At 38.3% G+C, this 72089-nt stretch overlaps 3 protein-coding genes across 8 annotated transcripts; all 3 read right to left on the bottom strand.

Moving 5' to 3' along the window:
- Positions 1 to 23304: 23304 nt before the first annotated feature.
- On the bottom strand, positions 23305 to 47788 carry LOC104429741 (calmodulin-binding protein 60 C-like). Of its 5 annotated transcripts, none has more exons than XM_039311897.1 (11): positions 34634 to 34895; positions 33642 to 33714; positions 33148 to 33200; positions 32668 to 32737; positions 31041 to 31087; positions 30137 to 30630; positions 28292 to 28452; positions 28008 to 28211; positions 26922 to 27159; positions 25229 to 25821; positions 23305 to 23668 (listed from the first exon to the last, which is right to left on the bottom strand). In XM_039311897.1, the coding sequence occupies exons 1-11, from the start codon at positions 34708 to 34710 to the stop codon at positions 23375 to 23377; spliced, it is 2304 nt and encodes a 767-aa protein (XP_039167831.1). In that variant the 5' UTR covers positions 34711 to 34895; the 3' UTR covers positions 23305 to 23374. The 5 variants fall into 5 exon arrangements, with proteins under 5 accessions (XP_039167831.1, XP_039167833.1, XP_039167832.1 ...); XM_039311899.1 differs by having other exon boundaries at positions 25229 to 25809; XM_039311898.1 differs by having other exon boundaries at positions 32668 to 32734.
- On the bottom strand, positions 40485 to 47918 carry LOC104447329 (calmodulin-binding protein 60 D). Its single transcript, XM_039313839.1, has 9 exons — positions 47851 to 47918; positions 47395 to 47470; positions 46873 to 46925; positions 44603 to 44755; positions 43687 to 44180; positions 43237 to 43397; positions 42951 to 43154; positions 41881 to 42079; positions 40485 to 40975 (listed from the first exon to the last, which is right to left on the bottom strand). Exons 1-9 carry the CDS (start codon positions 47916 to 47918, stop codon positions 40485 to 40487), a joined length of 1899 nt encoding a protein of 632 aa, XP_039169773.1.
- Positions 47919 to 56701: 8783 nt separating this feature from the next.
- Positions 56702 to 64856, bottom strand: LOC104431997 (calmodulin-binding protein 60 D-like). Of its 2 annotated transcripts, none has more exons than XM_039311902.1 (9): positions 64684 to 64856; positions 63642 to 63714; positions 63180 to 63232; positions 62671 to 62740; positions 61031 to 61077; positions 59953 to 60446; positions 59493 to 59653; positions 59214 to 59417; positions 56702 to 57390 (listed from the first exon to the last, which is right to left on the bottom strand). In XM_039311902.1, exons 1-9 carry the CDS (start codon positions 64758 to 64760, stop codon positions 57115 to 57117), a joined length of 1455 nt encoding a protein of 484 aa, XP_039167836.1. In that variant the 5' UTR covers positions 64761 to 64856; the 3' UTR covers positions 56702 to 57114. The 2 variants fall into 2 exon arrangements, with proteins under 2 accessions (XP_039167836.1, XP_039167837.1); XM_039311903.1 differs by having other exon boundaries at positions 56703 to 57390; positions 62671 to 62737.
- Between the last annotated feature and the right edge of the window lie 7233 nt (positions 64857 to 72089).

The following is a 72089-nucleotide window of genomic DNA, read 5'->3' as shown; positions in this document are numbered from 1 at the left end:
TCACTTATCACTAAAATATTGATTTTATGATCAAAACTTTGAATTTTTTGAAAAATTTTGTGGCCAAATTGAAACAAAGATTAATTGGGAACTTTTTGTGCAAAAAGACAAATTTTGATTTAGGGTCGACTTTTGATCGAAAGATTGACCAAAAAGTCAAATCCAAAGTCAACCTTTTTTGACTTTTTGGGTTTTAGTTAAAAAGGATTAGGAAATTACCTATAGGTGAGAGGCCAAAGAAAATGAAGCGAAGCGAAAAAATGACAATTTTAGTTTGAGAAACGAGTTCCGAGTCGCAATCGGGAATCCTAATCTCGAGTTTTTACTTTAAACGATGCCTCGAATAAAAATCAGGTGTCAACAAAGAATAGACTCTTTCCTTTCACACAAAATATTAGAATGCGAAATAAAAGAGAAAGATCTTTTTTTTTTTTGAAAGGGCAAGTTAGAATTTTTTTTTTTTTTGGTTGAAACTTGAAGACATATGGACAACTATTTATAGGCCAAGGGCGGTAACGACAAGTGACTCAAGTTAAGAGAAATGATAAATTGAAGTTAAAGAAAATGTTAGGTGGAAATGCAAGAGAGATGGTCAAGTTAAATAATCACCAGTGGCATGATTATATGACTCAATCCAATGATAAGGCAAGGGGAATGAACCAACTAATAATGACCTTGAGTTAAAATCATGAGTTTTAAAGGAAGAAAGAATATGTATTCTAATGAATAAGCTTCAAGTGGCCCCCATGAGAATAGCTATGGCACAAATAACCTAATGAAATATTACCACAAGAAGATATTTTGATAGAGATAAAGATGAGCTCATCTTTATTGGTTGTGTGTGGGCATGAATCACCGAAACATTAATGAACTATAGGCATGTAGGCATGAGTCATCAAAATATTAATGACTATAGGCATGAGTCATCCAAAACATTAATGAACTTTAGTTAAATTGGTGGTGGCATGCATGATGTAAAAGCTAATGAAATTAAATGTCTGAAAAATTTTGGTAAGAAAAGAGAAGTGGCATGCCAATTGAAGAGAGATAGAGATTTAGAGAAACCAATATTCATTTTGAATATTAGCGAGTCTGAAAATATTTTAAATCTACTAAAATCATCAATGAAATATATCAAAATTAGGAAAGTCTCCATTTAATAAATTTGCAACTTGAATATCATAAAATATCCAATTCAAAGCATATCAATCACTTTCTACAACTAATATAATTGTAAGATCACGAAAAATCATGCTAAATATTATTGTCAAGCTTAGAAAATTCAGGATGTTGCATGCTTAGATTGCTTTTCTAGATAGATTGCATGTCGGGAAGGATTTTATCTAGTTAAGGCAATATTCTAAATTAGAATTTGGCCTAGTTTAATTTCTAAAATGAATTGGATAATATCCTAATCTAGGTGATTTATTTTCATTATTTTCTACCTCCGAAATTTGATAAAAGATACTAAAAATATTATATGCATATCATAGAATTAGGTGAATAAATTTAATGCCGCGTCACCTCACATGCTACATCATATGCCACGTCATATTGCTATGTCATCATTGAATGCCATGTCATATGACTTTCCATGTCATCAATTCCATGTCATTTAGTGGTTGCTTGTCTAGTTTCATTCAATTAAAGTCGTGCCTCTTGTTGTCCGCCGTTAAAGGTAGTTCATATAGTTGAATACCATGTCATGTTAAAATAGACATTATTTTCTCTGTCACCGCATTTAGATTAAGCTAGCATCACATGCATTGCATATATCTTAGATGTCATTTAAATAAGATAAAACTTAAAAAAGATTTAATTTGAATTGTATGATAATTAGAAACCACATTTAGAGTTATTACGTGTTTTTAATTAACATTTGTTGTAGATTGTTTGCCTTTGCTTTGGAATAAGTAAATCTCTTCCTTATCCCGACAATTTATATTTTACTTTGGTTATTGGGTGTTACATTCATGCTTGTGCATCCGGATAATCATCTCACATGTTAGTTGATAGGTTTTAAATCGATTCAAGTTGCATGCCAAACTTTTTTTTTTTTTAATGAATAAAGGAGAAAAGATGTCGAATATGCGTTAGAATAATCTAGCATAATTGAATGAAGTAAATCTCTCAATACTTTACTTGAGTTTTTAATTGACCTACCAAAAATAGATTACTGGCGACTCTTAAGTAAAAATGATCTTGCATGTTAAATAACTTGAATCCAAGTTGCATGTTTAGTATACAACCACGATTTGGGTCGACATGAAACTTGCTGAGTGGGTTTTGCATTGGTACATAATTTAGTACACGGTCTTTGACAGCGATTGGTTATGATCGCTAGGAGGATTTGTTGATCCCCCTGGCTACATTGTCAATGAGCTGTCAATAGGGGAGGCTATCGATCCTTACATATGAGCTTTGGTGATGCACAAGCGAATTTTTGGGCATAAGAGAACAGTGTTGAAGTTAGGCGATCCTAGTCCTGCCCAAGTCTTTTATATTTTATGTGCTGTTTAGGATACCGTTAGGTGTTGTAAGTATAACGCAAACCTAATGAGATATATGTATAGTATTTAACTTGTGTGACGATCTTATTGTATGTTGTATGGTCATATATTTGTAGTACCTCTTACTATTAATCAAAAGAAAAAATAAATAATAAAAAAGGACACGTATTGCACGTGATGTCCTAGGGCATCACAACCACCATCATTGAATTAAATTTTGTTTTCTTTCACGTAGTTGCAACTCCGAGTGAATAGAGGAAAAGAGAAAATCGCACATGTTCTACTAAGTATCATTGACACCGACAAGCAACACGCGACCCGACACGACAAGCCGACACGTCTTTTTCAAAAAATAGTGAATTTTGATAAGTTGAGACATGTTGTATATTAAATGTATACTTTTATATAAACATGATATATTATTATTTTTATGTTTATTCTAATCAAATTAATTTTGATTAAAATTCACAAATAAATAAATGATAATAAAGAGCCCAGAATGAATTTACATTAAAAACGTTAATCCATAATTTGTTAATATCATTCTTTGTTTCAATTTGAAAAATTCAACTCAATTACAATAATCCATAAAACTTGGAGTGAAAAAAAAAAATTCCTCATTCTAGACTCGTGTGTCAGAGCATGCCGAAAAAAGAGAAAAAAAACATATTTGAAGGGTAAATTGTGTGTCACGGAAAATGAGAGTTAAAAGAGAAGAGAATATTAGATTTTTCTTCTTTCTCCCTTTATTATTTATTTTATTTTATTTTTTTGGTGAAAACCCTTTATTATTTATCTTATTTCTTCTTTTTTTTTTTTTTAACTTTTTACATATTTACATGTTGACCCATCATTGATTGAAAGTTTTTAAAATTGACTTCATGTGTGTTGGAATCACTAGTTGGAATTCTGAACTCGAATACTGAAATTCCGAACTCGCGTGTCATGGAGTGTCCGAAGAGTTGATTTCGACACCTGTTTATTGAGTGTCGAAAACATGTCATAGTGTCAAACATGACATAAAGGCTCCCGAAGAATGCCAGTACTTCCTAAATGTTCTGCACTAACTTTTATTGACCCCGCCACAGGATTTTTATATTGAACGGAACAGGCACAACAATATTCTTCGAAAACAATTAGTCAGGATTTAATCTATATTTGCATCTATAATCATAAGTTATCTATAATTTTATGGGTTAATACCCTAAAAAACCCCAAACTGGTACACTTGTGACAAATTTACCCAAAACTATTTTTTTGACCACCAAAAATCCCAAACTTGTATACCTTTGACAAATTTACCCCAAATTGGTACAATTGTGACAAATTTACCCTATGCTGATTTTCGTTAAATTTTATTCTCAAATTATTAAGTTAAATGACACGTGACAGTTAACCGGTATACTAATTTAGGATTTTACGCTCCGTTTATCACAGTTTACAATTTTTATGATTTTTTTGTGGTATTAATCCAATTTAGCATAAGGTATATTTAACAAAAAATTACCAGTTTAGGGTTTTTTACAGTCGGATAAATTAGTTTGGGGTAAATTTGTCATAAATGTACAAGTTTAGGGTTTTTTATAATCAGTGGGGGTAAATTTGTCACAAGTTTATCGGTTTGGGGTTTTTATGGTCAAGAAAATAGTTTGGGGTAAATTTGTCACAAGTGTACCAATTTGCGGTTTTTAGGGTATTAACCCTAATTTTATTGAGGCTGTCCGATAATTTCTAATCCAACAAGCAAGCCCACCAAACACGTCCATTATGCGCAAGAAGTCCAAGAACATTAGGCCCAATGAAGAGTTTAAACATGAAAGTTGATAGGACCAATTGTGAAGTTGGCCCCTCCCAAACATGAGTTCGAGAAGCTGGCACCAATCTCTCTCACACTCAAAACGCATTCACAAGAATTAAGGCATAGGTACACCATAAGTGTTATAATTCTTGTACGGCACTTATTTGAGCGCTTTAACTTCTATCGTTCGAGTGTCATAACTTCTAAAAAACCGTTAAACATCATAACTTTCAATTGATTACTTGAATGTCATAACTTTCTAATAGCGTTAACTCAAGTGTTCGAAATTCGATATGACATGACACTTGTCGTGAACCCTTTTCTAAAATTTATGACTTCGAGCGATCGATTGAAAAATTATATGATACTTAAGTAATTGGTAAAAAAGTTGGAACACTCAAATGAACTCCGTATATAAATTTTAACAATTTTTTTTTGTCAGTCATACTCTATTCCTACTCTACACTCACTCTAAGACTTTTGCCCTGTCTCTTGCAGAGCGTGAGAGTTGAAACCCACTTCTGAAACTTACACGTCCCACCCCATCCCCCTGCGAAGGTGGGGATTTGAACCCTCACCTCTCCCTTCCATGTTGGAAGGGTGGCCACTGGGGCGAATCCCAGTAGTTAAGTTTTAACATTTGAGTGATTAAAAAAAGTTAAGCATTTAAGAGCATTGTAAAAAGAATTATGGCATTTGCGATGTTCTTTTTCCCAATAATTAATATGATTAAACTATTGGGATTTGTTTTGGGGGTTTCAATATTGGGCTCGTCTATTGAATTGACAAGGTGTTACGTTTTCCGTTGTTGCTTTTAGATTAGGATTAAGTTTTGATTTTTCGTAAATACTTTTAAAAATGTGATATCGACATCTTAGATTCATTGATGCTTTTATTTTTATTTTTGAAAGAAGCTACACCTCTACTTAATTTGATTTTATCGCACATTGTTCCTTAGTAAATTATTTATATAAAATAGGTGAACGATTTTTAGTTTTCTTTTTGACCATTGATTTTGCTAAGATTTCCTATCTTGACACCTCTATTAGTATTTTCGGTTACCGTTATGCTATATGCTAGTCTACTACCTTCGCGTCAACATCCGGTGGGTTGTAACAAAACCATCGGCTAGAAACAAATTATGACCGTAATATGATATGATAAAGGTAGCATATATCGTATGATGTAGGTGCTAAAGTGAACAGTTGATGTTGATAATGAATTGAAGAGGTAAAACACATAACAAATTTATAGTGGTTCGGTTTTATTCCAAGTCTACGTTCATTATTCAGAGAGCAGCCTCAACATGGGTTGGATTCCATTGACAAGATGCAGAGCAAGTTACAATTGCTAGTGTTGTTCCTATCGACCGATACATCATGCTATCAGTACGCAATCACAGCTCTTACACTTATACAGTTGACCTCGTCGCATTTACAATGCAGCACAAACTCTTCGCAGGACTTATGAGATGATGAAGGATGACACTTTCTGATTTGAGATAAGAAAGAAAGATGTAATACAGTGACAATATGCTCTATTTTTCTCATGTCCAACCCTTTTTAAGCTTCCTCGACTCTCCTTATACAGAAATCTCTAATCATATTGTTGGAGACGCTAATGAGGATCAAAAGAGCCGTTTGAGAGTTGGTGGAAGCTTCCGCCGGAATCGAGATTGCCCATACTATTGTTCCCTCCCACATCAGCGAGTTCCCAGGAAATGGCATCTGCTGCAATTGCCCCTTCACTGGTTTTCTAGCTTTTTAATTAAAAAGCTGTCAGTCACTTTTCTATTTATTTTGCGATTGTCTTGCCACAGATTCACAGTCGGTAACGGCGATTTCTTGTACGTTCAAAGGTCATCTCCGGACGATGAAGGCTTGATATCAGCACGATCGGATTCTCACTATCAGGACGGGTCCATATCAACAGTTTTGTTGGTACTTTCCGATGTTGGTAACAAAGGCGTCTCAAGGACACACAAGATCGACACCTTGGTAGTTACGAGTCGCTATGAACTACTTGGCATATTGGCACTTGTCCTCCTCCTGGTCACGAATTTTGTCTCTGGTCTTCGCTCATCTCGCAAGAATCATTGGTGTCGACACAATTTGCATTGAGATTAGCATATGCACTTACCGTAATAGATATCAGTACCAAGGATAGTGTGGAAATGATCAAAATTCTACGAGGATGCTTTTTGAGCACCATTGTAGCTCCTCCATAGCGCAGCTTTCGTGGTGGATAATGACACAGAGGCTGCCATAGTGCATCGATGTAATGGTTTCGAAAATTGAGTGTTCTCTATGGTCGGGTCGATACTTGTAGCGCCGTGCCTCAGTGCGAGTCCTACATTTAGTGGGCCGCGCCTCGATTTGGTTATGAGTCCGGCGAACCAAGACCCGTCGGCCTACATGGGCCCGAAAGGGTACATTTGGGCATTGTTTGACAAGGCTACATAGTTACAAAGTCCGGCCCGGCCCAGTTGAGGCCGTAGTGGCCCGTTCCGGAATGATGAAGTAGCCCGGCGGACAACAAGTTGAGTCGGACATGTGGCTCCATTGCGGCCAGGCTTGGCCCGCCCATTGATCAAATGGGCCTGTTCCTCTTCTGCAATTTTCTCGGCAAATTCTCAGACTCTAGTGTGGACCTCGTCGCGCTCTCGCCCTTCTTTTCCATCCTTCGTGTCCGTTCCCTTAAGAGCTTTCTTCTCGGGTGTTCGAGCTCTATCTTCACGTGCTCTCTCTCAGTTCGCATTTGCCACCGACGCTTCTGTACGCTCCCTCGCGGTTCGTTCCAGCAGCTGGTGCCGCGTTTCGGCTGCTCGCGGAGCTTCTGACCTTCCGTTTCAGCTTCATTTCGACGAGCCGCTGGCTTCTCAGGTTCGGCGGTTCTTTTGCGACCTTATGGGCGGTCGATTCGATTGTTTTTGTCCCGGCTCGGTTTGGCGAGGTTTGCTCGATCTCCGACTGGCAGGTGAAGATGGGGTGAGTGGAATCTTGAGAAGGGTTTGCTGCCTATGGTCACGGAGGACTCGAAGAGGTCGGGGTGCTTCATCGCTTCAATTGGCAGAGGCTGTGGACGATCTCTCCTGGGTATTTTTGCCTCGACTCGAGAAGTCTCTCTCTCTTTTATTTATTCAGCGCGTTCGTTTCTTTAACGATGGGCTTGGTGTGCCCTTCGAGTCATTTGCCTTATCTCGTTTTTACTTCTTTCCCTTTTCCTGAACCTCTCCTGGTAATCGCTTCCAATACGTACCACTGGAGTTCAAATTGCTTTCGATGGAGATTTGGACGAATATAGAGATGAAGTGCTTGAAAGTCTCAGTGAGAATATGATGTCGATCTAAGGAGTTGGTGTTTTACACAGAATGGAAGAGCAAATGATGGTGATGCAAGCGGAAATCTAGAGACGACCCAGTCGCAAGTAAAGAACTCCAAGCTGAATTTAGTTGAATGAAGGGACTTTCGTCTATTGGCGCAATACATTCCTATCAACCTGTAGGTAAGGTTGGTGGCTTAGGAGATTTCTTTCCATAACTTAAGCGATAGTCATCCAGACCAACTGGAAGTGTATCATACTCTTGTATTGCCATCTTGCTGCCCTTCCCAGTATGCCCGTTAAAGTGTCCATGGAAATAAACAACTTGAAATTACAGGGGATGTCATTTATGCTGTATGGACTGGCTATGTCAGATGCGGAAGTGATTGATGCCCATGCGGAGTTGGCAGTTGGCCCCTGCAGAATAATGTCCCACCGTCATCAGGCATGTATATAGTTTTCCTTTGATTTCTGACTGTATCTCTCACTGTATCTCTCACAATGCAATAGAGTTCTGGCTCCTCCTCTTCCTCTTCTTTTACTGATTAAGCTTTCACTACAAAAGAGATTTGGTGGACGCGAAAATGTAGAGTATAGGCTGGAAAGTCAGTTTATCTTATTCTGATTACAAAGGGGCGTTTCGTTGCATCATTCTGATTAATCAAGTTTGCTGATGGGAGTTTAACTTGTGAATAGGATATATCTCAAGCTATGCTGCATACTTGTATGGCAATCTGGTCAAGAGGGATGGTTGGAGGAATTGGAGAAAGCGAAGAGAGTAGGACGGTAGGGGGAGCTGCATCCAAGTATGTTAAGTTCCTATATGCTTTATCTATTGGTAATTCAAATTCGTAAGGGTTTAGGGTTGGATGCTTAGCCTTGGCAGTTCTTGCTATCTAGTCCCACCAGAAAAATTTAGAGAGGAGGTATTTTTTCTCTAGAAACATGTACATGCTTTGCGCATCATATTGTCTTCTGCATACGGAGAACATGCTGTTGAGTGCACTGTGTACTTGAGTCAATCCCTGAATGTTTTCTGTTCAGATCCTATGTTGTAGACACTAGTACACTTGTGATCCTCGCCTGATGTACGCTCCATGGATAACTATTTATAGGCCAAGGGAGGTAACAACAAGTAACTCAAGTTAAGAGAAATGATAACTTGAAGTTAAAGAAAATGTTAGGTGGAAATACAAGAGAGATGGTCAAGTTAAATAATCACTAGTGGCATGATCATATGACTAATCCAATGATAAGGCAAGGGGGATGAACCAACTAATAATGACCTTGAGTTAAAATCATGAGTTTCAAAGGAAGAAAGAGTATGTGTTCTAATGGATAAGCTTCAAGGGGCCCCTATGAGAATAGCTAGGGCACAAATGGCCTAATGAAATATTACCACAAGAAGATATTTTGATGGAGATGAAGATGAGGTCATCTTCTTTGGCCAAGTGTGCATGAATCACCGAAACATTAATGAACTATAGGCATGTAGGCATGAGTCATCAAAATATTAATGACTATAGGCATGAGTTATCCAAAACATTAATGAACTTTAGTTAAGGAGGGGCTAGTCAGGTTCGTCGCCCCCTCGGGGGCAAGACATGGTACATAGGAGTCTATGGACATGATCAAGTACATAGGAGGACCTCATGGACATGGTCGCAAGAGGATCCAAGTGCCCTCTTTGAATGATATACCTTGCATTCCTTACATGTGAAAAAACCAATGAAATTGTGAAGGAAGATGTTAGGAGAACACAAGTAGAGAGGCAATTTATGATGAAAGAGTCAATCAGCTTAACAAAGAGTTAAGCGAAGCTGTTCAAAATCTATTAGGTCCAAGTAATTCATCGGATCATCCGCTTCGTTGGAATGAGAATCTTCCATCATGTGATCACCTTCAGGACAAGGGGCATAGGGTGGTTCAGTGGGGAAAAGGCTCTTCTAATGTATAGTCCATTTGGCTACACATGGCTTCCTGTTGAATGATATTAGGGGAATTTATTGGCGACCTGAAAGAAGTAACAACATCATCTCCCTGAGAAAATTGGCCATTCCAACGGTTTGCAGATATGTGCTGACTCACAGCGGGAGCACTTTCATCAATTGGATACCCCATGGCATCCCCACAATTGGTAATTTGTGATGGTACCAGCAATGGCAGATCAGCTATATAATTTTGTCCTGGAGAAAGAACTAGAACATTAAATAGATTAGTAAACATGGGCCAATGTGAGCACATGTCTACGATCTTATAAAAAAAATTTGGGTTTGAATGGTTATGAGCTCTTGCTATTCCGATATCACAGATAGCGCCACTAATTTCTTTTCCTCGCCCTGCATATCTCTTTAATTTTTCATGGCAATGCTCTTCATAAACTTTAAGTGCTTCAGTCGACAAGCATTCTCTCCTCACGGATGGAACACTTTACATCTCAATTCACAGATCTGAGATACATTGCTTTTATTTATTAAAGCTCAACATTCAAATGGAAAGTCCTATTTTCATCGTTGTTTCACAGGCCACATCTTTGTACGTGGTTAGAGGGAGAGATAGTTTTGTGTTGTGGAGCACGTACCTTCACCAGCGGAGCCCGCATTTGCTGGAGGAGCTTCCTGACCAACTCGAGTAGCAGAGGTTCCTGGAGCAAAGCCATCAAGGACGTGAGATGAAGAAGAGCTTGAGCTTTCCTGCTGCATTGAACCGGAGAAGGTCTTACCATTGAGCACCCAAACATCATTGCAGTGAGCCAAGGCCATATTCACGATGGCATGTCCAATATCCTGGAAGAAAAGCACTCGGTATATCACTCAAGCTGGACTAATGGAAGTATTTATGTCCACTGTGGAAGGGACACGCTCTGATTCAAGCTAAAATTTCTTTTCTTCCGGCAAGTAATGTTGCTTTCCAACGGATGAACTATTCAGAGTGTGTACAGAAAAAAAATACTAAGCATCTAAATGTCTAACCAACTCGTTTCAAGTTTCCATATCTCTGATCAATTCTAATGCCTATTATGTATGGCACGCAGCTACAAGCAGACATCAAATTACTGATTACGTAAATGATGTGGGACAAATTAGATGGATTTCAGCGTGATGGGGTGGAGCGCGCGAACTGGCTTGACAAAACTCAGTAGGGAATCCTTAGTAACTTACCTTATCTTGGTCTGAAAGTAGGCGAGTAGCGACATATGCCCTGTTTTTGATTAAGCCGATGAGCTGATGATCAGAGTCGAATATAGCTCCACTTTCCCCCTCGCCATCAGCATGGTACAAATAAAGTGGCCAATTGTTTTTGCAAGTCCTTGCATGATCTACAAGGATCTTCCAGTCCTCATGGTGTTGCTTTATTTGAAGTATCTATAATGAGTGAACACGCAAGACTCACACTTGGTAGTCAATCAAGCCCCGATCTAGGATCATTAACTAAGTTCTTACCTCGTTCAATTCCTCGGGATACGTGGACAGTTGCAATAGAAAGTCCTCCACCATATGTATTCCTTTGCCCCTCAGTCTTCGGTGACGTGGCCCATTCTTGGCAATTCTCTTCATCCTCCAGACGTCATCCTCACGTGCAGGGGCACGACGTTTCTCGTATTCTGTAAATGGGCAACACATGTACGGTAAGGTCCCATTCACAATTAGATTATTTGTAGAAGCGAACATCTAACAAGCGTGCAAACTCTCCCCTCAAACTGATGCAAAGGGTCAACATTTGCTGATAACGAAGTAGTCGATCGTCTCTAATTTATCAGAATTTCAAAGTGTAAAGGTCCGTATGAATTGAAGCTCTCGATTAAAAAAATTGAAGACTGCGGATGTCCAAACCCACGTTTATTTTCAGTTAAATGGGACAAGGTTTATTACCCTTTCCTCTACGTTCCAGGACACGGATGGCATTTGTTATTCCCTCTCGAATTTGTGTGTTCCCCTGATAACCTGGTGCCACCTTCACTCCTATCCTGACTCTTTCGTTACTCATCTTGCTGGAGTTGATATTAAATGACAGTTCTCCCAGCTCGGCAACACCTTCCCTCAGCCTCACTTGGAGATTGAGATTTCCTTTCAAAGGCGGCCCCTTTCGTTCTGGAACCACATGCCGCTGAAACTCTTCTGGAACCCAGTAATCCTCCTCGTCTTTGTCGAAGCCACTATCGAGCACAACGACCTGCAACTTAACGGACGATTCTGGACCTGATATAACTTTACGGCCTGTAATTGCATCGATCAAGACAACGGAAATGATAGCCGCCCCCCCCTCTCCTACTAATTTGTCTTTAGTGAATACATGATCTGGCAGCCTGGTTTGAAAACGAAGCTGGTAGTTTCTCTCGGAAAAACCATTCTTTGACGTAGATTTTGCATTAGCCCTGCATTCTCTGCGAATAACAACCATTAGAGATACGAACAGGTACAGGTAGGGAAGCGGAACGTTGGAAAAGCAACGATGAAGAGAGACAAACTCCCAAACATCTCACTTGGAGAAGTCTACTGCCAGGGAAACTTCGAGGATAAATAGATCCGCTGCCTCAGTGAGTTTAATAAAAGCAACTTTTTAACGACCTGGTAATATCTCACTCTCGGGGTCGTTCCGTTCTTGACCGTGTGAAAATCAGCACAAAAATACAAGCAAGGTAGGATAACTGACTGCAAAGTAACCCAGCAACTTAATAAGGAGGAAGTAGCGCGATTGGTCAACTGCGAAATCGCATGATTGATCCCAGACGACCACATCAGAAATCCTTTTTATACTTCGCATTCAACCCACAGCACAGGCCCGCAAACATAAAGCTGAATGAAAGCGAATTAAAGCAATCACAAGGCAAAAGCTAATAAATGTTATACTTCAACGCAGGCTTCACCATATTTCTCAATTCAGGCGTATTAAGCTCGAGAACTCTTCATTGAATTATCCTTCAGTAAAGCGAAAACTAACATGATCTTCAAGCAAAACTAATCAAGCATTGAAACATCGAGTGGGAAGAGGGAACTTAACTGGATTGGAGGGAAGCGTGGCCCCTTGGTAGCGTCTGCTGTTTGAGAGTCTTTGGTTGCGGAAGAAATGCAGGGTGTTTGTGGGTACAGCCTCAGCGACGCGGCCGCATTTCGTCGAAATGAGGCGCGTTAGGGTTGCATTTCCTTGGCATTTCCGCGGCATTTCTTTCACTTGTCGCTCCCAACCTTTTGGGCTGGGCTTTCCTTACCGCCTTTTTGCCCATTAAAATAATTGAACTGTTTTCCCTTTGACGCGAATTTAAGGTAAACCTTTTCAATTTCACCTCTTGTCAATGGATTACATGCTCCAACATCGGTTATCATCTATACGTGGCTTTGAAGGAGCAACGAAAAAATAAAAATAGTCAATTAATTGCTTCTAATCACGCTTGATTATAATTCATATATCATAACCATTAACGAATGTGTATCCTAATTATTTATTGACAAATTATATGTACCGCATTCCGATTCAAGGAATATAAGAGGCAAATTAATTGGCTCTTTGTCAAGTTAATGACGTCAAAAAGATCTGTTGTTGCTTAATTTAATACGAAATAAGGTTTTTCCTTCAAACGTTTCAAATGCTTTAACGTTTCGTTAAAGACTAAGAGTAAGAAAAATTACATGTGTTTTGTTTTTCTTTTTCCCTCATTTTTGGCAAAGTTAGTCACCCAAATCGCAATGCTTTCGTCGGCACAATATCTTCCATGCGGATGTAACGACTAGCAAATCACAATGCCAATGTTATATGAATCTCTTGTGCATAGCGGGCATGAGGTATGGCTAGATCAAACATGGCGGCACAGTTATTGGTAACGAGAGTGAGTGATCCCTCCAAAGTGGCATGAGGATAAGCATAGACACGGATGACTGTTCCCGGCTTGACTAGAGAATGATACTACTGTACATTCACGAATGGCAAATGGCTTTATCGAGCTCGAGCTGATTATCAAGACGACACTTAAGTGGGCTGTGAATATGTTTCTTTTGAGATGCCAATTGGTTATTTTTTTTTTTCCTTCAGGAAGTGGTAACTTTCATTACTAATTCACTGATGGGGCCATAGAAGGTTCCAGTCCAAACAAAAAATTAAACATAGAGAGTAAAGGGGGATTAGTAACCCAATTTAAAGGGAGAGAGTTAGCTTAGTGGGTCTTGGCAACCCAATCCATAGCTTGATTTGCTTCTCTCGGTTCATAGTCCACTGAAATTCCTCTAATTTGGGCTAGAAGTTCTGTGCAATCACTAACAATGGAGTAGGCCACCCCCGGAGTGGTCGCTTGACCTAATAAGCTATCGGTAAGTGATAAGTTATTTGACGATAAGTGCATGCACAAATCAGAACTCCCCTTTAGTTCCATCCCCAGTTCAATTCATAGGATTTGAGGGTTTCTTTTCTCCTTAAGCCAAAGCAACACCTCACGCCATGAAGACCAAAGGTGCCCATATCCGCTTGGTGAAGTGTTGACATCTGATGTTCAGTCAATGCATCATTAAAAGGTAAAAAAAAATTGAGATTTGGATTTCTTATCATGATGGAGCCTATTTCTTGGCCAAAAAGTGTCGTATTTCATTTCTTTCGTTTGCATTGTTATTTTTAAGTAATTTCTAGTTCATTCTCAAGAAAAAAAACCGAAAAAGTTAAACAATTGACTTTCGAGTTGACTTCATGGTCAACTCTTTGATTAAAAGTCAACCGGATAAAAATTAGCTTTTTACCCAAAAAGATGCCATTTAACTTTAATTTCACTTTTATCATATCAATTTCTTGAAAATTAAAAAATTTGATCAAAAAATCGGCCTTTTTTCATGAAAAGTCAACTAAATGGTTGACTTTTGGTCAAACCTTTGACAAAAAAAAAATCGAAAAAATTAGAAATTTAGTGCCAATTTGACTTTAGTGTCGGTTTGGCTTAAGGAAGTGACAGTTTGGTTTGAAATTGAAGCTGTAAGATTCTCGCCTCATTCTTTGCCGTAGATTCAGCATTAGCCCTGCATTCTCGTTTCTCACCAGAAAATGACCATTAGCAAAAGGAACAGGTATGGAAGCAGACAATTAGAAAAGTAACGATAAAGAGAGACAAACTACCAAACATCTCACTTGGACAAGTCTTATTGCTAGGGAAACAAGGATAAATAGATCCAGTGTCTCAGAGAGTTTAATAATGCAACTTTTTTATTAAAAAAAGCGCAATAAATAAAATGAAATGGTCTATTGCTATTGAGCTGCGAAATTTATATTCTAATTGGAGCATTGACACTTTGGCACACGACTGATTCACTGTGGCCTGACACTCGCTGAGTTCTGACTGCCCACCGTGGGGTGGTACTGTAGCTCAGACCGTTATTTCCAGACATATTAACAATGCATAACTGGTCAATACTACCTGGAAAGCCTTTATCTACAGCATCATGGGAGAAATGCATTCATACCTTCTGAGGTGGGTAGAGTGACTGTTTCCAAGCTCCACTGCTTTTGTCTATTCAATACCACCAAAAGCAGAATTGCCAAAGTTGAAGACATCAAAAAAACGAAGCCGAAGGGATACAAAACCAATACATTCCATCAAAAGAGTTGAAAATCATATGTTACGTAGCTTCTAAAATAACTTATCAAACACCTTATTGAGCTAAGTTCTTCAGTCACATTTGAAATCAATGTGCTTACCCAACCGCAGTTGTATACATAGCTGACATGAACAACCCTAAGAATTATCATTTCCCCTTTCATTCCTTGTCCATGCAAAAAATTTACATGTGCTTTAGAATGTTAATGATTCAGCTTTAGGTGATAAAGCCACGATTGCAGATGTTATTGAGGAAATGAATGGAGGTGTCCTCCAGCAAGATCTCATGATTTACTTGAAACTCGGAGGGCTTTGTGTGGGTTGATTTCTCCAAAATCTGGCTCTGTAGACTGTGATATATACTATTCAACTAGGAGCTCTTTCTTTGTAAAGGAGGTGTGGAAGCTTGTGAGGAAATGTGGGAACATAGTGACTTTGTTTAGGCTTGTATGGTTTAAACCTAATGAGCCAAAATATGGCTTTATAGCTTGCTGGTGATTCATACTGGGTGGCACACATTGGACAGGATGAAAATATGGTGACATTGCTAGCACTTGTCTGCTATCAACATGAAGAATATCAAATGCACTTGGTGTGTGGTGTCCTTAGACTGAAAGTGAACCTGAGGCTTAATTTCAAGATACAAGGCTTTCCTATCATAAAAGGTTGTTTAGAAGGATCTCCTGTTCTGATGATCTGCTTGAAAGTCAGATGGCTTTGTGTGGGTTGATTTCTCCATATTCTGTCTCTGCAGACAAAAAGGTATTTACTGGATCATCTGGGGGCTCTTTCTCTGTAAAGGAGGCTTGGAAACTAGTGAGGAAATGTGGGAACAAAGTGACTTAGCTTATGCCCCTATGGTATAAGCCTAATGTGTCAAAATATGGCCTAAAAACTTGGCTGGTGATTCATAAAGCACACATTGGACAGGATATAACTTGGTGTGAAATTTATAGCATTTGTGTGCTATGCTGACAACATGAAGAATCATGAATGCGCTAGTTCTTTAGTGTGTATTCTCAAAGCAGATTTTGGTAACAAGTTTAGAACTCCTCTTGTGTCCTAGATCTGCAAGTGACTGGAAGGATGAATTTACTTGGGCCTTGCAGAATGTGGAGGACAATAGTTTGAAGGTACTAGTAAGGAAATTAGCCTGGAATGCAACATATATTATCTCTGGCGAGAGAGAAACTGAGTGAAGTATGAACAGGTGTCCCCTCTAGCTTCCTGTGTCCTTGATGCAGTTGTTTTTTGGGATATGTATAATAAAAGTCCTAAAACTTGATAGAAAAGTACAATTGAGTCCTAAAACTTACAAAAAGCGCAATCAAATCCTAAAACTTGTCAAATTAATTCAATTGAGTCCTCAAGTTAACATTGTTAAATTTACTAACGGAAACGCTGGCGTGGCGCTAACGTGGCATTTTAAATAAATTTTTATTTTTCACGTGGATTTTTAATGATTTTTATTCAAAATCTTTAAAAATTAGATTTAAAAACTAAAAAGAAAAGCTAAAATTTATACAAAACTGTTCCAAAAAAAAAAAGAAAAAGAAAATGGCACTAGCGGGCACTTCCACCGCCACGCCCACGCTGGAGGGGTCGGTGATGGTCACCAACCCTCCAACGATAGGTGGCAGCAGCGAAATCTCCGTCCGATGCCTTCTTTTTATGAACAATTTTGTTTTTTAAATAAATTTTAGTTTTTCCTTTTTAGTTTTTAAATCTAATTTAAAAAGAATAAAAAAAAAATTAAAAGCCACATGAAAAATAAAAATTCATTTAAAATGCCATGTCAGCACACTTTAACATTTTTCGTTGGTAAGTTTGATGGCGTCACCATTTTTTTGTTGTTCAAAAGGATCTTCGGTTCTTCTGATCAAGGAGGAAAAAAGTCTGCCTTGGTAATCAAACAGTGCCAAATGGAAGGGCCATCGCTCAATGGTTTAAAGTTACTTGAGGGACGACAGACTAATCAATTACCAAAAGTTCACATCAACGGAAAGGTACGGCATCTTGATGCCGGTTGTATGTGTGGTACATTATGCTGTAATGAACTTGCATGGGAATGCAATAAAATGAATATTTGCTTGTAAATTGTGCAAAGTTCATGCCCAATAAATGCTGTTCAAACAGTTAGGGTAAAATTGTGTTGTACGAAATGAGACGTGTCATAACAATTTAGCCTTATAATCGGGATTCCTATGATTGATTGGTATATGTTATGAAGTGTTCCAATTAATGATGTACGCTTGCTGCGTTTATATATGTTGCATAAGCTATACTGACGTATAGGGAGGCGCTGAGACGAGGTAAGTCTTATATGATGTGTGTATAAGTTGCCTCTAGATGAATTATCTTCCTAATCGAGGTTTAGGATGTAGACTTGCTGAGATATTATTTCACTTCGCCATGGTTTACAATTTTCAAATCCTTAGATGAATGTACGACCAGTACGATATGGTCACGCAAGTGATGGATTTTGAACACACCTTTTTCCCTATCCCCAAGACCACCTTGACTCGAGAGCTAGTGGAGTCCATGGTCTGGGTCGATGAGGGTCTACCCTAGTTGGCATCTCATCAATTCATAGCGTGGTTCATTGGCTTTCCTCAAGGGGGTCGAGAGGGTCCTCTACTGTCACGCCCCGATCCTCGAACGCGTGCCCATCCCTCACTTGGTCGATTAATAGTGACGTCCCAGGACGCATCGCCGACCTTATTCATTTAATATGCGCAAGCGGAAGTATAAAGGAAATCCCCAGACAAAAAAACAATGGGATAAATAAGCAGGGCCATATTTTTCATATTGAAACTTATAACCAAACTTTTATACAAAACACAACCCATAGTACTTCACAACTATTCACAACTTTTTACTCTAACTCTATTCACATCAAAATGGAGTTCACAAAAGAATATGGAATCTTAGTCCATCCGGGTCGTACTCAAGATCCCTCTCGGTATTATCTTCTTCCAAAAATCATTCTCTTTAGGTTTCACCTCAGAGTTCTCCTTCTCAGATTTCTCCTCTTCAGCTCCTCATCGGGATCCTGAAATGTTATCTCACAACTAGGATGAGACTATGTCTCAGCGAGTTTTACCCCACTAAGACTCAATTAGGGAACCAATATACTACTTGGTTGCCTAAACACAGCATGATTCAGAGGACTTCCTTTGATCTTAGTCTCAACCTGCAATTCAAGGTTATATACGAACGCTTCATAAATTATAACGAACAATCAATCAAATCACGACAATCCGATCAAATAATTGATCAATCAAACTAGTCGATTACATGTCGACGGACCATTCAAGGTCATTGATTCCACACCATATAACCTCCCATCGAGCACTCAGTCACAGAGCCACATCAATGCTCTCGGGCGTCAAGTTCGCCAAGGTGACTTATCCACTAGACAATTGTGTACGTTCATTAAGGCGCCATTTTCGCCAGTGACATGCTTAGTCACCAAACCACACATGCCTATAACCATGTACTCAATAGACAATTGTGTACGTTCTTTAAGGCGCCGTTTTCACCAGTGTTGTCCTTAATCACCGAACCACACATGCCTATGACAATGTGTTTAATAGACAAGTGCATGCGTTCTTTAAGACGCCATTTTCGCCAATAATGTCCTTAATCACCGAACCATACATGCCTATAACAATATTGAGTACTAGACCAATACGTGCGTTCTTTAAGGCGCCATTTTCGCCAGTGATATTCCAAATCACCGAACCACGTAGGCCCGTACACCATGCCTGATTGGTTCAAGCCCAGAGTATTTCCGATTCACTCTCACAATTCTACTCACTTTATAACTCAATCAAGCATTATAAATGCTAAATAAACATACTCGGCCAACTACTAGTAAATCAATCAATCCCAGTCAATTTCAAACAATTTAGGGTAAACGGACTACGCCACGACAATCAGCACGAGATTTCGGTTGTCAGCCATCTCAACCTTAATTTCCGAAAAATAAATAAATAAATAATTAATTTGAAAAATAAATAATTAGTATTAAAAATTCAATTTAGCTCAAAATAAAGCCCGATTAAATAAACGGACTTCACCACGGTCATCAGCATAATATTCGGTTACTGGCCATCCCAGTTGAATATTCGGAAAATAAATAAATAATTAATTTAATTCCGAAAAATAATATTTAAATACCAAAAATTCCACTTATGCCCAAATTGTCAAATTGAAGCCCGATAAAGAGTCGAAAAAATCCCAAACTACCCTCAATAAATAGTAGATCATGTCTACTTGCTAAATACACATTCGATTTGTCTAATTTGCATCACAATTAACTAATAAACACTAATCTAACCACATAAACCTAATTAAATAAAACTAAACAACCATTAAGTATAATTAGCCTACTAAGCAAGGATTAGTGAGATTACTCACCGGAATCGGGCGTAACTCGGATCAATCCGACAAGCACGGCGCGAGGAACGATTCCTTCCAAAGCACGGCTCGGGTCCGAGGCCCGAAAACGGCCCAAAGCGAGCTCGAAGGGAGTTGGAAACCCACTCCATGAGGGACTGCGATGGTTGTAAAAAGACACAAAACAGCCACAAAACAAAGCAGCGATGGCGGCAAGGTGCAGGGGAGGGTTGGTGGAGGTCCGCGGCTTCGAATGGTGGCCGGAGGTGGCTAGACGGGGGTTGGACAGAGGCTGGGCAGCGGCTGGATCACATGGGGAGGGATGGTAGCGAGCAGCGGGTGCGCGGGCATGCGCGGACGGCGAAACGGCAATGAGCGGTGGGCGCGCGGGCGGCGGTGCGTGGGCGGCGACGGTCTTCGACGAGCTGCTGTTGTCCATTCTTCTTCAGCTTCTGGTTTTCATGAAGAAGAATGAAGAAGAAAGGTGTTTCGGTCACGTGGGGTGGGGAAAGAAGAAAGTGAAGAGATAGAGAAAGATAAGGTAAAAAGAAGAGATAAGAATTAGGGGCTTTGACTAGTCAAAAGTAAAAATAAAAGGGGGAGAAGCCAATTTGAAATTGGCAATGGGGTAGGTCTTCAGGAGAAAATATTGGGTGGGTCTTACACTCCACGTAGGCGTAGGGTAAGACCATTCAGAATCCGACACGTGGCTCCACGTAGGCGACGTTGTCAGAGGTTTAAAATTTGCGCGCGCCGCTCTTGGGGCCCACCCCTCTGACGCTCTCTCTCCTCTGCTCGCCTCTGCGACGTGTCTCGTCCTCTCTCTCCTCGTTCTTCGTTCCATTGCGGGGGGAGAACAAAAAACGAACCTTGTGCTTCCATTTGCTCTCCCCCTCCTCTTCTCTCTCTCCCTGTTCTTGCCGATGCCCCTCCACCTCCGCCTTCGCCTCCATAGGTTGCCCGTAATGCCGACACCGACGCCGACGCCCTTTCCACCTCCGCCGGTTGCCTCCGTCACCCCCAACTCCAACGCCGACGCTGATGCGGCCTCCGCTTCCGCCCTTGAACCTGACTCTGACGCCGACGCCTCTCCGCCGGTTGCCTCTGTCGCCCCCGACTCTGACGCCAACGCCGACGCCGAAGCAACCTTCGCTTCCGCCCCTGAACCCGATTTTGACGTCGACGCCTCTCTGCCAGTTGCCTCCGTCGCCCCCGACTCCGACGCCGATGCCCCTCCGCCTCCGCCTCCACCCCGAACATCAATGACCTGTCGAAGAACGCGGCCAACTATCCTGTCGGTCCTTTCGGCACGAAGGTTAGTCTCATAGAGTGGATTGTGAATCCGAGATGTGCATTTATCTCTTCGAAATGTGTTCTTACTATGAGATGTGATAGTTTGTGTCTATAGACTGATCTGTTTACACTTGGAGTGCATTATTGGTCTTATGCTGCTTTTGATAGTTGTATTTTACTTATTATCTAATAATTGTTCGTTTGATGCGCTACAGTAACGTCTCGCATTTGATGTTTATATATCACGGGATTCAAATTTTGCAAGCATTCCTAAGTCCACACTAAATTTTCAAAAAACAAAATGCATATCGCGGCATAGTCTGAACCTAAAGCTGCCGCCGCTCTTTCAAACATTGCACACCGAGCAGCACAAACCTCCGCCAACACCTCGAGGTACGTTCACTCGATAGAGAGTTCGAATCTCCTGGGAAAGCACATTCACTTTCAGGCTAGTCGCGAGCGAGCAAGCGAGCGGAGAAAGGAATCGGAAGCGGCGCTCACCTGGAACAGCGAGACGCGACGGAGTTGGCGATGGGGGAGAGGAAGGGGAGGGGCCTGGGGGTGGAGGCGGAGGTGGAGGGGCGCGTTAGGGGCGAAGGCGGAGGCGGAGGCGGAGGCGAAGGGGCGTCAGCATCGGAGTCGGGGGCGACGGAGGCAACCGGCAGAGAGGCGTCAGCGTCAGAATCGGGTTCGGGGGTGAAGGCAGAGGCTGCGTTGGCGTCGGCGTCGGCGTCGGAGTCGGGGGCGATGGAGGCAACCGGCAGAGGGGCGTCGGCGTCAGAGTTGAGTTTAGGGGCGGAAGCGGAGGCCGCGTCGGCGTCGGCGTTGGAGTTGGGGGCGACGGAGGCAACCGGCGGAGGTGGAAAGGGTGTCGGCGTCGGCGTCGCGGGCAACCTCTGGAGGTGGAGGCGGAGGTGAAGGGGCGTCGGCATCGTGCGGAGGAGCATCGGCGAGAACGGGGAGAGAGAGAAGAGGAGAGGGAGAGCAAATGGAAGCACAAGGTTTGTTTTTGTTCTCCCCCCGCAATGGAACGGAGAACGGGGAGAGAGAGAGAGGAGAGAGAGGACGAGACACGGTTGCAGAGGTGAGCAGAGGAGAGAGAGCGTCGAGGGGTGGGCCCCAAGAGCGGCGCTCGCAAATTTTGAACCTCTGACGACGTTGCCTACGTGGAGCCACGTGTCGGATTCTAAATGGTCTTACCCTACGCCTACGTGGAGTGTAAGACCCACCCAATATTTTCTCGGTGTTCGGTGGGGGTGTCCACACGAAGGGGGAGGGGAGAGGAGAGAGAGAGAGAGAGAGAGAGAGAGAGAGAGAGAGAGAGAAAAAGAAAAGAAAAGAATAAAAATAATAAGATATTTATTTATTCTTATTACCATTATTATTTTCCATTTCTCTTTCACTTTTTAATTTCTTCCGATCTTCAATTTTTCCTCCAATAATTTCTTTCCCGAAATTTTGCACTCGTTAATAAATTGACGGACGATGAGACAGGATCCTAAAAATGAATTGTGACACGCTCGAATATTCGATTCTCGAAACCAAATTAAATTTCATGGTTAGAATCGATCAGACGTGATTTTAGCCCAATCCAACTAATTAGGTAGCTTTTAGGGATTTTACCAGGATACATCCCTTAACGGCTTCATCCAATAGGTTAGTTAACTCGTGAGTGATCAGCTCAGAGAAAAAGGACCATAAGCACGTCGACAAAATACCCATTTCACTTTATCGAAACGGAGTCGAATTTCAGGATGTCATACCTACAGGGTTTCGACGTGCCTCCCATTGGGATCGAGGAGTGGGAAGTAGAGCATCATATGGATCTCGACACTCCTAATGGTGTCGTGGTGGACCCGGAGCCCACGGCTGTAGAGCCCGGAGTTTAGATAGCTTAGAAGCTCCTTTTTGGTTTAGACTCTTCTGTATATAAACTTAGGTTGTTTATAAAATATGTTTGTGTTGATTGGTTGTTCTGCTTTTCTATCCCATATTTGTTTGTTGTCTGAAGATTGTTTAATTTTACTTCTTCATGTGCATAAATAGATTGGGTAGGCAAGGCGTCCTGAGAATGTCGCAATTTAGTCAACCACCGAGGGATGAGCACACATTCAAGATTCGGGGTGTGATAGATAGATCTCATAAAATTATTTTAAAAACTAAAAAACATTTTATGTCACAAAAAAAATTTAAGGGCTGTACCAAATGCATTCATGTTCTTTTTCTATTTCGAAAACAATTTTTTTTTTTTTTTTTTTGCAGTTATCAAATGTATTCAAATGCTCAGAAACTTATATAAAGAATAGAAATAGAAAAAAAATATTTCTAAAGAGAAATTATTCTTGAGAATAAAATGTTACCAAACAACCTTACCAAACATACCATAAGTAACTAATATAACCTCATCTAAGTAAAGAATCCCATCAATTCCATTAAACAGTAAACAAAGAATCATCCTACCAACACAACATTAAGAATGAGTCAAATCAAGCCTTGACTAACTACATCATTTTGACTTGTCTCTCCATGACCATCTTCCTGACGAAGATACCCCATTGCAACTCTACCTTTATCTATCTTGAGCCAGGCATTAACACCTTTCCTAGTATCTTTAACAAAACCATCACGATATGATGACGTCACACCCCAAAAACTATAGGGATGGGAGTGACATGGCCATTTCTTGAAGAATGTATCCTCGAACCGTATCCAAAGTCCACTTCCAAAAGTCCTCATCGATAACGCTCTTGTTCTACTAGCTGCTAACCAAAAGACCTAAAAAAGTTGGAAAAGAGAATGGCGAGCAACTACGACTCCGTAAGTAGTACATCTCTTGTCGAGCAACCATTATGCATATATATAAAGCATTATCAGAAACTCATAATCCAACTAATTAATATACAAATCAAATCAATACGAGGTGTTTCATTTCAATAAGCTTTATATAATTTAGAAAATACTCATTTAAACTATTATCACAATTCAAGCATCAATGGTCAAGTCCATTAATTAATCTCTATTAAAAGTCACATCAAAATGGTCCATCCATTGGTCCATCTCATAACAAAGCACACTTTGATGGTTCATCTATTGACTAATCTTTTGCACACTTAGTGATAAAACGACTAAGATTCTCCCTTTGCTACTACAAAACCTGTAACTCGACCTTGAAGGATATCCTAAAATTGATATGCATACTCACAAGTCCCACAATGGGCTCATAGCAATATTGAGCACCAAACTCATATCCTCCAATACCAACAATCAAATCCACGATCAATATCAATAATCAATTTCACAAAACAAAACGCATGATCTTTGTAAACTTCTTTCATCAAATTGAACACATTTCACATGACATTCCTCACATCATTTCATGATTCTTCATAAAACAAATTCACAAATCGCTATTTATCACCTTTCGATACATCTTCAAAAAATTTCTTCAGAATGTCTTTCATAAAGCTTTCCGCAAACCATTCGTAATAATCAGCTCAAGCTATGTTCAAAATATATTTTGTCCTTTCCAACAAACAAAGGGTTAGTAAATGCTCAATTTAGTTGTATGCATCTAATATGCCCTAAGCACCACTTTATTTCTTTTCAAAAGAATATCAAATCATATAATACTTATTTTACTCATAATATATCATCCTATCATTTTCAAGACATGGATTTTACAAAACCAAAAAAGATATAGCACCACTCACCTTGGAATGCCTACAATCAAATAACAAACGTTACTTCAATCATAGAACTCATGATCCTATCAACTAAGCGAGAAGCAATTTTAAAATTGAGTAACATACCACCTCAACTATGAAACGATTACACTTAGTCTAAATGCTAACAAAACAACTCTTACATGTTAACAGATCCCAAATGATTATTCAAGCCGTTCACAACATGAAACTCGAGTGCCGAACTTGGTCACACCATAACTTTCTTCACCAAATCCCATTCCAAATGTACTTATAGTAAATAAAAATATTTTCAACGTACAACAAAAACCCAAACTTGACCGACTCAAAATTGAGTGGAAAACCAACAAAATATGGCCCAAAATCTCTAGATGCGCATTGTTCATCACACGTAGGAAACTTTAAAATTTTGTTTCAGGCAAATCCTAAGCTCAAAACAAGTTTTATATAATCCTACAGCTCCATCCACAAAATCCTACAACTCCACAACATCCTAAATTATCATTTTCATGAAATTTCATAGCTCAACAACTTAAAAATTGAGCTTCATAGCTTCAACCTCACACAATTCAAATTAAAAGGCCTAATCTCAAAAACTAGTCCGATTAAAAGAACAAGAGGTGTGAGCACTTACCGAGCATTGCGCTATGCAATTGAGTTGGCTTGGCGAGACATCCATGGCGAGTGCTCTTCTTTCTTCCTTCTTCTTGTTCTTCTTTGTCTTTCTTTCCCCGTCTTTCGGTTCTCTCTTCCCATCTCTTTTTGCAAACTCTCGGTCTTCTTCCCCTCTTGTTGACTTTTCAACCTTTCCTTTTCTTTTCTTTATTTTTTGTATCCCGAGTATTACAGGTAAGAACGGAAGGTGCAAGCAAAACTCAGATGATGCTGGGTCATCAGGCCACGAGTTCCCCAAAATATCATCTGAATCAATTGATTGGAAACCTTCCACCCCATAATTGCCTTGAGGATGAGAAAGGGTACTGCTAGATTGGAAGCCTAATATTAAGGCAGTGGGTGGTTCGGAGGGGGGACCATTCTCATTCACCGTATAGTCCATTTGCCTCGAAGAATGGATCTCTCCCTGAGAAATTAGAACATTCAAGGGCCTCTGTGCAGCGAGATGAACACTTTCATCAGCCGAAAGCTTCATAGCATTTCCAGAATTGGTATTTTGCAACTGTACTGGCAATGCCAAAGCAGTTGCACCATCATGTCCTGGAGAAAGAACTAAAACATTAATGTGCATAGTAAACAGACGCCGAGGTGAGTTCAGGTGTACATTCTTGTAAAGAATTTTAGAATGACCATTTATGAGTGTTTACCATAATGGAAAGTTCTACTAATTTTTTTTCCTTAACCCTCTTTAATTTTTCTTGCCACTGGTCTTTGTTATCTTTTAGGTGCTTCAATTGATGAGGCCCTTTTCAATTCTTGACATGTAAGTTCAACAAATCAACCTTCTTTTCTAACATATGATCTTCCAGTCACCATTTGATGGAAATGCACGTTTAAACACATAGCTGTGTGTTTATTCCATCTATTCATGTCTAAATAGTGACATCAATATCTTGTCAATATCCACTTAGCATCACCAAAGTGAAGTGTTCATGAGTATCTGCCCTCCACCTCCCCCAATCCCCCACTCAAGATGGTACCTGTTACCACCTAGCTTTTTTAGTTGCTTTTTAATTGCTTGGACAGAGCCCATAGATCCATACGTATATGTACATACATACATGGCCGAATGAATAGAGCGAATTCAATGAGGCTCATTTTGTAACAACCACAGTTTACGGAACGTATCTTTTCATGTACAATTAGCATTGGATGTTGACTGTTCTCCACATTGTATGTCCTTATAGGTCATTTTGATACTTCAACTCTTAAATCTTTCATGTCCAAATTGAAGTCACACCTCTTAAATTGAACCCTGATAAATTACTGCTTTTGGTAGTAACTGGTAATAACCTCCTCTTCTTGGATCTTCATCATTGGTAAAAACTATTTCTGAGCATTTTCGGTTGCATCTAGTGACAAACTGAAGCCTAACTTGCAAATGGGAATCCTTTACGTATCGCTTCTATGTCAGTGCCAAAGAGGGAGCAAATTTAGTAAAATTTCCTTGGATGAAAGTTCATTTGAAGCGTGGCTGGACAAATAAACTTTTATGTTATGTGGAACCCAAATCATAAGGATCTGGAACGCATTGGTTTAATTTATCAAAGCTCAAAAATCAAATGGAAAGTCCTATATTCATCGCTATTTCCCTGGCCACATCTTTGCATGTGCTTAGAGGAAGAGAAAATATTGTGCTTTAGAGCACGTACCTTCAGCAGTCAAGCCCACATTTGCCAGAGGAGCTTCCGAACCACCTGCAGCAGCCCAGACTCGTGGAGCCAAATTACTTTGAACAGGGGTGAGATTTTCAATTTTTCCTTCAATTACTTTGCATGGAATGGAGCTCGAGCTCTCCTTTTGCATTGAAGGGGAAAAGGTTTCACCGTTGAACTCTGTAACATCATTCTTGTTACCAAGGGCCTTTTTCACGATTGTATCTCCATGTTCCTGGAAGGAAAATCACTTGGTATATCACTCAAGTTGGACTAATTGAAGTATTTATCTCTACTGTTGAAGGTACAGGCTCTGCTTCAATCAACACATATTTTTTCGGCAGGTGATGTTGCATTCCAATGAATGAACTTGTACTCGGAGTAAGTACGTAAGTGCAGCACAAAGAAAGAAGAATAAAAGGTACATCGAAAGAAACTCAATTCACTTTACGCCTATTGCGCCCATTTCTCCACCACAAAAAGTTCAGGTGCTCCAAAGATGTTATGGAGAAATAGAACACCCGTCAACTTGTATTGTGCAAGTAATAAAGATCTTCATAGCTTTACACTTGGAAAGTGATGGTTGCAACGTGAACATGTCCATCGCTCAAATGACAATACCATGATAGTGCCTCACATTTTCATGGATGACGCTCTCCAAGTCTCATGGTTTTGTTATAATTTTAACTGCAGAGTATAGAGGGCCACTTCGATTCACAAGGTCACTATCCTCAACTTTGCATTGCAACGAGCAAAAACTCAAATCAATCTATTAACAAAAAGTCTCAACTATGAATCTAGAAAAAAGCATCTAGATTTTCTTTTAATTTTCTCCACGGGCACTTCATATTACTTTACTGATAAAAAACCAAAAACGAAAGCATCTAGATGTCCAACCAACTCCCCGTTTCAAGTTTCCATATGTCTGATCAATACTAAAACCTATTAAGCCACAAAGCTACGAGTAAACATCAAATTGCAAATTACATGGATAATGTGGGACAAATTATATGAATTAAGCATGATGGTATGAAGCACATGAACTGGCTTGACAAAACTTCGTAGGAACTCCTAGTTACTTACCAGATCATCAGCAGAAAGTCCATCAGAAGCACAATATACTCTATCTTTGATTAGGCCAATTAGCTGATGATCAGTGTTGAATACAACACCATGCTTCTTCGTGCCATCAGTATAGTACAAATAAAGTTTCCAATTTATCTTGCAACTCTTTGCATGATTTTCAAGGGTATCCCAGTTCGTCGAATTTGGGCTCATTCCAAGAATCTATAATGAGTGAACACGCAAGACTTACATTAGGGGTAGTCAATCAAACCCTAATTGAGAATCATTTACTAAGTGCATACCTCTTTCAGTTTCATGGGGTCCGTAAACAATTGAAGTAGAAAGTCCCCCACTTTATGTATTCCAACTTCACTCAGTTTTCGGTGATATTTCCCATCCTTGGCAATCATCTTCAACCTCCAGATCTCATCCTCGAATGCAGGTATATCATGTTTCTTGGATGCTGTAAATGGACAGAAAAAATACAGTAAGGTTCCAATCACTATTAGATTGACGAGTGGAAACGAACTTCTGTAGGCATGCAGACTAGGGGTGATCGGGTCCAGGATGGATAGGGTCTAGACCTGGACCCTATACCCGACCCTGTTTTAACCGGTTCCCCTTTTCTGGACCTTATACCTGACCCTGTTTGTATTAGAAACTGTACCCAACCCACCTGTTTTTCCAATTCAATATTAGGGCCAACCCTATTTTCATTGGAACCTGTTTTGCAATCTCTTGATATCCTATACGACTTTGTATTTTATATTAATCTACGAGAAAATAATGTAATTCTCATAATTTGTATTAAAACATTAAGCACTTGTAATAGATAAATACATGAAATTTTTGACTAAACGAAAAATTAAGGATCCACAGGGCTAATTATAATAAATAAAATCATAAGGCAAGGGATTAGCAACAAACATGGGTTTAATATTAGTTTTATTTCCGCAACTACTACATGAAGTTATTCATTTATGCAAGCATAACTCCTCCTACAAAAGAGAAATTAGGCGAGCCAATCCATGTGATACACAAGAACTTGGCAACAACGAACATCGTCCATCCATTAGACAGTGCGAGAGGGAGGCGGTGAGGGAGGGAAGCAAGTGAGGAAGAGGAATGACAAAAGAGGAGTGCCGTGTGTGTTTAAGAGAGCCAAGAGGAAAAATAGTGTGATTGCGGGAGTAAGAATAGAAATCGAGAGAAAAAAAAGGGTTTTGGATCTTTACTTCCAAAACCGGTCTGGGAACCGATTCCAAAACCGGTCCGGAAATCGGTTTTCGGGTGAGTAATAACTCGGAACTTGTTCCCAGACCGATTTAAACCGGTTCCCGACCTTATTTTCTGGGTGGGCCGGTCCGGGAACTAGGTATACCCGGTCCGGTTGCACACCCCTAGTGCAGACTCTCTCCTAAAACTGATCCAAAGTGTCAACGTTTGCTAATGACAAAGAAGCCAATCATTTTTTTTATCATAACTTTCGTTGGAGAAGTAAAAGGCTAGTAGGAAATGAAGCTCTCAATTAAAAAAATTGGTTAATACCTTAAAATATCCCAAACTGGTACACCTATGACAAATTTACCCCAAACTATTTTTTTGACCACCAAACATCCCAAACTGATATATCTTTAACAAATATATCACAAATTGGTACACTTGTAACAAATATACCCTCTATTAATTTTCATTAAATTTTACTGTCAAATTATTAAGTTAAATGACACATAATAGTTGACCGGTATACCAATTTGAGATTTTACGCTCCGTTTGTCAGAGTTTACAATTTTTGTAATTTTTTGTGGTATTAATCCAATTTAGCGGAGGGTATATTTATCACAAATTTACCAGTTTGGAGGTTTTTTTGCGGTCGAATAAATTAGTTTATGGTAAACTTGTCATAAATGTACCAGTTTAAGGTTTTTTTATGGTCAGTCGGGGTAAATTTATCACAGGTGTATCGGTTTGAGGTTTTTCATGGTAAAAAAAATAGCTCAGGATAAATTTGTCACAAATATAGCAGTTTGGGGTTTTTCATGGTATTGACCCAAAATTGAATACTAGATATCCAAAACCATGTTTATGGTCCCTCATAAAGGAAGGACAAGGTTTCTATGTACTGTAACGAACTACGAAAGACTTACATTCTCCTCTATGTTCTTTGACACGGAAGGCATCTGTTTTGGCTTCTCTGATTCGCGTATTCCCACAATAACCGGATGCCTTCTTAAGCCCTATCCTAAATCTTTTACTCCTATTCCAGCTAGAATTGTCAGTAAATATCAGTTCTCCCAGCTCCCCAACACCTGCATTGAGCGTCACTTGGAGATCCCCCGTCAAAAGCAGCCCCTTTTGTTGACGCTCTTTAACCACGAAGTTCTCGAACTCTTCATGAGCCCAGTCATCCTCATCATCTTTGTTGAAGTCACCTTCAAGCACGACGACGTCCAACTTAATGGAGGATTCCAGGCCTGATGTAACAACATCCCCTGTATTCGCATCGATCAATGCAACAGAAATGCGAGCACCCCCAACTCCTCGTAGTTTCCTTCCAGTAAACAGAGGATCCGACAGTTTGGTTTGAAATTGAAGCCGTAAATTCCTCACATCATTTTTTCCTATAGATCTAGCACCAACCCTGCATTCCCTCCGGCAGCCAACCGATAGAAATAAGAACAGGTATAGAAGCAGAAAAATTGGAAGTAATGACACAGAGAGAACCTGCCAGACATCTCACTTGGACAATAAATAGGTGCATGGTCTCAGAGAGCATAACAATGCATTTTTTTAAAAAAAAAAAAAAACTAAACAAAATTAAATGTTGCACTGCTCTCAAGCTACAAATAATTATGTTCTAAATTGGAGCATTGACAATATGGCGCAAGACCTAGTCATTCTGGCCGGACTTTCACTGAGTTATGACTGCTTGCTTTGGGGTGTTAGTGGTAAGTCGGACAATTATTCCCCAAAAAATCAACAATGCATAACCGGTCAATACTACACAGAAAGCCTTTCTCAATTGTCATCACGAGGGAAGTGCATTCTTACCTTCCAAGGTGGGGAGAGTGAATAATTGCAAGCTCCACCAGTTCCTTCTGTTCAATGTACCAACAGAAGAATTGCCAAAATTAAAAATACATCAAAAAATTGAAGCAGAAGTTTATACAAAACAATCCATTCGTTCAATAGGAGTTGAAAATTATATCATTTGTTCTCAAAAGCAACTTATCGAACACCTTATTGAGCTAAGTTCTTCGGGCACATTTGAAATCACAGTGTTCATCAAACAACAGTTTTATACATAGCTTATATGAAAAACTTGTTTCATTCCAAGTCTATGCAAAAATTTACATGTGCTTTAGAATTGTTATGATTCAGCTTTAGGTAATGAGGCCACAGTTGCAGATGTTATCAAGGCAAATGAATGGAGACAGCCTCCAGCAAGGTCTGATGATCTGCTTGAAATTTAGATGGCTTTGTGCGGGTTGATTTCTCCATATTTTGGCTCTGTAGAGAAAGTGGTATTCACTGGATCATCTAGGGGTTCTTTCTCTGTAAACGAGGCTTGGAAACTAGTGAGGAAACGTGGAACAAAAACATGGTGCGATATTTATAGCACTTGTGTGCTATGCTGACAACATGAAGAATCTTGAATGCACTACTTTCTTTAGTGAGTATTCGCAAAGCAGATTTTGGTAACAAGGTTAGAGCTGCTCTTGTGTCCTAGACCTGCAAGTGACTGGAAGGATGAGTTTACTTGGGCCTTGCAGAAATGAAGGACAATAGAGTGAAGGTAGTGGTGGACATTAGCCTGTAATGCAACAATTTATTATCTCTAGCGAGAGAGTAACTTAGTGAAGTATGAACAGGTGTCCCCTCTAGCTTCTTGTGTCCTTGATGCAGTTGTTTTTTAGTTTTCCCTGTAAAAGACCCTTCAGATGATTCAGGAAAGAGATGAGACAATTACTGCAGATGTTAAGTGTTTGTGTAGAAATTGGAAGTTCATGTTGACTAACTTTAATGTAATCTGGTGGCGTGCTTTTGAGTTTTCATCTTGTTTTGTGGGTAGCATTTTGCTGTTGGTACTGGAAGTGTAGATGCGTGAGACTATGATGTAATCTTGTCATTTGGTGTGTGGTACCATTAGATTGAAGGTCAACTTGATGAATTAATTTCGAGATATAAGGCTTTCTAACATGATGTTCAAAAGGATCTCTCGTTCTTCTGATCAAGCAGGAAGAAAGTCTGCCAGGGTAATCAGACAGTGGCGAATGAAGGACCATCGCTCAATGGTTTAAAATTACTCAAGTGATGACAGATTAATCAACCACCAAAAGTCCACATCAATGGGAAGATTCGGCACCTTGATGTCGGCTGAATATGTGGTACACTATGCCGTAATGGACTTGTATGGGATGTAGTCCTCCCATGTTTTTCTTTCCACAGGTTATGCAATAAAATGAATGTTTGCTTGTAAGAGAAAAGTGCAAAGTTCATGCTCAATAGGTGCCGTTCAAACGGTAAACATAAATCAATTATCTAGCAACGGATTTATTGGACAATAAGTTCATTCAATCAATTCTTGACATGTACAGAGAAAAAAAAATCATATCTTTAATGTTGATGGAGACATGCTTGAGAAAAGTGCAAATTTTATAAATTCTGTTTGTCTTACCAGTTTCTGAAAAGAATTCTCCATTGAATGAATCCAGTGCACTATATCTTTGAGAGCATTCCCTGTACTACTACACCATGAAAATTAACACCATAAGCAACTGCTGTCCTGTGGACTTATTCGAATAAATAGACATACATCTATATGGAACATATTAGTTACTTGTACAAATGAATGTCAGACCTCATTACCGTGTAAAAAGATAGATATCAGACTCATCAAATGCATTCCCTTAATCTAAGGTGCCACGGAAAATTCAATGTAAAGCTGGTCTATATGGTACTTACAGAAGCACATAAAGTTAATTAGCAGCTATCAGTAAATGCACCGTCCTTTTAGTGATTAACAGAAAGATGTATGTGCAGGTAGATGATACTCGATGACTTTTTTAGTTGGCGAGACAATACACGTGGAATTCTACTGGAGGAATCAACTGTTGTGGAAAAGATACTACCAACAAACCAAATGAAATATATTTACCTTTGACAATATTCGGCTGAGTGAGATTTTGCAGGTTCTGGCTCTTCTCCGCACTGTCCAGCAAAGAGCAATAGCAAAGAATTACATTGCAAGAAAAATCTGTGACGTATTCATCCCATTCAATCCTTCTACATGCAAATTGAAATTGTCATACCACATTTTCCAAGATTCAAGGAGACATTTATATCCAGGGCACTTCACTGAAAATTTGTGTCTTTTCATGATCCATCTTTACAAAACGTCATGAAAAACCTAAATCATGTTCTTAGTGCAATTCCTTCACATGAAAAGCCTAGAACGGTCAGCAAGCCATTTTTACCACTCAAACGAGACTTCCCTTTACATCTCACCGCAATTTCTAATGCGGATTTCTATCAGGAAACTGACTAGAAGGTCAGAAATGATCCAACCGCTTCTAATTAACGAGATCAGCAATTGAAATACGATGAAGACCATATAATCTATGTCCGAGCTGGCTACTTTACTCATCTTACCACTCTCTGGGCATCCTCCTCCGTCGAGCAGCTCCCCAGCACGAGATTCCTCTTGGATCCGTTCCATGGTTGACTGTGTGAAGATCAGCACAAAAACACAAGCAAGATAGGATAATTTGGCAAACAGGACAGCAAAGTAACCAGATGACGATAGCAGCTCGCTTACTAGGTAAAAGCCTTAATGGAGTTTTACTGAAATAAGAAGGAAATACTGCAATTGGCTAACGCAAATTCGCATAACAGATTCGAGAAGACTATTTGGAGCCTTTAAGATGCGTTTAGTAACATTTTTGTTTTAAAAAAAATAATAATTTCTTTTTAAAAATAGTCTTTTTCGATTTATATTACCTGGAACAATTTTTAAGTAGAAAAATGCGTTAACTACATGAAATTTATATTATTGAAAAAGAAAAAAAGTAGGAATGCATTTAGTACAACCCACAAATTTTTTATAACATAAAATTTCTTTTAATTTTTTAATAATTTTTTAGATTTTTCTTTTTTTCCCTTTCTTCTTCTTGCTTCTCCTCCAGCCAGTGGCTGGGGCAAAGAAGAAGTTACTTTTTATAGAAAATGACTTATTTATGAAAATTATTCTTGAGAATAAGAACTTACTTTTTTTCTACTTCTTGTTTTTGTTATAAATTTATTCTTCAGATACTTTTCTATTCCGGTGAATAGAAAAATTAATTGACCTTATCTAACATATTTGTGTTCTTATTTTGTTTTGAGAAATAAAATAACAGAAATTAAGAGACATAGAAACATTATCAAACGGAGTCTTAATAGTTCACACTGAAGCCATAGCACAAACCCAAAACCAAAAACTGAACGAAAGCCATTCAGAACCGTCATGAGGCAAAAGCTAATCAATGTCATACTTTGACGCGCGTTTCGCCACGCTACTCATTTCAAGAACCTTCAACTCGAGAACCCTTCAAAGGATTTCCCGCAAGTAAAGCTAAAAACTAACAAACGATCATCGAACTTACTCGGTTGGAGCGAAGCGTGGCCTCTTGGGTTGACTTGGTTGACCTGAAGAAGAGGAGGCCGAAGCTCTCTTCGCCATGGACGCGACCTTTCTGTTCTTATGTGGAGCTTATCAAGAATAGGGAAAGTGTCTGAATCTTGGGCAACGATTGGTAGCCGAAAGGAAGTGGCAGAGAAAGGAATCAGACGGGGCAGTTTTATCGACGAACTCGAACTAGAAGGTGATGAGATGACCTTCGTCACGAAGGAAAATGCTTGGCTCGCGCTGCCGTCAATCAAGAAAAAAGACGGTCAAACATCAGCCAAGCGTTTTCCATCTTCAAAGAGGTAGACTTGGCTAACAAGTTTTTTTATTTTTATTATATAATAATGCATTTTCCATATAAAAACAATTTTCTTGTCTTATTTAAAGAAAAAAATCAAAGTGATAATATTCAAATAATAAGAAATATATGAAAAACTCAATTGCAACTTTTAAAATAGTGTATATTATTCTCCAGATAAAGAAAATTGACCGAGTTTTTTTATTTTAACTTTAGCTTTGACTCGTGTAATCCTTAGATTGATTTTGTAATATTTTAGGTCCTTGTACATCATCTACGAGATTTGGATCAACGGAGAAATCTTTTTCTCTACTAATTTTTTTCTTTACTTCATTTGTTTCATGCACAATGGATATCTAGTCTTAATTTTATGTTACTAAAGAGTCCTTCTAGACCAATTTAATTTGAGCGAAATGAATAAGAAGCCATTTCATTGCACAATGATTTCGTTATTAGTTGCAAAGCCAACATTTTAAGTCTTTTTCATCTTTTCAAATTTAATAGATCTATATAATGATATTAACGGTTTCTTTTTAATGAGTGATAATATTTTCAACTTGTAATTATTTATTTTTCGGTATCAAATTTAATTTTATAATGCTGAAATGTTTTATTGTTGCTAAATGTGATATGTAAATATATCTTGTTTAATATTCTTCTAAAATCATGACAACACCATTTTACAATTTGGTTAATATCAAGAAAAATTCCAAATTGGAACATTTGTAATAAATTTATCCCAAACTAATTTTTTTATCATCAAAAACTCAAAATTGGTACATTTATGATAAATATACCATTCATTAAATTGAATTAATACAACAAAAAATCACAAAACTGGTACAATTATGATAAATAGAGAGTAAAATCCCAAACTAGTACATAAGTCAACTAATGCGTATCATCTAATTGAGCAATTTGATAGTAAAATTTAACAAAAAATAATATAGGGTAAATTTGTCATAAGTATACTAGCTTATGGTAAATTTATGATTTTTTGTAGTAGAAAAATTAGTTTATGGTAAATTTGTTATAAATATATCAATTTAGAATTTTTGTGATATTAACTCTTTACAATTATACTTACAATAATGCCAAATCTTTTTGACACACTTCAAATAAAAATCAGTGTTTCATAAAACTATATATTCTTTAAAAATTAGAAATTTATTTGTAGGCGACGGAAAACACGGATGAAATCATTCGACGCAGTAAACTATTTTCCTATTTTATGAGGAGGAATAATTTCAAAATCAAAATTGAGAGAGAGAATGCTTGTGGAGAACTTTCTCGTTAGTGGAGTGATTAAATTAAAAGATATGCAAGCCAAAGCAAGCGAAGTGGGGTCAACAACAGACCAAAAAAAAAAAAAAAAAGTGGGGTCAACACCAAAGGCTTTCTTGGAATTCAAGCTTATTCGTCATCCATACTCCCGCGTTGCGTAATAGGCGACGCAAAAATATTTCGACAAAGTCTCCCAATTTGTTGAAAATGAAATGCACCCCTCATCCAGTTAGAGGGTATGCGGGATAAAAATCTAAAGTTTAGGATATAAAGGATATTATTTCTTTAAAATTTTGTAATTCATCTTTCTTTCTTTTTCGTCTTTTGGTCTACATTTTGAAGGTCCAATATTATGTCCAATCGCCATTTATATACACGGAGGACGGAACCTTCAACCAAAAGTCCCGATTTTTTCGAGAAAAAATTAATTTGATAAGACCTTTCACCGAAAGAACATAGTAACAAAGTTTGTAGTGTCGCGGACTAATCAAATTGAGAGTTTCGTAAAATCTCAATTAACAGCCTTTACTCCAGTAATTTAAGATAGAGTCCCATCCCATATTACTCTTTTATACGGCTTAATTAAGAGTACATTTGTTTGAGGGAAAGTGTTTTTCGGGAGTTGATTTTCCAAACTTTCACCCATTTGGTGCGGCGGGAAAATGAGTTAAACAAAAACACTTTTTGGTGAACAAAAATATTCATGCATAAATTTATGAAAATGAATTCCTAAATCTATAAAGATAAAAATACTTTTGGAATTGCTCATCTCAAATATTTTAATATTTTAATTTCACTTTATTATTTTATTTTTCATTTTTCCTCCTCATTCTTTTGCTAATCGCCGGTCGACAATCTCGGCCATAGGTGATCTCAAGCCTCACCACAGGCTGGCAATGCTCGAGCTTGCCGACCTCAAGCGAACTTGACCTCACTGGCCTAGGCTTGTGGCCAATAACCAACTGTCACAAAGGCCCGATGATCGACAAAAGGGAAGAAAAAATAAAAAATAACAAATAATTCAATTTGAAAAATTCAATTTTTTTTTGTCATAAGATTGAAATTACTGATATTAACATCAGAAAACGTTTTCAATTACATATTAGAAAATAAAAGAAAATTATCCACCTTTCTAAAAAATTATCTCTCAAAAAATATTTTCCTTCATCAGAAAATTTTCCATTAAACAGATGTACCCTAAGCTTTTTCGTGCTTTGTTATGAAGGGAATGAGCCAAAAGTCGCTAAATGATAGCCAGTAGGGCGACACTCACATTATTAAGATTTCCTCTCAGGTTGGATTTCCTCAGCGGAAGAAGCATCTCCATCCATCCATCGCTCTCTTCTTGTCTCGTCATCATGGCGATCGAACTTTGTCTCTCACCGACTCGAATCTCCTCCCAAAGTTTGGACTGGTTGTTGTCGTTGCCGTCGTGTGTACGCCCCCACTTGCGTGTCCCAGAGAGAGAGAGAGAGAGAGAGGATGAAATATAGACAGTGGCGTGACCGGGTGATTGTCCGGGAAAATCAGGTCCTGGTAATTTTCCTGGAAAATGGAAAATGCTACACGCTGCTTCCGCATTTTCGGCTTTCATATGATTTCACGTAGGGGTGAGCAGCGGTCAAGGGTCGACCCTGGACCAACCTTGGACCGGCCCAAATCTGCTGGTCCTGGTCCGGTTCCCAAGGGGATTGGGTCGGTCCTTGGTCCTGAAATTTCAGAACCAACACTATACGGGTTGGTAGGTCGGTCCAACCCTGAACCAACCCTGTATATTATATTATATTATATTATATTATATTATTTATAATTATTTTGTATATTCAAACCTAAGTAAAATGTCTATTATATTATATTATATTGAGATGTTCTATCAATATTACTAATAATAATTTCAATTTAAAACTTTTGTTGAGTATTAATTATGTGTCGTTTGTTTTGTTTTCAGGTGTTTAGAAGTTCAAGTGAATTAACTATTCATGGTTTATATTAAGTATTTTGAACATTTTATGGTTTAATTGTATTTTACTAATGAATTTCGGCTACACTTTGCTTTTCAATTTGTGTCAAATGGTAGAACTTTTTGAAGAGTAGAGTAGTACTACAGTTGATACGATGATTTGCTAGTCAAGTGGTGTGAAGCTTTTTTTGGTTGAGTGGACTCTACATGATCAAACGTAGGAAAACGTTTTTGCATATGATATGAATATTAAATATAGATGATTACAAGAACTTTCCATCTTGTCCCATATCTCGATGAGCAGTTAGCAGGTACGAAATTTCTATTATTGTGTCATCTTAAATTTGTTAAATATGTATTGGTATTTATAGTTTAGTTGCACAATGCCACATTGTCGATAGATGTGTAATTTGAATTTATAGGTTTGCTTTTTTAGAGAGTGTAAAAAATAAGACGAAAAAATTATCGATCGGTCCCGAGTTGACCCTGGAACCGGACCGAACCTATTGGGTCGGTCCGGTCCTTGGTCCCAGGCTCAATAAGGTCGGTCCTTGGTCCTAAAAATTGAAGACCGACACTGTACGGGTTGATCCTAGGGTTAGGGGGTGGCCCGGACTAACCCGGACCATGCTCACCCCTAATTTCACGCCTTGTGAGACAGACACAACGACCGAAAAACCAGCGTGTTCAGTCGCCTAGAAACTACTGTCTACTCCCACTGCCAAAAAACAAAAAAACACTTTGGTCAAACGGGGAAATGGCAAATGGTTTAAAGGCCTTTTGAATCTGGATCGAATTACGAATTCTTAGATGAGCATAAGCCGGCGGATGATTGGACTCATATAAGAATTTCGGTTTGTTTGGTCACTAAATTAAGTGCTAAAAAATTTAAAATTCAGCACAAATGCCATAACTTTGATATGGTGCTCGTTTGAGTGTCATTTTTTTTCCTGCTCAGTTGAATGCAATTAGCGATTTACCTCGTCAAAAAGTCTGATGTAGACACCAATATGGTTTTGTCGATACGTGACGTGAATAATTTTGAAATGTTTTTTTTAATTATCTTTAAATTTTTTAATAATTATTTTGAATTTTTAATTTTCTTTTGCCCCTTTTTAGGGCCAGTGACCATCGCTTGAGGGCCACCTCGCCTTTAGCCGCAAAGGCCCTCGCCAGATTTGGGTGGCTGTGAGCAAGGCTGCCTTCGCAGCCCACACCAGGCAAGGGCCGCCAAGGGCCTTCATCACCAAGGGCGAGGCGCCCCTCACCTAATCTGCACAAGGGTTTCGTAGTCGACGAGGGTCATTAATGACCCTCGCTAGCCTTGAAAAAAGAAAAAAGGAAAAGAAAAATAAAAACAAAAACAATAATTCAAAAAAGTAAATAAAAAATTTAAAAGTTAAAGAAATTAAAAAAATCCACGATTTATTAGAAATGACACTCAAATGATCTATTTAAGTGAGCGAAATAAAAAAGTTATGATACACAAGTGACCATCTATGAAAATGATGGCACTTGCATTATTCTCCTCCCTGTTGCTCGAGAGGAATAGGAAGACTAGTTTTCTTGTATTGCCATTAGAGGATGCAGGGTATGATTGTTCCCTGTACCATTGAATGCAAAAACTACTTTTTATACCATAACTTTTCACAAGCCATTTTACATAAGCTTTTCAAGGACTGAGAAAACAAGAGGAGCAGGCCATGAAGATGATAGAACACGATTTGTGCCTGTCACGCAAAACACCTTCGGCTAAGCTGAACCCTCCATTTATAGCCAGCCCTGCAGAATATACTTTGCTTCTTTTTCAGTAGTTACTGATTGGTAATTCAACATCAATATCAAAGCAACAGTCTGAATGAATGGAGAATATCGAGGATGGAGAATATCGAGGGGACTTGGCATCATGAATGGTGTATGTGTTCCGATCGACAGCTGTAGATAGCAGCAAACAGGGAAGACTTTATACATTGGACTACATGGACGTGGTGTCAATATCATTAAATAATAAGCACAGAATGCAAGTACACTCTTTGAATGATAAACCTTGCATTCCTTACTTGTGAAAAATCAAAATACTTCCGAAGAAACATGTTGAAAGAACTGAAGTAGAGAGACTCTCTGATGAAAAAATTATTCACTTGTGAAGGCATTCAAACAAAGCTGTTCTATACACAAATGAATAACATTAAGTAACTAATATGCCCTCATCTAAGAAAAAGCCCCATCAATTCCATCACACAGTAAATGGAGAATCATCTTATCTAATGCAACATTAAGAACGAATCAAATCAAGCCTCGACTTCGACCGGTGGCTGCACCATGATGCCACGTCTCTTCATGACGATCTTTCTGATGAAGAAACCCCACCGCATCACTGCCTTTATCTTGAGCCAGCCGATTAACACTTTTGCTGGTACCACTAACAGAACCACCATCATATAATGGGGTCTTAAAGAACTCGACATCGTATGGTGGGCTCTGACTTAAGAAAGCCAACACATAATCCATATCATCTGAAACAAATGGTTGCAAATTTCCCATCAAGTGATTGCCTTCAGGAGGAGCATTCTCATTCCCTGTATGGTGCATTTGGCTTGAAGAATGGATATCTCCCTGAGGAATTAGAACATTCAAGGGGTCTGTAGATATGGGCTGCTGTGCAGCGAGATGACCACTTTCATCAACCGAAAGCTTCATGGCATTTTCAGAATCGGTATTTTGCAACTGTACTTGCAATGCCACTTGCAATGCCGAAGCAGTTGCACCATCATGTCCTGGAGAAAGAACTAAAACATTAGTGTGGTTCGTAAACAGAGGCCGACGTGAGCATAGACCTACATTTTTATAAAGAATTTTAGAATGAATGGTTATGAGCTTTTACTATAACGGGAAGTGCTACTAATGTTTTTTCTTTGCGGAAAGTGCTACTAATTCCACCCCAAAAAACAAAAAAAAAAAAAAAAAAATCCCCCACTTAAGAAGGTACCTGTTTCCACCTAATATTTTTTAGTTGATTTTTAATTGCTTGGACAAAGCCCATACATACATACATACGCACGTACATATATGACCAAATGAATACAGTGTATTGCAACAATCCCAGCTTACAGAATATATCTTTTCGTGTACAATTAGCATTGGATATTGACTGTTCTCCACATTGCGTGTCCTTATAGGTCATTTGATACTTCAACTCATATATATCTCGTGATCAAAATGAAGTCGCCTTTGTTAAATTGAACCCTAATTAACTAAGTACTCAATTATTGCCCTTTTGCCTATGAACTGATATCTGCTAGATTATTGCCTTTGGTAGTGATCTGCAATAATCAACTCCTATTGTTTGTTCGTCATCAGTTAAAAAACTATTTCTGCGCATTTTTGGTTGCATCTAAAGACACATTAAAGCCTAGCTTACAAATGGGAATCCTCTACATATTACTTAAAGTCAGTGCCAAAGAGGGGGCAGAATTGGTAAAATCCCCTTGGATGGAAGTTCATTTGAAGGTTAGCTGGACAAATGAACGTCTTCATATTATGTGAACCCAAATCATAAGTAGCTGGAACACATTTATAAAGCTCAACAATAAAGTGGAAAGTCCTATATCATTGTTATTTCACAGGCCACATCTTTGTACGTGCTTAAGGGAGAGAGAGTTTTATGTTTTAGATCACTTACCTTCAGCAACGAAGCCCACATTTTCTGGAGGAGCTTCCGGACCACTTGGAGTGGCTGGAACCGAATTACGCTGAACAGGGGTGAGATTTTCAATTTGTAAGACTTGAGATGGAATTGAACCAGAAAAGGTCTCTCCATTGAACTCCGTGACATTGTTCCAGTTATCAAAGGCCTTTTTCACGATTGCATCTACATGTTCCTGGAAGAAAAACACTTGGTTTATCTCTACAATTGAAGGTACACTCTCTGACTTAAAGTAACAATTTCCTTTTTCAGCAAGTAATGTTGCATTCCCACGGATGAACTTGTATTCAGCAAAAGTACGTAACTGCGGCACAGAGAAAGAGGAACAACAAAACATTGAAAAAAGCTCAATTCCCTTTATGCCTTTCGCCCCCAATTTCTCCACCACATAAAGGTTAGGTGCTTGAAAGACGTAATGGAGAGTACAATCAAGGGAAGGATTGAGAAAGGTCCAGTGAGAAATAAAACATGTATCCACTTGTATTGTGCAAGAAAGTGAGATCTTTAAACTCGAAACTAAAAGTTGCAAGGTGAGTGCATTAATCTTTCAAACTAAAACTTGATGATGATTTCCCCAGATTTTCATGAATGACATCGAATCAACTGCTGAAAGTGCTCTCTTACAGTTTTTTTGTATAATTTTAACTACAAAGTACAGAAAGCCGTTTAGATATACAAGTTGACTATCCTGAACTTTGCAGTGCAACCAGCGAAAGCTCAAAATCACTCTGTTAATAAAAAATCACTATTATGGATCTAACAAAAGCATCTAGCTTTTCTTTTTATTCTCTCCAGAGGCACTTCATATTACTTTTACTAACCAAAAAGTAAAAAGAAAAAGAAAAAGCAAAGCATCTGGATGTCCAACCTACTCCTTCAAGTTTCAATATCTCTGATCAGTTCTGACACCTTAAGGCCACACAGCTATGGGTAAACATCAAATTACTGATTACACAGATAATATGGGGCAAATTATATGAATCCAGCACAACAATGTGTAACCCATGACCTGTCTTGACAAAACTTAGTAGGAACTTGCTACTTACCTTCTCTTGGGCAGAAAGTCGATGAGTAGCACAATATACCCTGTCTTTGATTACACCAATCAGTTGACCATCAATGTTGAATACAGCACCATGCTTCCTCATGTCATCAGAATAGTACCAATAAAGTTTCCAATTGGTTTCGCAAGTTTTTGCATGATGTACCAGGATATCCCAGTTCTTCAATGTTAAGCTCTTTCCAAGAATCTACGATGAGTGAACACACAAGACTTGAATTCTTGGAAGTCAATTGAACCCTAATAGAAAATCATTAGCAAAAAGTGCTTACCTCTTTCAGTTTGTTGGAGTCCGTAAACAGTTGCAGTAGAAAGTCCTCCACTTTATCTATTCCGACATCACTCAGTTTTTGGTGATATTTTCCATCTTTGGCAATCGTCTCCAACCTCCAGACTGCATCGTCAGATGCAGGTGGATGATGTTTCTTGGATACTGTAAAATGAAGAGATTTACAGTAAGATTCCTGTCATGTTAGATTGATGAGCAGAAGCAAAATATTGATGGGTGTGCAGACTCTCTCCTGAAACTGATCCGAAGTGTCAACATTTGCTAATAACAAAGAAGAAGCTGGTAGTTTTTTAGTCGTCAGAATTTTCATTCAAGATGTAAAGGTCTATACAAAATGAAGCACTCGCTAAAAAGATTGAAGACTATGGATGTCCAAAACCATGTTAAGTGTCAGTCATAGATGACAGGGTTTAAAGGACAATGAAGGACCTACATTCTCCTCTATGTTCCTTGACACGGAAGGCATTTGTTTTTCCTTCTCGGATTCGTGTATTCTCACCATAACCTGATGCCACCTTAAGCCCTACCCTGAATCTTTTACTCCTAGTCCAGCTGGAATTGTCAGTAATTATCAGTTCTCCCAGCTCTCCAACACCTCCTTTGAGCGTCACTAGGAGATTTCCTGTCAAAAGCGGCCCCTTTCCTTCACGTTCTTTAACCATATACTTCTCAAAGTCTTCTTGAGCCCAGTTATCCTCATCTTCTTTGTTGAAGTCACCTTCTAGCACGACAACATCCAACCTAATGGAGGATTCAGGGCCTGATGTAATGACATCCCTTGTATTCGCATCGATCAAGGCAACGGAAATGCAGGTGCCCCCCTTTCCTTCTAGTTTCTTTCCAGTAAATATAGAAACTGACAGTTTGGTTCGAAATTGAAGCTGTAAGTTCCTCGCATCATTATTTGATGTAGAATTAGCATTAGCCCTGCATTCCCTCCAGAGAACAATCATTAGAAATAGGGACAGGTAGGAGAGCAGAAAATTGGATAGGAAATGATAAAGAGAGAAAACTACCAAATATCTCACTTGGACAAGTTTTATTGCTGGGGAAACTACAAGGATAAATAGATCCATTGTCTAAGAAAGTTTAATAAAGCAAATTTCAAAGAAATAAAATAAAATGCTCCACTGCTCTCAAGCTACTAAAATTATGTTCTAAATTGGAGCATTGACACTCTGGCGCATGACAGAGTCATTGTGGCCTCACATTCAATGAGCTCTAGCTGCTTGCTGTAGAGCGGTAGTGGTCAGTCAAAAAATTTTCCCCCAGAACATCAGCAATGCATAACTGTCAATACTATGCAGAAAGCCTTTCTCAGTTGGCATCACAAGGAAGTGCATTCATACCTTTTGACGTGGGAAGAGTGAATGATTGCAAGCTCCACTGCTTCCTTCTGTTCAACACCACCAACAGAAGAATTGCCAAAGATAAAGACATCAAAAAAATGAAGCAGTAGCTCATGCAAAAACAATCCATTCCATCCAAATGAGTTGAAAAACCTGTTATATCATTTGTTCTTAAAAGCAACTTATGGAACACCTTATTGAGCTAAGTTGTTCTGGCACATTTGAAATCACAGTGTTCATCAAACAGCAGTTGTATACATAAACAATCCTAAGCATTTTCCATTTTCCCATTTCATTCCTTGTCCATGCAAAAATTTGCATGTGCTTGAGATTGGTTATGATTCAGCTTTAGGCAACAAGGCCACAGCTGCAGAGGCAATTGAGGCAAATGAATGGAGATGGATTCCGGCAAGGTCTGATGATCTTCTTGAACCTCAGATGGCTTTGTGCGGGTTGATTTCCCATATTCTGGCTTTATAGAAAAGGTGGTATTCACTGGATCATCTACAGGCTCTTTCTCTGTAAAGGAGGCTTGGAAGCTAGTGAGGAAATGTGGGAACAAAGTGAATTAGCTTATGCCCATATGGTTTAAGCCTAATGTGCCAAAATATGGCTTAATAACTTGGCTGCTGATTCATAATAGGTTGCATGCATTGGATAGGATAAAACTTGGTGTGATATTGATAGCATTTGTGTGCTATGCTGACAACGTGAAGAATCTTACACGCACTAGTTCTTTTGTGTGTATTCTCCAAGTAGATTCTGGTAACAAATTTGAAGCTGCTTTCATGTCCTAGACTGCAAGTGACTGGAAGGATGAATTTACTTGGGCCTTGCAGAACATGAAGCACGGTAGTTTGAAGGTATTAGTGAGGAAATTAGCCAGGAATGCAACAATTTATTATTTCTGGAGGGAGAGGAACTTAGTGAAGTATGAAAAGGTGTCCCCCCTAGCTTCTTGTGTCCTTGATTAAATTGTTTTTTTTTTCTTGTAAAAGTCTCTTTAGAAGCTATGTTCAGGAAAGAAATAAGAAAATTACTGCTGATGTTAAACCTTTGTGTAGAAATTGGAAGTTCAAATTGAGTAACTTTGCTGTAATCCGGTGGCATGCTTTTGAGTTTGAGTCTTGTTTTTCTGGGTAGCGTTTTTCTGTTGTTACTGGAAGTGTCGATGTGTGAGACTTGCCATTTGGTGTGCGGTGCCATTAGGTTAAAAGTGAACTTGATGAATTAATTTCAAGATATAAGGCTTTCTGACATGTTCTTCAAAAGGATCTCTTGTTCTTCCAATCAAACAGGAAGAAAGCATGCCTTAATCAGACGGTGGAAGGGCCGTCATTCAAACATTTAAAGTTACTCAAGGGATAACAGACTAATCAACCACCAAAAGTTAACATCAATGGGAAGGTTTGGCTCCTCGATGTCGGCTGTATATGCAGTACATTATGCTGTAATGAACTTGTATGGGATGTAGTCATCCCATGTTTTTCTTTCCACAGGTTATGCAATGAAATGAATATTTGCTCATAGAAGAAAACAAATTTGCAAAGTTCATGCTTAATATTTGCCTTTGAACAAGTCAGAATAAACCAATTAGCTAGCAACGGGTTTGTTGATCAATAAGTTCATTTGATCACTTCACGACATGCAGAAAAACAACTTATATCTCAAGTGTTGATGGAAACATGTTTGAGACAAAGCGGAAACTTTATTAACTGTCTTACCAGTTTCTGAAAAGAATTCTCCATTGAATGCATCCACTGCATTATATTTTTAGAGCAATCCCAGTGCAACTACACCATAAAAATTGACACCATGAACAGCTGCTGTTTTGTGGACTTAATCGTAACAAATTGATAAATAAATAAATAAATAAAAATATATATATGGAACATATTAGTTGCATGTACAAATGAATGCCAGACCTAATTACCTTACAAAATGATAGATATCAGACACATCAAAAGCATTCCCTTAATCTAGAGTACCACAGAAAAGTTTATTCAAAGCTGGAATCTGGAATGCATATCTTTCTGGTACTTACAGAAGGACGTAAAGTTAATTAGCAGCTATTTCCAAATGCACCGTCCTTTTAGTGATTAGCAAACAAACGTATGTGCAGGTATTACACTTTGCCAAGCAGAATCATGGATGGCATATGATCCTTGGTGATATTTTTAGTTGGCGAGACAATACACATGAAAATTCTACTAGAGGAATCAATTGTTGCGGAAAAGATACTACCAACAAAACAAATGAAATATATTTACCTTTGACAACAATTGGCTGAGTGAGATTTTCCACGTTCCAGCTCTTCTCCACGCTGTCCAGAAAAAGCAATAGCGAAGAATCACATTGCAAGAATCCGTCACATATTCATCGCATTTAAGTTTTCATATCACAGGTATCTTTATTGTTCTCCTTCTACATGCAAATTGAAATTGTCATAGACCACATTTTCCAAGGTTCAAGGAGACAATTATGTTCAGGGCACTTCACTGAAAATTTGTGTGTTTTCATGATCCATCTGTACAAAACGATATGAAAAACCTAAATCATGTTCTTAGTGGAATTACTTCACAGGAAAAGCCTAGAACACTCAGCAGGTCATTTTTACCACTCAAACTATACTTCTCTATACATCTTGCAGAAAATTCTAATGCGAATTTATTTCAGGAAACTGACTTGAAGTCAGAGATGCATCCAACCACTTCTTATCAAAGAGATCAGCAATTGAAATACAATGAAGACTGTATTTTCTATGTCCAACTTGGCTACTTTACTCATCTTACCACTCTCTGGGCATCCTCCTCCTCTGTCGAGCAGCTCCCCAGCACGAGATTCCTCTCAGACACGTTCCATGCTTGACTATGTGAAGATCAGCACAAAAATAGAAGCAAGATAGGATAACATAGCAAACAGGACAGCAAAGTAACCCGATGTCAATAACAGCTCACTAGCTAGGTGAAAACCTTGACAGAGTTTAACTGGAATAAGGAGGAAGTACTGCGACTGGCCAACGCGAAATTGCACAAAAGATTCAAGACGACAACATTTGAGGTCTTTGGTAGCTCGCGTTGAAGCCACAGCACAAACCCACAAACAAGAAACCGAACGAAAGCGATTCAGAACAATCACGAGGCAAAAGCTCATCAATATCATACTCATTTCAAGAACCTTCAACCCAAGAACCCTTCACCAAATTTCCCTCAAGTAAAGCTAAAAGCTAGCACGATCATCGAACTTACTCGCTTGGAGCGACGCAAGGCCTCTTTGGTTGACCTGAAGAAGAGGAGGCCGAAGCTCTCTTCGCCATGGACGCGGCCTCTCTGTTCTTCTGTGCTGCTTACAAGAAACAGGGAAAGTGTCTGGAATGAGACAGAAGACAGATTTACAACGAACTCGAACGGAAAGTGATGACAACCTTCTTAATCATTGGATTTTGTTCTGAATGTCGCGAAAGGCACATGCATTTCCAAGAAAAGTGACCTCATGCGCATTTCGGCGAAACGTGCCGATTTTAGAAATTTTCGTTTTCCCCGATTTTACTAATTTGGCCCCCTTAACCTTATTAAGTCGCATGTACAATGTTTTGTGTTTTTTGTTTCTTTGTTTGTTTTTTTTTTCTTTTGGCTTTTTCCCGGTTTTCCCTATTAAATAATTGAACTATTTTTGCATTTAATGCGAGTTTAAGGTAAATCTTTTCAGCCCCATACCTAATGAATGGGTGACATGCTTGAAGAATTTATCTACGTGTGATTTTGAACAAGCGGGAGAAAATTCAATTGATCACTTCTAATCACATGTGATTATAAGTTATGTATTGGAACGACTAAGACTAACTGATTACTATTACAATTAGTAATTTAAAATATATGTGTACAATATATTAAATTGATAATGTGAAATGATTTATTGCTACCTCATTTGATATATAAATATATCTTGTCTAATACTATTGATGTAAAATTATGATAACGCTATTTTACAATTCTACTTACAGTGATGCTGGATCTTTATGACATACTTTAAACAAAAATTCAGTGTTTCATGACACTAAAAATTTTCTAAAAATTATAAATTTAACTGTAGGTGATGGAATTGTACGGATATAATTCCTTAACACCGTAAACTGTTTTCCTATATTACAAGGAGGAATAATTTCAAAATCAAAATTGAAGAGACAAAGAGAGAGGAGAACTTTCTTGGCAGTAGACTGATTAAGTTCAAAGATTTCCAAACCTAAGCCAGCGAAGTGGGGTCAACGACAGACCAAGAAAGTAAACAATGGGGTCAATGCCAAAGGCTTTCTAGGAGTTCAAACTTATCCTCATACACGCTCCCGCGTCGTGTATTAGGGGACGATAAAATATTTCGACAAAGTCCCCCAATTTGTTGAAATTTGAATTTACACCCCTCATCCAGGTGGAAGGTGTTCTGGATAAAAATCCAAAGTGTAGGCTATAAAGGTCATTTTCAATCACATTATTAAGATTTTCTCCAAAGGTTGACATTCTTCGGGGGAAGAAGCGCCATCCATTGGTCGCTCTCTTTTGTCTTGACGCGGTGGCGATCGAACTTTGTCGGGAAAGTACCAAAAAAAGTCTAAACCTCTTGCATTGGTACCAATTCGATTTAAACACCATTGGACCAATTCAGTCCTAAACCTTTTAATATTGGTACCAATTCAGTCCATCCGGCCAATTTTGGCCGGCCGGGCGCCAGCGTGGACGTCGGCCGGTGGCGAACGCCGACGTGGCGATTTTTATAATTTTTTTATGATTTTTTTCAAATTTTTATTAATTTTTTTATTAATTTTTATTAATTTTTATTCCTTTTTTTGCTTTCTTCGCGGTTGCCGGCGAGCCTCCGTGAGGCTCGCCGGCCACCGGGCGAGGGCCGCGAAGCCCTCGCCCGCCGCCGGCGAGGGTTGCGGCCCTCGGCCGGCCTCTCCCGAGCCACCGGCGAGGCGGCTTCGCCGGATCCGGGCAAGGCCAGCCTCGCCGCGGCGGGCGAGGCCATGGCGGCCATCGCCGGGGGCGGAGGGCGAGGGCGCGAAGCCCTCGCCAGCCACCGGCGACGGTCGCAACCCTCGCTCGGCCTCGCCCAGGGCCGCGGGCGAGGCCAGCCTCGGAAGAAGGAGAGGAGCGTGTTGGGGCGGCGGGCTAGGGTTTCGGAGGCGAAGATCGGGCGGAGGAGCGGCGGCATGAGTCGCGGGAGGTGGGGGACCGGGGCCTCGGGTGGGATCTCGTGGAGGTGAGGGCGGCGATGACGAGGTCGAGAAGCTCCGGGTCGGCAACGGAGGAGGCGCCGGGGACTCGCGGCAAGGCCGGGCGAGGTCGCGACCCTCGCCGGCGGGCTGGCGAGGGCTTCGCGGCCCTCGCCTCCGCCCTGGCGATGGCCGCCATGGCCTCGCCAGCCGCGGGCGAGGCTGGCCTTGCCCAGATCCGGGCGAAGCCGCCTCGCCGGCGGCTCGGGAGAGGCCGGGCGAGGGCCGCGACCCTCGCCGGCGGCAGGCGAGGGCTTCGCGGCCCTCGCCCCAGTGGCGGCAAGCCTCACGGAGGCTCGCCGGCAACCACGAAGAAGAAAGCAGAAAGAAAGGAAAAGAAAAGAAAAAGGAAAAAAAAATTAATAAAAATCATAAAAAAAATCATAAAAAAATTCGAAAAAATCATAAAAATTGCCACGTCGGCGTCCGGCCACCGCCGCGTCCACGTCGGCGCCTCGGCTGGCCAAAATTGGCCGGATGGACTGAATTGGTACCAATATTAAAAGGTTTAGGACTGAATTGGTCCAATTGAAAAGTTTAGGACTGAATTGGTACCAATGCAAGAGGTTTAGGACTTTTTTGGTACTTTTCCCAACTTTTGTCTCTCACCAACTCGAGTCTCCTCGCAAAGTTCGGACTGGTCGTTGTGTACGCACACGTGCGTGTCCCACATAGAGAGAGAGAGAGAGAGAGAGAGAGAGAGGGAAGAAGCGTGTGACCGACGTATGTAATTTCCGGGAAAAATCAGGTCCTGGTAATTTTCCTGGAAAATGCTGCGTGCTGCTTCCGCACCTTCGTCTTTCGTATGATCTCACGCCTCGTGAGACGCGCGCAACGAGCCAAGAAACCTGGCGTGCTTCACTTGCCAAAGAAATAAAGAAGCTTTGGTCGGACCGGGAAATGGGCAATGGTTTATAGGCATTTTGGATTGGACCGGATTGAAATACAAATTCTTAGATGAGCATGAGCCGACAGATGATTGGACTCATAGAAGAATTTCGGCTTGTTTAATAACTAAATTAAAGTACCGAAAAGTTTAAAATTCAGTGCAAGTACCGTAATTTTCGCACAACACTCATTTAAGTCATAAAAAAAAAAATCTAAATTAATACCGAAAAATTTTAAATTTTTTTTTTTTGTGACTCATTTAAGCATTATAATCATTTTTTTTTGTGACCAGGATCCGCCGGGCCCCTTTTTACTTATGCTAAATCAGCAATCCACGGCTCATACAATACGCGGTGCACCTCGGACAAAGAGTCAATACCTAGGGGGAAACTAGCACATGACCCCACCACCATAGTTCTCTACTAAAACTTAAGATTGGTAACCTCTACGATAAAGTGCCCAAAGCCATATCAACTCAATAGCACATGACCCCACCACCATGGTTCTTTACTTAAGACGTGTTAGCGGCTGTAGAGTTTTGACCCTGCGACCTCTACGATGAAGTGCCCAAAGCCGTATCAACTCAATTGCCCACTAGTGGGTATTATAACTATTTTTTTTTTTGTTCACTTTTTTTTTTTTTGGTGATCCAAGAAGTGCCATACAGCCGGCAGCCGGCCGGATGTAAAACCCGGGCGACCCGTAGGGACCCACCTCCTACGGGCCGTAGGTTAGCCGCGTAAATGACAAGATGGGAGTTGAACTCTGGCCTTGAAAGTAACCAGCATGCAACTCCACCATCTTTGCCATCAATAGGGTGGTTTTTTTTTTTTTTTTTTTTGTTCACTTAAATGCCACAAATTTAAAAAATCAATTACTTGAGTGCCATGAGCAATCTATCTAGTTAGAAAATTTGATGTGAAAACTAGTCATCTTATGTGATTTTGCCAGCACTAATATGGACAATTAAAAAATATTTTTTAATTATCTTTTAATTTTTGATTTCTTTTTTGAATTTTTATTTTTCCTTTGCCCTTTGTAGGGTCGGTGACCCTCGCTTGAGGGCCACCTCGCCTTCAGCCACAAAGGTTGCCAAACTTGGGTGGCAATGGGCAAGGCTACCTTCATGGCCACACCAAGCAAGGGCCGCCTTGCCTAGATCTAGTGAGGGCCTTCGTGGCCGAGGCCGAGGCGGCCCTCACCTAATTTGGGCAAGCGTTTCACAATCAATAAGGATCATTAGTGACCCACGCTAGCCTTGGAACAAAAAGGAAAAGAAAGACAAAAACAAAAATAATAATTCAAAAAAGTCAAAAATCAAATATTTAAAAATTTAAAGAAAAAATTTAAAAAGTTAAAAAAAAAATTTGCCAAAAAAAATTAAAGAAAATCCATGTTGGTTGGGAAATTAATAAAAAAAATTCACGTAGGATGATTCGTTAAATTTTAATTAAGTTAAATAACACGTAACAGTTGAGAAATGATACTCAAATGATCCATTTTACTTTGAGAAGTGAGTGAAAGAAAAAAGTTATGACATATAAGTAAATACTTAGTGTATTAACCCCATGAGTAAATACTTATGAAAGTTGTGGCACTAATATTATTCTTTTCCTTATTAAATTAAGTGGAAAGAGAACCCTCCAGGTGCAGTGCACGTGAGGAATAGGAAGACCAGTTTTCTCGTGTTGCCATGAAAGTATGCAGAGTATGATTGTTCCCTGTACCATGGAATGCAAAAAATACTTATACCATCGAAACTGTCCACGAGCCGTTTTACATAAGCTTTTCAAGGACTGAGAAAACAAGAGGGCAGGCCAGAAAGACGATAGAATACGGTTTGTGCCTGTCATGCAAAACATCTTCGGCTAAGCTAAACCCTCCATTTGTAGCCGCTCCATAGCCTTGCAGAATATACTTCTGCTTCTTTTTTAGTAGTTACTAATTTGTAGTTCAACGTCAATATTTAACCAACAGTTTGAATGAATGGAGAATATTGAGGAAACTTGGCATAATGATTTAATGGTGTATGTGTGCCGAACGATAGCTTTATTGCCTGTGCATAGCAGCAAAAGGCAAGACTTTATACATTGGACTCGATGGACGTGGTGTTGATTTTGATGAATAGTAACCGCAGAATGCAAGTACACTCTTTGATTAATACACCTTGCATTACTTACACATTAGAAATCAAAAAACTATTGAAGAAACACGTTGAAAGAATTGGAATAGAGATTCTCTGATGGAAAATATTATTCGCTTGAGAGGGCATTCAAACAAAGTTGTTTAGTACAAAAATGAAAACATTAAGGTCTAGTTTGGTAACGTTTTTATTTTTTTTTTTTTGTTCTTTTGTTCTCTAAAATAAAAAAAATAAAAATACATTCGGTAACGTTAGCTAATTTTAATTCCCCGGAATAAAAAAATTGGCTAAGGAATAATTTGGAATAGAAACAAGAAGTGGAAACCTACTTCTTTGTTCTCCAGTGCAATTTCTAAACCAAGTCATTTTCTTTTTAAAGTAGTTTGCCGACGAAGCTCCTTGAGGCCAGGCGATTGGCAATAGGAGGGAGAAGAAGGGAGGAAAAAAAAAGTAGATAGATCTCATAAAATTATTTAAAAAATTAAAAAAATTTTATGTCACAAAAATTTTTAAGGGCCATACCAAATGCATTCATGTTCTTTTTTTTTATTTCGGAAAAAAAATTCTGCAATTATCAAACGTGTTCAAATGCTCATAAACTTATATAGATAATAGAAATAGAAAAAAAAATTATCTCTAAAGAGAAATTGTTCTTGAGAATAAAATGTTACCAAACATTCCTTTCCAAACATACCCTAAGTCCGACCAAAAAAAAAAAACATACCCTAAGTAACTTATATAACCTCATCTAAGTAAAGAATCCCATCAATTCCATTAGACAGTAAACAAAGAATCATCCTACCAACGCAACATTAAGAACCAGTCAAATCAAGCCTTGACTAACCACAGCATTTTGACTTGTCTCTTCGTGACCATCTTCCAGACGAAGATACCCCACTACAACTCTGCCTTTATCATGAGCCAGGCATTAACACCTTTCTTGGTATCTTCAACAAAACCATCACCATATGATGACGTCGCACCCCACAAACTATAGGGATGGGGGAGACATGGCCATTCCTTGAAGAATGTATCCTCAAACCATATTCGAAGTCCACTTCCAAAAGTCCTCATCGATAATGCTCTTGTTCTACTAGCTGCTAACCAAATGTCCTAAAAAAGTTGGAAAAGAGAATGGCGAGCAACTACAGCTCAGTAAGTAGTACATCTCTTGTCGAGCAACCATTATGCATATATATATATAGCATATATCATAAAACTCATAATAAAGCATATATCAAAAACTCATAATCCAACTAATTAATATACAAATCAAATCATATACGAGGTGTTTCATTTCAATAAGCCTTATATAATTTAGAAAATACTCATTTAAACTATTATCACAATTCAAACATCAATAGTCAAGTCCATTGATTAATCTCTATTGAAAATCACATTAAAATGGTCCATCCATTGATCCATCTCATATCAAAGCACACTTTGATAGTCCATCCATCGACCAATCTTTTGCACACTTGGTGATAAAGTGACTAAGATTCTCCCTTTGCTAAGGTCTTCACCTATAAAACCTATAACTCGGCCTTAAAGGATATCCTAAACCTGATATGCATACTTACAAGTCCCACAATGGGCTCATAGCAATATTGAGCACCAAACCCTTATCCTCCAATACCAACAATCAAATCCACAATCAATATCAATAATCGATTTCACAAAACAAAACGCATGATCTTTGTAAACGTCTTTCATCAAACTGAACACATTTCACAAGACATTCCTCACATCATTTCATGATTCTTCATAAAACAAATTCACAAATCACTATTTATCACCTTTTGATACGTCTTTCATAAAAAGTTCTTCAGAATGTCTTTTATAAAGCTTTCCGCAAACCATTCATAAGAATCAGCTCAAGCTATGTTCAAAATATATTTTGTCCTTTCCAACAAACAAAGGGGTAGTACATGCTCAAGTTAGTTGTATGCATCCAATATGCCCTAAGCACCACTTTTATTTCTTTTCAAAAGAATATCAAATCATATAATACTTATTTTACTCATAATATATCATCATATCATTTTCAAGACATGGATTTTACAAAACCAAAAAAGATATAGCACCACTCACCTTGGAATGCCTACAATCAAATAACAAATGTTACTTCAATCATCGAACTCGTGATCCTATCAACTAAGCGAGAAGCAACTTTAAAATTGAGTAACATACCACTTCAACTATGAAACAATTACACTTAGTCTAAATGCTAACGAAACAACTCTTACATGTTAACAAATTCCAAAGTGATTATTCAAGCTATTCACAACGTGAAACTCGAGTGTCAAACTGGGTCACACCATAACTCTCTCCACCGAATCCATTCTAAACATACTTATAGTAAATAAAAAGCTTTACAACGTACAACAAAAACCCAAACTTGACCGACTCAAAATCGAGTGGAAAACCAACAAAATGTGGCCCCAAAATCTCTAGATGCGCATTGTTCATCACACGAGGGAAACTTTAAAATTTTGTTTCGGAGCAAATCCTAAACTCAAACAAGTTTTGTATAATCCTACGGCTCCATCCTTAAAATCCTACAACTCCACAACACCTTAAATTATCATTTTCATGAAATTTCATAGCTCAACAACTCAAAAATCGAGCTTCAACCTCACATAATTCAAATTTAAGGCCTAATCTCAAAAACTAGTATGATTGAAAGAACAAGAGGCGTGAGAACTTACCGAGCATTGCTTACACAATTGAGTTGGCTTGGCGAGACATCCATGGCGAAGTGCTCCTCTTCTTTCTTCGTTCTTCTTGTTCTTCTTTTTCTTTTTTTCCCCGTCTTTCTCTTCTCTCTTCCCATCTCTTTCTGCAAACTCTCGGTCTTCTTCCCCTCTTGTTGACTTTTCAACCTTTTCTTTTCTTTTCTTTATATTTTGTATCCCAAGTATTACAGATAAGAATGGAAGGTGCAAGCAAAACTCAGATGATGCTGGGTCATCAGGCAACGAGTTCTCTAGAACATCATCTGAATCAATTAATTGGAAACCTTCCACCCCGTGATTGCCTTGAGGATGAGAAAGGGTACTGCTAGATTGTAAGCTTGATATTGCAGCGAGATGAACACTTTCATCAACGAAAAGCTTCATAGCATTTCCAGAATTGGTATTTTGCAACTGTACTGGCAATGCCAAAGCAGTTGCACCATCATGTCTTGGAGAAAGAACTAAAACATTAGTGTGGTTAGTAAACAGACGCCGACGTGAATACAGGTGCACATTCTTGTAAAGAATTTTAGAATGACCATTTATGAGTTTTTACTATAATGGAAAGTGCTACTAATTTTTTTTCCTTAACCTACACACCTCTTTAATCTTTCTTGCCACTGGTCTTTGTTATCTTTTAGGTGCTTCAATTGACGAGGCCTTTTTTTTTTCCAATTTTGACATGTAAGTTTAACAAACCAACCTTCTTTTCTAATATAAGATCTTCCGGTCACCATTTGATGGAAATACACATATAAACACATAGCTATGTGCTTATTCCATCTATTCATATCTCCATAGTGACAGCAATATCTTGTTAATATCCACTTAGCATCACCAAAGTGAAGTGTTCATGAGTATCTGCCCTCCACCTCCCCCCAATCCCCACTCAAGATGGTACATACGTATATGTACATACATACATGGCCGAATGGATAGAGCGAATTCAATGAGACTCATTTCGTAACAATCACAGCTTATGGAACGTATCTTTTCATGTACAATTAGTATTGGATATTGACTGTTCTCCACATTGTATGTCCTTATAGGTCATTTTGATACTTCAACTCTTGAATCTTTCATGTCCAAATTGAAGTCGCACCTCTTAAATTGAACCCTGATAAATTACTGCTTTTGGTAGTAACTGGTAATAATCTCCTCTTCTTGGTTGTTCATCATTGGTAAAAACTATTTCTAAGCATTTTCGGTTGCATCTAGTGACAAACTGAAGCCTAACTTGCAAATGGGAATCCTTTACGTATAGCTTCTATGTCAGTGCCAAAGAGGGAGAAAATTTAGTAAAATTTCCTTGGATGAAAGTTCATTTGAAGGGTTGCTGGACAAATTAACTTTTCAGGTTATGTGGAACCCAAATCATAATGATCTGGAACGCATTGGTTTAATTTATCAAAGCTCAACAATCCAGTGGAAAGTCCTATATTCATCGCTATTTCCCTGGCCACATCTTTGTATGTGCTTAGAGGAAGAGAAAATATTGTGCTTTAGAGCACGTACCTTCAGCAGTCAAGCCCACATTTGCCAGAGGAGCTTCCGAACCACCTGCAGCAGCCCAGTCTCTTGGAGCTAAATTACTTTGAACAGGGGTGAGATTTTCAATTTGTCCTTCAAATACTTTACATGGAATGGAGCTCGAGCTCTCCTTTTGCATTGAAGGAGAAAAGGTCTCACCGTTGAACTGCATAACATCATTCTTGTTACCAAGGGCCTTTTTCACGATTGTATCTCCATGTTCCTGGAAGGAAAGTCACTCGGTATATCGCTCAAGTTGGACTAATTGAGGTATTTATCTCCACTATTGAAGGTACAGGCTCTGCTTCAATCGACACCATCTTTTTTCGACAAGTGATGTTGCATTCCAATGAATGAACTTGTACTCGGAGTAAGTACGTAAGTGCAGCACAAAGAAAGAAGAATAAAAGAAACATCGAAAGAACCTTAATTCACTTTACGCCTATTGCGCCCATTTCTCCACCGCAAAAAGTTCAGGTGCTCCAAAAATGTTATGGAGAGTACAATCAGCGCAAGTGTAAAGATGCAAAGTTGATGAGAAAGGACCCGTGAAGAAATAAAACACCCATCAACTTGTATTGTGCAAGTAATAAAGATCTTCATAGCTTTATACTTGGAAAGTGACGGTTGCAACGTGAACATGTCCATCGCTCAAACGACAATACCATGATAAGTGCCTAACATTTTCATGGATGACGCTCTCCAAGTCTCATGGTTTTTGTATAATTTTAACTGCAGAGTATAGAGGGCCACTTCGATACACAAGGTCACTATCCTCAACTTTGCATTGCAACGAGCAAAAACTCAAATCAATCTATTAACAAAAAGTCTCAACTATGAATCTAGAAAAAGCATCTAGATTTTCTTTTAATTCTCTCCACAGGCACTTCATATTACTTTACTGATAAAAAAACCAAAAACGAAAGCATTTAAGGGCGCATTTAGTAATGTTTATGTTCCGATGAACAATTTTTTAACAGAAAAAGTTTTTTTTTTTTTTTGTTTATGTTTCCGAAAGAAATTTTTGAGTATAAGAACGTACTTGGTAATTGCAAAAAAATTTCTACTCTAAGAATAGAAATGCTTTTGGTAAACTTGTATAATTTTGTTGTTTCTTTTAGTTTTTCAATATTTTTTATTATATTTTTCTTTTTTCCTTTTCCTTCTTTCTCTTTTTTATTTTTTTCCTTCTTTCTCTTTGTGGCAAGTCATCGGCAGCTCACTAGAGCCTCGGCAACCACCATGAAAGCCGGCGAGCTCCGTGAGTTTGCCAAGCCACCACAAGGCTTGGCCTCGTCACCGTGAGGGTGAGGTCGAGCTCGCCGGTGGCCTTAGCCTCGAGCCTCGCACCGCCGGAGGCTTGACCTCGCACCACCCAGGGAGGGTCAAGCCTTGCCGGTGGCCACGCGAGGCTCGGCCCGACGAGCCTTAACATGGCTCGACCTCGCCCGGGGGCCGAGGTCAGCCTTGCCTAGCCTAGGTGCAAGGTCGAGCCTCGGCGAGGCTCGGCGTCTCCGAGAGCTGGTGACGCAGCGAGGTTGCTGGCCCTCATGGCCATGGCTAAGCCATTGCCAAGGCTAGTGACCAGCAAAAGGAAGAAGATAAAGTAGAAGAAGAAAAGAAAGAGAAGAAAAAAGAGAAGAGAGAAAATTTGTTTTTGGAATTGTTTCCGGGAAAAAGAAACGACTTTTTTTTTATACTTCTTATTTCTGTTCGAGAACAAAAAAAAAAAATTTTTGTTCCGGAATAAAAAATTTACCAAAGTGTTTTTGTTCTTTTTTGTTCCCTAGAATAAAAAAAAAAATTTTTATTCTGGGAAACAAAATAAAAAATAAACAAACAGGGCCTAGATGTCCAACCAACTCCCCGTTTCAAGTTTCCATATATCTTGATCAATACTAAAACCTATTAAGCCACAAAGCTACAAGTAAACATCAAATTGCAAATTACATGGATAATGTGGGACAAATTATATAAATTAAGCATGATGGTATGAAGCACATGAACTGGCTTGACAAAACTTTGTAGGAACTCCTAGTTACTCACCAGATCATCGGCAGAAAGTCCATCAGAAGCACAATATACTCTATCTTTGATTAGGCCAATTAGCTGATGATCAGTGTTGAATACAGCACCATGCTTCCTCGTGCCATCAGTGTAGTACAAATAAAGTTTCCAATTTATCTTGCAAGTCTTTGCATGATTTTCAAGGGTATCCCAGTTTGTCGAATTCGTGCTCATTCCAAGAATCTACAATGAGTGAACACGCAAGACTTACATTAGGGGTAGTCAATCAAACCTAATTGAGGATCATTAAGTGCTTACCTCTTTCAGTTTCATGGCATCCGTAAACAATTGAAGGAGAAAGTCCCCCACTTTATGTATTCCGACTTCACTCAGTTTTCGGTGATATTTCCCATCCTTGGCAATCATCTTCAACCTCCAGATCTCATCCTCGAATGCAGGTATATCATGTTTCTTGGATGCTGTAAATGGACAGAAAAAATACAGTAAGGTTCCAGTCACTATTAGATTGACGAGTAGAAACGAACTTCTGTAGGCGTGCAGACTCTCTCCTGAAACTGATCCAAAGTGTCAACGTTTGCTAATGACAAAGAAGCCGATCGTTTTTTTTATCAGAACTTTCGATGGAGAAGTAAAGGTTTGTAGGAAATGAAGCTCTCAATTAAAAAATTGAAGACTGGATATCCAAAACCATGTTTATGGTCACTCATAAAGGAAGGACAAGGTTTCTATGTACTGTAACGAACTACGAAAGACTTACATTCTCCTCTATGTTCTTTGACACGGAAGGCATCTGTTTTGGCTTCTCTGATTCGCGTATTCCCACAATAACCGGATCCCTTCTTAAGCCCTATCCTAAATCTTTTACTCCTATTCCAGCTAGAATTGTCAGTAAATGTCAGTTCTCCCAGCTCCCCAACACCTGCATTGAGCGTCACTTGCAGATCTCCCGTCAAAAGCAGCCCCTTTTGTTGACGCTCTTTAACCACGAAGTTCTCGAACTCTTCATGAGCCCAGTCATCCTCATCATCTTTGTTGAAGTCACCTTCAAGCACGACGACTTCCAACTTAATGGAGGATTCCAGACCTGATGTAACAACATCCCCTGTATTCGCATCGATCAATGCAACAGAAATGCGAGCACCCCCAACTCCTCGTAGTTTCCTTCCAGTAAACACAGGATCTGACAGTTTGGTTTGAAATTGAAGCTGTAAATTCCTCACATCATTTTTTCCTATAGATCTAGCACCAACCCTGCATTCTCTCCGGCAGCCAACCGATAGAAATAAGAACAGGTATAGAAGCAGAAAAATTGGAAAAGTAATGACGCAGAGAGACAAACCTGCCAAATATCTCACTTGGACAAGTCTTACTGCCAGGTAAAGTACAAGGATAAATAGGTGCATAGTCTCAGAGAGTATAACAATGCAATTTTTTTTTTTAAAACTAAAAAAATAAAACTGAACTAAAAATTAAATGCTAGTCAAAAATAAAGCTCCGACTGCTTGCTTTGGGGTGTTAAACAAAATCCCCAAAAATCAAATTGCATAACCGGTCAATACTACACTAAAGCTTTTCTCTCATCAAGCTACAAATAATTATGTTCTAAATTGGAGCATTGACAATTTGGCGCAAGACCTAGTCATTCTGGCCGGACTTTCACCGAGCTCAAGAAAAGATGGGCACACATTATAAAATATTATGCAATAGAAAAATTGCTTTGGGGTGTTGGTGGTAAGTCGGACAATTATTCCCCCAAAAAATCAACAATGCATAACCAGTCAATACTACACATAAAGCTTTTCTCAATTGTCATCATGAGGGAAGTGCATTCTTACCTTACAAGGTGGGGAGAGTGAATAATTGCAAGCTCCACCAGTTCCTTCTGTTCAATGTACCAACAGAAGAATTGCCAAAATTAAAAATACATCAAAAAATTGAAGTAGAAGTTTGAGAAAATACAAAACAAGTCCATTCGTTCAATAGGAGTTGAAAATTATATCATTTGTTCTCAAAAGCAACTTATCGAACACCTTATTGAGCTAAGTTCTTCGGGCACATTTGAAATCACAGTGTTCATCAAACAACAGTTTTATACATAACTTATATGAAAAACTTGTTTCATTCCAAGTCTATGCAAAATTTTACATGTGCTTTAGAATGGTTATGATTCAGCTTTAGGTAATGAGGCCACAGTTGCAGATGTTATCAAGGCAAATGAATGGAGACAGCCTCCAGCAAGGTCTGATGATCTGCTTGAAACTTAGATGGCTTTGTGCGGGTTGATTTCTCCATATTCTGGCTCTGTAGACAAAGTGGTATTCACTGGATCATCTAGGGGTTCTTTCTCTGTAAACGAGGCTTGAAAACTAGTGAGGAAACGTGGGAACAAAAACATGGTGCGATATTTATAGCACTTGTGTGCTATGCTGACAACATGAAGAATCTTGAATGCACTACTTTCTTTGGTGAGTATTTGCAAAGCAGATTTTGGTAACAAGGTTAGAGCTGCTCTTGTGTCCTAGATCTGCAAGTGACTGGAAGGATTAGTTTACTTGGGCCTTGCAGAAATGAAGGACAATAGTGTGAAGGTATCGGTGGCATTAGCCTGGAATGCAACAATTTATTATCTCTAGTGAGAGAGTAACTTATGAAGTATGAACAGGTGTCCCCTCTAGCTTCTTGTGTCCTTGATGCAGTTGTTTTTTTAGTTTTCCCTGTAAAAGTCCCTTCAGATGATTCAGGAAAGAGATTCGACAATTACTGCTGATGTTAAGTGTTTGTGTAGAAATTGGAAGTTCATGTTGACTAACTTTAATGTAATCTGGTGGCGTGCTTTTGAGTTTTCATCTTGTTTTGTGGGTAGCATTTTGCTGTTGGTACTGGAAGTGTAGATGCGTGAGACTATGATGTAATCTTGTCATTTGGTGTGTGGTACCATTAGATTGAAAGTCAACTTGATGAATTAATTTCGAGATATAAGGCTTTCTAACATCATGTTCAAAAGGATCTCTCGTTCTTCTGATCAAGCAGGAAGAAAGTCTGCCTGGGTGATCAGACAGTGGCGAATGAAGGACCGTCGCTCAATGGTTTAAAATTACTCAAGTGATGACAGATTAATCAACCACCAAAAGTTCACATCAATGGGAAGGTTCAGCACCTTGATGTCGGCTGAATATGTGGTACACTATGCCGTAATGGACTTGTATGGGATGTAGTCCTCCCATGTTTTTCTTTCCACAGGTTATGCAATAAAATGAATGTTTGTTTGTTAGAGAAAAAAGTTAAGCAAAGTTCATGCTCAATAGATGCCGTTCAAACGGTAAACATAAATCAATTATCTAGCAACGGATTTATTGGACAATAAGTTCATTCAATCAATTCTTGACATGCACAGAGAAAAAAAAAATCATATCTTTAATGTTGATGGAGACATGCTTGAGAAAAGTACAAATTTTATAAATTCTGTTTGTCTTACCAGTTTCTGTAAAGAATTCTCCATTGAATGAATCCTGTGCATTATATCTTTGAGAGCATTCCCTGTACTACTACACCATGAAAATTAACACCATAAGCAACTGCTGTCCTGTGGACTTATTCGAATTAAATAGACATATATCTATATGGAACATATTAGTTACTTGTACAAATGAATGTCAGACCTCATTACCGTGTAAAAAGATAGATACCTCATTACCGTGTAAAAAGATAGATATCAGACTCATCAAATGCATTCCCTTAATATAAGGTGCCACGGAAAATTCAATGTAAAGCTGGTCTATATGGTACTTACAGAAGCACGTAAAGTTAATTAGCAGCTATCAGTAAATGCACCGTCCTTTTGGTGGTTGACAGAAAAATGTATGTGCAGGTACATGATGCTCGATGACTTTTTTAGTTGGCGAGACAATGCACGTGGAAATTCTACTGGAGGTTTCAACTGTTGTGGAAAAGATACTACCAACAAGCCAAATGAAATATATTTACCTTTGACAATATTCGGCTGAGTGAGATTTTGTAGGTGCTGGCTCTTCTCCGCACTGTCCAGCAAAGAGCAATAGCAAAGAATTACATCGCAAGAAAAATCTGTGACGTATTCATCCCATTCAATCCTTCTACGTGCAAATTGAAATTGTCATAGACCACATTTTCCAAGATTCAAGGAGACATTTATATCCAGGGTACTTTGTGTCTTTTCATGATCCAACTTTACAAAACGACATGAAAAACCTAAATCATGTTCTTAGTGCAATTCCTTCACATGAAAAGCTTACCACTCAAACGGGACTTCTCTTTACATCTCACTGCAATTTCTAATGCGGATTTCTATCAGGAAACTGACTAGAAGGTCAGAAATGATCCAACCGCTTCTAATTAAAGAGATCAGCAATTGAAATACAATGAAGACCATATAATCTATGTCCAAGCTGGCTACTTTACTCATCTTACCACTCTCTGGGCATCCTCCTCCGTCAAGCAGCTCCCCGGCTCGAGATTCCTCTTGGATCCGCTCCGTGGTTGACTGTGTGAAAATCAGCACAAAAGCACAAGCAAGATAGGCTAATTTGGCAAACAGGACAGCAAAGTAACCAGATGACGATAACAGCTCGCTTACTAGGTAAAAGCCTTAATAGAGCTTAATTGAAATAAGAAGGAAATACTGCCATTGGCTAACACAAATTCGCATAACAGATTCGAGACGACACCATTTGGAGCCTCTAAGATGTGTTTAGTAATATTTTTGTTTCAAGGAACAATTTCTTTTCAGAAATAATCTTTTTCAATTTCTATTACCTTGAACAATTTTTAAGTAGAAGAATGCATTAACTACATAAAATTTTTCGACCAAAAAAAAAAAACTACATAAAATTTATATTTTTGGAATAAAAAAAGCATGAATGCATTTGGTGTGATCCACAAATTTTTTTATAACATAAAATTTCTTTTAATTTTTAAATAATTTGTTTCGATTTTTTTCTTTTTTCCCTCTCTTCTTCTTGCTTCTCCTCCAGCCAGTGGCTGGGGTAACCGGGTAAGAAATTTATTACTTTTTATAGAAAATGACTTATTTATAAAAATTATTCTCAGAACAAGAACTTACGTTTTCTTTACTTTTTGTTTTTGTTCTAAATTTATTTTCGTATAATTTTCTATGCCGATGAATAGAAAAATTAATTGACCTTATCAAACAAATTTGTGTTCATTTTTTGTTCGAGAAACAAAAGAATAGAAATTAAGAGAAATACAGACGTTATTAAATAGAGTCTGAGTAGTTCACATTGAATAGTTCACATTGAAGCCATAGCACAAACTCAAAAACAAAAAACTGAAGGAAAGCGATTTGGAACAGTCATAAGGCAAAAGCTAATCAATGTCATACTTTGATGCACGCTTTGCCACGCTACTCATTTCAAGAACCTTCAACTCGAGAAACATTCAAAGGATTTCCCGCAAGTAAAGCTAAAAGCTAACAAACGATCATCAAACTTACTCGGCTGGAGCGAAGCGTGGCCTCTTGGGTTGACTTCGTTGACCTGAAGAAGAGGAGGCCGAAGTTCTCTTCGCCATGGACGCGACCTTTCTGTTCTTCTGTGGAGCTTATCAAGAATAGGGGAAGTGTCTGAATCTTGGGCAATGTTTGGTAGCCAAAAGAAAGTGGCAGAGAAAGAATCAGACGGGCCAGTTTTATCAACGAACTTGAAGTCGAAGGTGATGACTTGACCTTAGTCGCGAAGGAGTTGGCACGTGCATTTCCAAGAAAAGTGACTTTATGCGCATTTCCGCCAAACGTTGCCGATTTTAAAAGGAAAATGACTGGCTCACGGTACCGTCAAGCAAGGAAAAAGACGGTCAAACATCAACCAAGCGTTTTCCACCTTAGTCACGGTGCCGTTAACAGGTTTTTTTATTTTTTTTATTTAATCACGCATTTTCCATATAAAAAACAATTTTCTTGTCTTATTTAAAGAAACAAATCAAAATGATAATATTCAAATAAAATAAATATATAAAAACACTCAATTGCAACTTTTAAAATAGTGTATATTATTCTCCGCTAAAAAAAAAAAAAAAAAATTGATCGAGAATTGTTTTTTTTTATTTTAACTTTAGCTTTGACTCATGTGATCTTAAGATTGATTTTGTAATGTTTTAGGTCCTTGTACATCATCTATGAGATTTGGATCAATGGAGAAATTTTTTCTCTACTAATTCATTATTCTTATCTTGATTTTTTCTTTACTTCATATCTTTCATTCTTAATTTTAGGTTACCAAATAGTCCTTCTAGAGCAATTTAATTTGAGCGAAATGAATAAGAATTTATTTCATTGCACAATGATTTCATTATTAGTTGCAAAGCCAACGTTTTAAGTATTTTTTTCATCTTTTAAATTTAATAGATTTATATAATGATATTAACACTTTCTTTTTAGTAAGTGATAATATTTTCAATTTGTAATTATTTGTATTTTGATATCAAATTTAATTTTTCTTTCTTTATAATTGAGAAAATTAATTATGTTGGTCCTCTCATGATTTTTTGTCTCTCAATTTGAGCCTGTAATAAGAAAACATAGAAATAATTAGAAAAAATACATGGAGTCAAAATTGAAACCAGGTGAGAAGGTCTATCGGTTTCCTCCAAAACATTTTGCGGCTGGCCTTAGACCGTCCTACTGTCACAAATGCAAAGGACGGTCAGGCTGGCAGCGTCCATTTATATTCCTTTTCTCCGATTTTACTCATTTGCTCCCTTTCAACTTTATTAAGCCGCATGTACAATTTCCTTTTTTTTTTTTTTTTTTTTTTTGGCTTTTTGACGCTTTAACCTATTGAATAATTTGAACTATTTTTTCCTTTAACGCAGAGTTTAAGGCAAATCGCTTTAGTCCGATCCCTGATCCATAGGTAACACGTTTGAAGATTAGTTATCTATGTGTGCAAGCATTAGAAAATTCAATTAACCACTTCTGAGCAATTGAAACAATTAACGAATGCGTACTATAATAATTAATTTGAAATATATATGTGTACAGTATATCAAATTGATGATGCCAAAATGATTTATTGCTGCTAGATTTGGTTAATACCATGAAAAATCCCAAACTAGTACACTTATAATTAATTTATCTCAAACTAATTTTTTTACCACAAAAACCCCAAATTAATTCATTTGTGATGAATATACCATTTATTAAATTAAATTAATACAGCAAAAAAAAAACCACAAAACTGGTATAATTGTGATAAAGAAAAGTAAAATTCTAAATTTGTACATAAATCAATTATCACATGTCATTCAACTCAGCAATTTGATAGTAAAATTTAACAAAAACTAATATAGAGTAAATTTATCACAAGTGTACAAGTTTGGGGTGAACTTGAGATTTAGTTTAGGGTAAATTTATCATAGACATACTATTTTGAGATTTTTTATGAAATTAAATCATGGGAAAATTCCAAAAAAAAAAAAAAGACTGAAGCACCCTCGTTTTCTCAAATAAAGGCTCAAAGTAGACCATATTTCAAATAAGGACCTGAAGTGACCTTAGTTGTTTCAAATAAGGTTTTAAAGTAGCCATGGTTGTTTAAAATAAGGGCCTGACCTCACCGGTCGCCAATCGACTAAATTTTCCAATCGGTTAAGGGCATTTTCATCCAAAATTTTCTTTTTTCTTGTTTTCTTCTTTTTTGGCATTAGTCGGCAGCCGCTAGCAAAGGCCAATGAGGGCCGACCTCGTGGATGGCCGCAAGGAACGGCCTTGCCTCATCGCCCAGGCGAGGCCGTCCCTCGTCGAATCAAACGAGGGCAACCCTCGCCTAGCCCTTTGTGGGCATCGGCCATGGGCAAAGAGGAAGAAGAAGAAGAACCAAGAAAAAAAGAAAAAGAAAGGGAAAATGGTAAATGATGAAAATTCCCTTGATCATCGAAAAGTCAAGTCCTTATTCAAAACAAACTTAGCCACTTCAAACTCTTATTTGAAATAAATATAACCACTTCAAACTCTTGTTTTAAAACAAGATTTACTTCGAGTCTTTATTTGAGAAAGTGATAACACTTCAAATTATTATTTGAAATAAGGTCCACTTTGAATCTTTATTTGAGAAAATGAAGACACTTTGGGTTAGAGGGTGTGCGGGATAAAAATCTAAAGTTTAGGCTATAAAAGATATTATTTCTTTAAAATTTTGTAATTTGTTTTTTTTTTATAATTATTTTGGTCCACATTTTGAAGGTCCAATATTATGTCCAATCGCCATTTATAAACATGAAGGACGGAACCTGCAACCGAAAGTCCCGAATTTTTCAAGAAGAAAATTAATTTGATAAAACCTTTCACCAAATGAATATAATAACAAAGTTCATAGTGTCGCAGACTAATCAAATCGAGAGTTTCGTAAAATCTCAATTAATTGCTTTTACTCAAGTAATTTAAGATAGAGTCCCATCCCATATTACTCTTTTATACAACTCCCATTAAGGGTTCATTTATTTGAGAAAAAGTATTTTTCGGGAATTGATTTTCCAGATTTTCATCCACTTGGTGCGCAACTAGAAAATGAGTTAATCAAAAACACTTTTTGGTGAACAAAACATTCATGCATAAATTTAGGAAAACGAATTCATAAATCTAAAAAGGTGAAAACACTTCCCAAAATTGCTCATCTCTAAAACTTTTATATTTTAATTTCACTTTATTATTTTATTTTATTTCTATTTTTTTCATTTTTCCTCCTCCTTCTGCCAATCACCGATCGGCAATTGGCCATAGGCAATCTTGAGTTTCAATGCTCGATTTTGCTTACCTCAAGCGATCTTGGCCTCGTTGGCCCTAGCCTGTGGCTGGTAACTAGCCGTCGTAGAGGCTCAGCGATCGGCAAAAGGGAAGGAAAAAGAAAATTAAAAATTTGAATTGTTTTTGTCACAAGATTGAAATTACTTATGTCAAATACCAGAAAAACATTTTCTATTATATATTAGCAAATAAAGAAAAATTATCCACTTTTTGAAAAATTATCTCTCAAAAAGTTTTTTTTTTTTTTTTGTTATCATGAAATTTTCTATGGAACAGATTCACTCTAAGCTTTTTCGTGCTTTGTTACGAAAGGGATGAGCCAAATATCGCGAAATGATGCGGATGTTGCATCAATTGTGCAGCACATAGCCGGGAGCAGGACAATCACATTATTAAGATTTCCTCTCATGTTGCAAAGTTTGGACTGGGGGTCGTTGTCGCCGTCGTGTGTCCGCGCGAGCGTGTCCCGGAGGAGAGAGAGACCCATGTAATTTTGGGGAAAAATCAGGTCCTGGTAATTTTAAAGGAATCAGACGGGGCAGCGACGAACTCGAACTCGAAAGTGATGAGATGACCTTCGTCACGAAGGAGTTGGCACATGCATTTCCAAGAAAAGTGACTTGTCGTGCGATTTCCGCGAAACGTTGCCGATTTTAAAAGGAAAATGCTTGGCTCCCGCTATCGTCAACCAAGAAAAAAGACGGTCAAACATCAGCCAAGCGTTTTCCATCTTCAAATAGGGAGACTTGGTTAACAAGTTTTTTGTTTTTATTATATAATAATGCATTTTCCATATAAAAGACAATTCTCTTGTCTTACTTAATGAAACAAATCAAAGTGATAATATTCAAATAATAAGAAATATATGAAAAACTCAATTGCAACTTTTAAAATAGTGTATATTATTCTCCGGACAAAGAAAATTGACCGAGAATTTTTTTTTTTTATTTTAACTTTAACTTTGACTTGTGTGATCCTAAGATTGATTTTATAATGTTTTAGGCCCATATACATCATCTACAAGATTTGGATTAATGGAGAAATCTTTTCTCTACTAATTCATTATTTTATCTTGATTTTTCTTTACTTCAATTTGTTTTATGCACAAGATAATCCTTAATTTTAGGTTACTAAGATCAATTTAATTTGAGCCAAATGAATAAGAAGTCATTTCATTTTATTTCAGTTGCAAACAATGATTTCATTTTAAATTTAATAGATCTATATAATGATATTAATGGTTTCTTTTTAATAAGTGATAATATTTTTTTAAATTTGATATATTGTACATATATATTTTAAATTTAATAGATCTATATAATAATTTCGTTCGACTGTAAACTATTTTCCTATTTTATGAGGAGGAATAATTTCAAAATCAAAATTGAGAGAGAGAATGCTTGTGGAGAACTTTCTCGGTAGTAGAGTGATTAAATTAAAAGATTTGCAAACCAAAGCAAGCGAAGTGGGGTCAACGGCAGACCCAAAAAAAAAAAAGTGGGGTCAATGCCAAAGGCTTTCTTGGAATTCAAGCTTATTCCTCATACGCACTCTCGTGGCGCGTAATAGGTGACGCAAAAATATTTCGACAAAGTCCCCCAATTTGTTGAAAATTGAAATTGCACCCCTCATCCAGTTAGAGGGTGTGCGGGATAAAAATCTAAAGTTTAGGCTATAAAGGATATCATTTCTTTAAAATTTTGTAATTCATCTTTTTTTTTTTTTTTTTTTTTGGTTTACATTTTAGAAGGTCCAATATTATGTCCGATCCCCATTTATAAACATGAAGGATGGAACCTTCAACCGAAAGTCCCGATTTTTCGAGAAGAAAATAAATTTGATAAAACCTTTAACCGAACCAATATAATAACAACGTTTGTAGTGTTGCGGACAAATCAACTCGAGTAATTAAAGATAGAATCCCATCCCATATTACTCTTTTATGTGACTCAATTAAGAGTACATTTGTTTGAGGAAAAGTGTTTTTCAGAATTAATTTTCCAAACTTTCACCCATTTGGTGTTTGGCTGGAAAATGAGTTAAACGAAAACACTTTTTGGTGAACAAAAATATTTGTGCATAAATTGAGGAAAATGAATTTCTAAATCAAAAAAGGTGAAAATACTTTCTAGAATTGCTCATCTCAAATTTTTTTAATATTTTAATTTCACTTTATTATTTTATTTTATTTCTATTTTTTCATTTTCCTGCTCTTCACTCTTCTACTAATTGCCGGTCAACAATCTCGGCTATAGGCCATCTCAAGCCTTGCCACAGGTTGGCGATCCTCAAGCTTGCCAACCTCAAGTGATCTTGACCTTTCGTTGGCCTGGGCCTATGGATGGTAACTGGCCATCACTAAGGCCTCGTGATCGGCATAAGGAAAAAAAAAAAATAAAAAATAAAATAAAAATTCAAATTTAAAATTCAAATTTTTTTGGTCATAAGTTTGAAATTACTGATATTAATATCAGAAAACGTTTTCGATTACATATTAGCAAATAAAGAAAAATTATCCACCTTTCTGAAAAATTATCTCTCGAAAATTATTTTCCTTCGTCAGAAAATTTTCCTTAAATAAATGCACCCTAAGTTTTTCCATGCTTTCTTACAAAAGGGAATGAGCCAAAAATCCGAAATGATCGCTAAATGATAGCCAGGAGCACGACAATCACATTATTAAGATTTCCTCTCAGGTGACTTGCCTCAGCGGAAGAAGCATCTCCATCCATCCATCGCTCTCTTCTTGTCTCGTCGTCATGGCGATCGAACTTTGTCTCTCACCGACTCGAATCTCCTCCCAAAGTTTGGACCGGTTGTTGTCGTTGCCGTCGTATGTGCAAACGCCCATGACTCTTGCGTGTCCCATAGAGAGAAAAATCTGGTAAGGAGGATGAAAATGCTGCATGGCGTGACCGGGTGATTGTCCGGGAAAATCAGGTCCTGGTAATTTTCCTGGAAAATGCTACACGCTGCTTCCGCATTTTCGGCTTCCAGATGATTTCACGCCTCGTGAGACGGACGCAACGACCGAAAAACCAGCGTGCTCAGTTGCCTAGAAACTACCATCTACTCCCACTGCCAAAAAAACAAAAAAACGCTTTGGTCGACCTGGAAATGGCAAATGGTTTAAAGGACTTTTGGATCGGACTAGATCAAATTACGAATTCTTAGATGAGCATCAGCCGGCGGATGATTGGACTCATAAGGGAATTTCGGTTTGTCTGATAACAAAATTAAGTGCCGAAATATTAAAAATTCAATCCTTTAATGAGATTAAACACATCTCCTAACTTTTAAAAAAAGGATAAATATCATGAGAAAGATCACTAGTACAAAGTGACAAATTTATCTCAAATTAATTTTTCACCACAAAAAAATTCAAATTTATATATTTATGACAAATTTACATTCCGTTAATCTCCATTAAATTTTACAGTAAAATTATTGAGTTGAATAATACGTGAAGTTGATTAATGTATTAGTTTGTGGTTTTATCATCTGTTTGTCACAGGTTTACCAGTTTTTTTAATTTTTCGTGATATTTATCCAATTTAACATAAATTAAATGATTGTAAATTTGTCGCAAATGTAAAAAAATTAATTTGAGGGTATTTTTGTTGCTATTGTAGTAGTTTGAAGTTTTTTTTTTTTATCAAAAAATTAGTCTAAAGTAAACCATCATGGTGTACCAACTTGGAATTTTTGGTGATATTAATCGTAAATAAAATTAATTTACATGATTCCATTTAGTCAAGAATCCACTTTATCCAGTAAGTACTGGAGGAGCAATTTTATTCGCTCAAATGAAAAAATCACTGATAATGATAATCTTGCCAAATGTAGTTATGAAACCTACAAATAATTCTGGGGTTCTACGCTCTGGGGCAATATTTATCATGCACTTTTAGGCTAAGAGACTCTTAAAGAATCTTTCCCAATCTTTGGTAAAGTATGGAAAGATATAAATAAAATGACCGCAAATTTGGATATTCACTTAATCATGTTAGGTATAGTTGCTTTTTTATAGTATTCAAGGGTCTTTATTTTGAAGGTGTGCAGATAAAAAACGAGAGCTTCTGTGAAATCTCACTTAATAT

The sequence above is a fragment of the Eucalyptus grandis genome, chromosome 5, assembly GCF_016545825.1.
Source record: "Eucalyptus grandis isolate ANBG69807.140 chromosome 5, ASM1654582v1, whole genome shotgun sequence".
NCBI classification, from domain to species: domain Eukaryota; kingdom Viridiplantae; phylum Streptophyta; class Magnoliopsida; order Myrtales; family Myrtaceae; genus Eucalyptus; species Eucalyptus grandis.
The sequence above is the reverse complement of the archived record's forward strand: the minus strand, read 5'-3'. Positions and strand labels throughout refer to the sequence as shown.

Bases quoted from the DNA above. Each gene is read 5' to 3' on its own strand.
- LOC104429741 (XM_039311897.1), bottom strand. From the start codon at position 34,710: ATGGCGAAGAGAGCTTCGGCCTCCTCTTCTTCAGGTCAACCAAGTCAA. The intron at 28,212-28,291 runs GTATGCACTTAG...CACTCATTATAG, and splicing joins ACCCCATGAAACTGAAAGAG to ATTCTTGGAATGAGCCCAAA. The intron at 27,160-28,007 runs GTAAGTAACTAG...TTTTCCTTCCAG, and splicing joins GACTTTCTGCTGATGATCTG to GAACATGGAGATACAATCGT.
- LOC104447329 (XM_039313839.1), bottom strand. From the start codon at position 47,918: ATGGCGAAGAGAGCTTCGGCCTCCTCTTCTTCAGGTCAACCAAAGAGG. The intron at 44,756-46,872 runs GTAAATATATTT...ATGATATAACAG, and splicing joins TCAGCCAATTGTTGTCAAAG to GTTTTTCAACTCATTTGGAT. The intron at 43,155-43,236 runs GTAAGCACTTTT...CACTCATCGTAG, and splicing joins ACTCCAACAAACTGAAAGAG to ATTCTTGGAAAGAGCTTAAC.
- LOC104431997 (XM_039311902.1), bottom strand. From the start codon at position 64,760: ATGGCGAAGAGAACTTCGGCCTCCTCTTCTTCAGGTCAACGAAGTCAA. The intron at 59,418-59,492 runs GTAAGCACTTAA...CACTCATTGTAG, and splicing joins ATGCCATGAAACTGAAAGAG to ATTCTTGGAATGAGCACGAA. The intron at 57,391-59,213 runs GTGAGTAACTAG...CTTTCCTTCCAG, and splicing joins GACTTTCTGCCGATGATCTG to GAACATGGAGATACAATCGT.